This window comes from Echiichthys vipera (genome assembly GCF_963691815.1).
Source record: "Echiichthys vipera genome assembly, chromosome: 11".
NCBI lineage: Eukaryota > Metazoa > Chordata > Actinopteri > Perciformes > Trachinidae > Echiichthys > Echiichthys vipera.
In genome coordinates, this window is record NC_139836.1 from 3,578,175 (window position 1) to 3,648,945 (window position 70,771).

The 70,771-nt window shown below is 43.6% G+C and overlaps 4 protein-coding genes across 4 annotated transcripts; 2 read left to right on the forward strand and 2 right to left on the reverse strand.

Moving 5' to 3' along the window:
* The first annotated feature begins 15,327 nt into the window (after positions 1-15,327).
* dlk2 (delta-like 2 homolog) lies at positions 15,328-24,515 on the forward strand. The gene is made up of 6 exons (XM_083923013.1): positions 15,328-15,411; positions 17,005-17,077; positions 21,784-21,841; positions 22,837-22,967; positions 23,081-23,225; positions 23,322-24,515. The coding sequence occupies exons 2-6, from the start codon at positions 17,014-17,016 to the stop codon at positions 24,112-24,114; spliced, it is 1,191 nt and encodes a 396-aa protein (XP_083779139.1). The 5' UTR covers positions 15,328-15,411; positions 17,005-17,013; the 3' UTR covers positions 24,115-24,515.
* A 5,649-nt stretch (positions 24,516-30,164) lies between these two features.
* Positions 30,165-40,449, reverse strand: lrrc73 (leucine rich repeat containing 73; the record flags this gene model as incomplete). Its single annotated transcript, XM_083922406.1, has 6 exons — positions 30,165-30,235; positions 34,426-34,672; positions 35,963-36,063; positions 37,368-37,490; positions 39,925-40,085; positions 40,178-40,449. 6 exons carry the CDS (start codon positions 40,447-40,449, stop codon positions 30,165-30,167), a joined length of 975 nt encoding a protein of 324 aa, XP_083778532.1.
* A 3,604-nt stretch (positions 40,450-44,053) lies between these two features.
* On the forward strand, positions 44,054-48,545 carry mea1 (male-enhanced antigen 1). The gene is made up of 4 exons (XM_083922404.1): positions 44,054-44,104; positions 45,224-45,596; positions 46,400-46,508; positions 48,362-48,545. The coding sequence occupies exons 2-4, from the start codon at positions 45,243-45,245 to the stop codon at positions 48,541-48,543; spliced, it is 645 nt and encodes a 214-aa protein (XP_083778530.1). The 5' UTR covers positions 44,054-44,104; positions 45,224-45,242; the 3' UTR covers positions 48,544-48,545.
* Positions 48,546-56,007: 7,462 nt separating this feature from the next.
* On the reverse strand, positions 56,008-66,101 carry ppp2r5d (protein phosphatase 2, regulatory subunit B', delta). The gene is made up of 16 exons (XM_083922813.1): positions 66,039-66,101; positions 65,501-65,678; positions 64,692-64,891; positions 63,838-63,948; positions 63,614-63,706; positions 61,833-61,963; positions 60,596-60,655; positions 60,376-60,484; positions 59,383-59,436; positions 59,022-59,192; positions 58,032-58,159; positions 57,557-57,658; positions 57,389-57,461; positions 57,094-57,141; positions 56,380-56,490; positions 56,008-56,240 (listed from the first exon to the last, which is right to left on the reverse strand). Exons 3-16 carry the CDS (start codon positions 64,881-64,883, stop codon positions 56,103-56,105), a joined length of 1,521 nt encoding a protein of 506 aa, XP_083778939.1. The 5' UTR covers positions 64,884-64,891; positions 65,501-65,678; positions 66,039-66,101; the 3' UTR covers positions 56,008-56,102.
* Positions 66,102-70,771: the final 4,670 nt, after the last annotated feature.

Consider the following 70,771-nt stretch of genomic DNA (forward strand, 5'->3'; position numbering starts at 1 on the left):
GTCTGTTTGTTCACCTGTCTGTCTGTTTGTTCACCTGTCTGTCTGTTTATTCACCTGTCTGTCTGTTTGTTCACCTGTCTGTCTGTTTATTCACCTGTCCGTCTGTTTATTCACCTGTCTGTTTATTCACCTGTCTGTCTGTTTATTCACCTGTCTGTCTGTTTGTTCACCTGTCTGTCTGTTTATTCACCTGTCTGTCTGTTTGTTCACCTGTCTGTCTGTTTGTTCACCTGTCTGTCTGTTTATTCACCTGTCTGTCTGTTTATTCACCTGTCTGTCTGTTTGTTCACCTGTCTGTCTGTTTATTCACCTGTCTGTCTGTTTATTCACCTGTCTGTCTGTTTATTCACCTGTCTGTCTGTTTATTCACCTGTCTGTCTGTTTATTCACCTGTCTGTCTGTTTATTCACCTGTCTGTCTGTTTGTTCACCTGTCTGTCTGTTTGTTCACCTGTCTGTCTGTTTATTCACCTGTCTGTCTGTTTATTCACCTGTCTGTCTGTTTGTTCACCTGTCTGTCTGTTTGTTCACCTGTCTGTTTATTCACCTGTCCGTCTGTTTATTCACCTGTCTGTTTATTCACCTGTCTGTCTGTTTATTCACCTGTCTGTCTGTTTGTTCACCTGTCTGTCTGTTTGTTCACCTGTCTGTCTGTTTATTCACCTGTCTGTCTGTTTATTCACCTGTCTGTCTGTTTGTTCACCTGTCTGTCTGTTTGTTCACCTGTCTGTCTGTTTATTCACCTGTCTGTCTGTTTATTCACCTGTCTGTCTGTTTATTCACCTGTCTGTCTGTTTATTCACCTGTCTGTTTATTCACATGTCTGTTTGTTTGTTCACCTGTCTGTCTGCTTATTCACCTGTCTGTCTGTTTATTCACCTGTCTGTTTATTCACCTGTCTGTCTGTTTATTCACCTGTCTGTTTATTCACCTGACTGTCTGTTTATTCACCTGTCTGTCTGTTTGTTCACCTGTCTGTCTGTTTGTTCACCTGTCTGTCTGTTTATTCACCTGTCTGTCTGTTTATTCACCTGTCTGTCTGTTTGTTCACCTGTCTGTCTGTTTATTCACCTGTCTGTCTGTTTATTCACCTGTCTGTCTGTTTATTCACCTGTCTGTTTGTTTGTTCACCTGTCTGTCTGTTTATTCACCTGTCTGTCTGTTTATTCACCTGTCTGTCTGTTTATTCACCTGTCTGTCTGTCTGTTTATTCACCTGTCTGTCTGTTTATTCACCTGTCTGTCTGTTTGTTCACCTGTCTGTCTGTTTATTCACCTGTCTGTCTGTTTATTCACCTGTCTTTCTGTCTGTTTATTCACCTGTCTGTCTGTTTGTTCACCTGTCTGTCTTTAACCTGTTGTTTGAAGGATATTTTACTCTGTTCTCTATAAAGCACTGTTCTCTTTAGTGAGTTAGTCCTTGGATGAGCGTGCACATTATCACCCGTACCTGCCTTCCTTGTATTATGTTGATGCACAGAATTACAAATAAATGATTTGTCCGGTCTGTGCGTCCTGAGCCCAGACTCCATTTTAAGAGGAGCAACTTAGAACAAGCTGAGGTTACTGTATTAACCTACTTTTGCTTGATCTCAGAGCATTTTTACTTATACTTTAGTTAAAGTACAAATATGTCAAAATATTTCACAGACATGCAGGCAGACAATGGTCAATAGATGGCAGTAAGGTCAAGAGTAGTGTGTGTGTGTGTGTGTGTGTGTGTGTGTGTGTGTGTGTGTGTGTGTGTGTGTGTGTGTGTGTGTGTGTGTGTGTGTGTGTGTGTGTGTGTGTGTGTGTGTGTGTGTGTGTGTGTGTGTGTGTGTGTGTGTGTGTGTGTGTGTGTGTGTGTGTGTGTGAGAGCCACCTACCAAACTCTGTACAATTTTATTCTATTTAAAGAAAAATAAAGCATTTTTAATTATTGATTTACCAAGGTTCCCTACAGTCCCTCAGTTCTGTCTGCAGGTGAGTTGTGTTAGTGTCCCTCAGTTCTGTCTGCAGGTAACTTGTTGTGTTATTGTCCCTCAGTTCTGTCTGAAGGTGAGTTGTGTTAGTGTCCTTCAGTTCTGTCTGCAGGTGGGTTGTGTTAGTGTCCCTCAGTTCTGTCTGCAGGTGGGTTGTGTTAGTGTCCTTCAGTTCTGTCTGCAGGTGAGTTGTTGTGTTAGTGTCCCTCAGTTCTGTCTGCAGGTGAGTTGTTGCGTTAGTGTCCCTCAGTTCTGTCTACAGGTGAGTTGTAGTTGTGTTAGTGTCCCTCAATTCTGTCTGCAGGTGAGTTGTTGTGTTAGTGTCCCTCAGTTCTGTCTGCAGGTGAGTTGTAGTTGTGTTAGTGTCCCTCAGTCGTGTCTGCAGGTGAGTTGTTGCGTTAGTGTCCCTCAGTTCTGTCTGCAGGTGAGTTGTGTTAGTGTCCCTCAGTTGTGTCTGCAGGTGAGTTGTGTTAGTGTCCCCCAGTTCTGTCTGCAGGTGGGTTGTGTTAGTGTCCCTCAGTTCTGTCTGCAGGTGAGTTGTTTTGTTAGTGTCCCTCAGTTGTGTCTGCAGGTGGGTTGTGTTAGTGTCCCTCAGTTCTGTCTGCAGGTGAGTTGTTGTGTTAGTGTCCCTCAGTCGTGTCTGCAGGTGGGTTGTGTTGGTGTCCCTCAGTTCTGTCTGCAGGTGAGTTGTTTTGTTAGTGTCCCTCAGTTCTGTCTGCAGGTGAGTTGTTTTGTTAGTGTCCCTCAGTTCTATCTGCAGGTGAGTTGTTGTGTTAGTGTCCCTCAGTTCTGTCTGCAGGTGAGTTGTTGTGTTATTGTCCCTCAGTTCTATCTGCAGGTGAGTTGTTGTGTTAGTGTCCCTCAGTTCTGTCTGCAGGTGAGTTGTTGTGTTAATGTCCCTCAGTTCTGTCTGCAGGTAAGTTGTCATGTCAGTGTCCCTCAGTTTTGTCTGCAGGTGAGTTGTTGTGTCCACAGAGTGTTTCTGTCTGAATTTGTCTTTGTGTTTACACTTAAACACTGTGATAGATACAGTGATGTTTAATGTGTCAACACACCAGGAGTGACTGACTGAGGATGCGGGACGTAAAGGAAAAAAACATCCAAATATATTAAAAGAAAAAATAAACTTTATTAAAAAAAATAATACAAATTAAATTATATCTTTGCATCTTATTCAGCGCACAAGGCCACAGTTTGTTTATGAGGTGCATGATGGGACATCTGTATGAAGGACCACCTGAGACATGACTTTTCTGTCTTTATGCAACCAATCAAATCACACACACACACACACACACAAACACACACACACACACACACACACACACACACACACACACACACACACACAGCTGTTGAGCAGATTATCGTCTCCCTGCAGAACGGAAAGACGAAGACAATGTACAGCTGCTCCACAACAATGCAGATCCCCCCTCTGTCCTCTGATATGAGAGCTATGGGAGTAATGGGAGGTATGGAGAACATGCCACTGGTTTGAGTCCCGGCAGCTGCCGGTGTCCCTCTGACATGTTTCAAAAGCAGAATCAAAAAGCTCAGATAAGAAGAAGCTGCAGTCAGACTTCTCCGAGCGGATCGATACTGATCAATAACTTCGTCTGATACTGACGACCGATTGGTTCCTGCTTTTAAAACAGTGCCCCCGTTCAGACCTGAATGCACCCAGGACTGCACCGCGTTGAGATCCAGTCACTCAGACCACGTTTGGAGGTGGTCTGGGAGTGTGTCCCTCACATTTGGTTCCCATTAGTACCCTTTTTCAGTACTCAATTCTCTCTGAAATAACCAACAGCGTAGTTAGTGAACCCAGAGTTTATTAAAAGAGTGTTTTAAAGACTTACCTACTGGCCCCTGTACCAGCTCCTCTCATAGTAAAGTCCATTACAGTGGATTACCAAAGTCAATCCCAAAGGAAGGAGCCCATTGATGCTTTGTTTTGGGTGTAGGGACTCTTCTCATGCTGCTGCAGAGGTTTGCTGTTATTTTCAGCAGCATTAGTGGTTAAAAAAGACCTTTGAATGCCTTCACCGTACTGCCCCGAGCTAATCACTGTTAGCCACGTCCGGCTGTTAGCAACTCTCCCGGATTTCTCCGTTAATAGTTCTTAAACAAAAAAAACCCCTTGACCTCGATGCTTATTTTATGTATGTAAGTGCCGAAAAAGACAATGGGATGATTTTACGCCAGAATTACACTTTAACGTACACAGTGCCGTGTCTATGTGTCGCTAAACCTGTACCATGTCTAAGGGCGCACTCCCACTGTCCTTCCGTCCCGTGCCCCGTGCTTTAGGGTCCTCGTCCCCCCCTCCAGGCCCGTTTGTACTCACACTACCTGGGCCTCGGAGAATGCTTCTTGCTGCCTATACGTCATCACGCCGTAACACGTCACACGCATTGATGACGTCATGGCGATGCATGGCTTTGTTTCCAGATCTTTCCGTAGACCTCGGAGTTTTTGTGCGTCTTGTCGACTGTTTTTGAATCTTTTCATCGACCAAATCTGCAGTAAACACTCCACCTCCGCATCACACCAACGTGAACCTTTCACCGCCATTGTTTGAAATGTCCGTGCATGGTCCCTCCTTCTTTTTTCTACGTCCCAACAGGCGCACAGGAAATGACGTCAGAACCGCCGTAGGCCTCGTGCTCGTACACGTGCGCACGCTTGTGCTCGTACACGTGCGCACGCTCGTGCTTGTACATGTGCAAACGCGCTCTACAAAAGCCCACCTCTCTCAGACGGGCTGGACTGCCAGCTGGCCGCCGTTATGCTCTCAGTGGTTGCACTCACACTGGTCAAAGGCACTAGGCTTGACCCGAAAAACCTGTTTTGGCCCGGTGCGGAAGGACAGTGTGAGTGCGCCCTAAAGCATCGCCTTTATCGTCTATTTTTCTCTAAACGGGACCATAATTTACTAAATGAACAACGTGCTGTAAGGAAGAAGACTTGAAACTAGAGATTGAGACATAAACTCCTTAGGAAAATGTTTACTGAGGGAATAAATCAAGTGAGAAGTTTAGACTCATTTTCTCATTGACTTCTATAAAAAAATTGACTCTTTTTGGAGCCGGTGGCGTCGCCCCCTGCTGGACATGAGAGAGAACGCAGCTTTAAGGCACTTCACTGTTGGCTTCACTTTTCAGACCTGGAAGCTTTGAAAGAAGGAAACAAAGAACCATGGAAGTGAAGAAAGGAAACAAGGAAGCAATGAAGTAAACAAGGGGCTAGGAGAGTAAACAAAAGAGAAGGAAGCCTTAAAGAAGATTGGACGTAGAAGAACAAAGGAAGTGCTAAAGCAAATATGTGACTCGTTTAAACCCCATCTGAATGTTAAATTGGGGACGGGGGTGGAGGTGGAGGTGGAGGGGGTCCTCAGCTGCTGTGGTGAGGGAGGGGTCAAGGCTGCCTCCCCCTCCTCCCCCCTCCATTCTTCTCCCTGTATAAACAGAGAGGCATTGTGAGGCAGGTGGTTTGACACACACACACACACAACCACAGTTTAGAGCGGAGGAATCTCCCAGCTGCTCCTGCTACGGTTCATTCTGCAGGTTAGACCCTCATCAACCCCTCAACACCCCCACAAACCCCCCGCCACCCACCGTCTGAGCGCCGGCCGACCAGCGTTCGACCGGCGCTCAGATTTAGCTTCCAAACATCGTCACAGAAAGATCCAGTTACAGATGGTGACCCACCTACCAGGAAACCGGAACAATGCACCAGAACAATGAACCAGAACAATGAATCAGAACATTAAACCAGAACACTAAACCAAAACACTAAACCAGAACGCTTAACCAGAACATTGAACCAGAACATTGAACCAGAACATTGAACCAGAATATTGAACCAGAACATTGAACCAGAACATTGAACCAGAATACTTAACAGAAAGACTAAACAAGAACATTGAACCAGAACACTTAACAGAAAGACTAAACCAGAACATTAAACCAGAACTTTGAACCAGAATATTGAACCAGAACATTGAACCAGAACATTGAACCAGAATACTTAACAGAAAGACTAAACCAGAACATTGAACCAGAACACTTAACAGAAAGACTAAACCAGAACATTAAACCAGAACATTGAACCAGAACATTGAACCAGAACATTGAACCAGAACATTAAACCAGAACACTTAACAGAAAGACTAAACCAGAACATTAAACCTGAGGCTACAACAGAACATTAAACTAGAAACATTAACCAGAACATTAAACCCAAACACTAAACCAGAACATTGAACTAGAAACATTAACCAGAACATTAAACCCAAACACTAAACCAGAACATTGAACTAGAAACATTAACCAGAACATTAAACCCAAACACTAAACCAGAACATTGAACCAGAACCCCAAACATATACTCACATGAATATTTCATCAGTGACCAAATATGTTCTCAATATCCAAAGAGACTTGTCTATATGGGAGGGAAATGATGGACACGGTTCTAGAGGTACTGCAAGAGGTTCTAGGTGTCACTGAAGAGGTTCTAGTGGTCCTGTAGGTGGTTCTAAAGGTCATTTAGGAATACTTTATGGGTCCTTTTATTGAGGTGGTTCTAGGGGTACTTAAGAGGGTTCTAGTGGTCCTTAAGATGGTTCTAGTGGTCCTTTCTGTCATTCTAGTTGAGCAAAGGATATTTGAGTGGTCCCGTAGGTGGTTCTAGCGGTCCTTAAGATGGTTCTTGTGGTCTTTTCTGTGGTTCTAGTGGAGCAAAGGATATTTGAGTGGTCCCTTAGGTGGTTCTCACGGTCCTTAAGATGGTTCTTGTGGTCTTCTCTGGGGTTCTAGTTGAGTAAAGGGTATTTAAGTGGTCCTTAAGATGGTTCTAGTGGTCCTTTCTGTCGTTCTAGTTGAGTAAAGGATATTTGAGTGGTCCCTCAGGTGGTTCTAGTGGTCCTTAAAATTGTTCCAGTGGTCTTCTCTGGGGTTCTAGTTGAGTAAAGGATATTTGAATGGTCCCTCAGGTGGTTCTAGCAGTCCTTAAGATGGTTCTAGTGGTCTTGTCTGTGGTTTAAGTTCAGTAAAGGATATTTGAGTGGTCCCTCAGGTGGTTCTAGTGGTCCTTAAAATTGTTCTAATGGTCTTCTCTGGTTTTCTAGCTGAGTAAAGGGTATTTGAGTGGTCCCTCAGGTGGTTCTAGCAGTCCTTAAATTGGTTCTAGTGGTTTTCTCTGGGGTTCTAGTTGAGTAAAGGGTATTTAAGTGGTCCCTTAGATGGTTCTAGTGGTAATTTCTCTGGTTCTAGTTGAGGAAAGGATATTGGAGTGGTCCCTCGGGTGGTTGAACACTTATTTGACACTTTGGAGAGACGTGTTCTCCACTGCGTCATCAAACACAGTCAGTCCAACGCTGAGATTCTGATGTTGTGGATATTCAGGCTCCTGCTAAATCCTGCAGGCAGAAACAACATCAGGAGCTTTTCTCTGCAGAGAGTTAACCTTGTTTCCCAGCATGCCGTCTGTCAGACTCCGAGCCGCTCTCACCTGAAGGCGTTTTTGAAAAGCAGCAGCTCGTTCAGGTGCGGACGAGTCTCAGCCTGCCGGGCCGAGAGGCGTCTTCTGATCTGCATTCATATCTGATTCTCTTACAGAGGCCTTTAAACAAACAGATGGCGTCTGATGCCGACACGCTCGGCCTTCTGGGATCTGATACAGTTCAGACACAACAGATCTATGCGGTGTATCAGATAGAAGAGTCCCGAACCGACAGCAGAGCATTCTGGGTAACGGTTGAGCGAGGTTGCCAACACAAAGGAAGCAGAGAGAGAGAGAGAGAGAGTCTCCTCTAGGAGCGAACACTTCCTGAAGGCTGAATGATTTGAGCAGGGATCAGTTTTATATCCAGCTCACAACATTAACACTGATAAAGCAACGACCCGAGACGACGGAGCTGCTGTAGCGCCCCCTACAGGCGGCAGTGTTCATCACAGCCGCAGCATGAACAAACAGTCGATTCGTCTTTTCTTACATTCTTCTAGGTGTTCAGACTTGCGTGTCTCTATTTCGCTGATGTTTTGGCTCAGACTTGTCTCCGTCTCTTGTTTTGACGTCTCAGTCTCGTGTGTTCTCTGACGCTGACTTGTTTCTGTCTCCATTGTGATTCAGCTCTTTCTCTACGGGCTGTTTGGACTTTAATTGTTGTCATCAAGGAGGTTCCAGTGAGCTCTAAGAGAATTCAGTGGTCATTGAGGGGGATGGAGACTTTAGGAGGTCACTGAGGGGGTTCTCTGGGTCCTTGAGGTGTTCTAGTGGTCTTTGAGGAGTTCTAACTATCGGTGGTTATGGTGTTCCTTAAGAACTTAGCATTGCTTTCGATGGTTTTGTTCTGTTTTGACAGTCATTGAGGTAGTTCTAGCGGTCCTTAAGATGGTTCTAGTGGTCCATCTTGTCATTCTAGTAGAGTAAAGAATATTTGAGTGGTCCCTTAGGTGGTTCTAGTGGTCCTTAAGATGGTTCTAGTGGTCTTTTCTGTGGTTCTAGTTGAGCAAAGGACATTTGAGTTGTCCCTGAGGTGGTTCTAGCGGTCCTTCAGATGGTTCTAGCGGTCTTTTCTGTGGTTCTAGTTGAGCAAAGGATATTTGAGTTGTCCCTCAGGTGGTTCTAGTGGTCCTTCAGATGGTTCTAGTGGTCCTTTCTGTGGTTCTAGTGGTGCAAAGGATATTTGAGTTGTCCTTCAGGTGGTTCTAGTGGTCCTTAAGATGGTTCTAGTGGTCCTTTCTGTGGTTCTAGTTGAGCAAAGGATATTTGAGTTGTCCCTCACGTGGTTCTAGCGGCCATTAAGATTGTTGACTTGGACTCGCCTCAGTCTTGTGTGTTCTTAGACTCAGACTTCTTTCTGTCTCGTCAGCGTTTCGACTTGTTTAGTTTCCTTGGGGTTTTGACTCGGACTCGTCTTTGTCTTGGACTTGCGTTTGTCTGCAATGGAAAGTTCCAAACAGAAACTTTCCCCGCAGAGGGCGTGTGATGAAGGGCTACAGGTAGAGCTAGCATCTGACATAGCATCAGTCTCGGTGTTCAATCTGACGCGTTCAGTCGGATCAAACACTCTCGTTCGGCGTCAGCGGTCCGTAAAAAACACTCCATAAATACCAGACCTTCAAAATAAAAGCTCAGTGTCTGACATTCTGCTTCATGTCATAACAGCGCAGGATACACTGACATACACTCTACTGCTGCTGCTGCTGCTGCTGCTGCTGCTGCTGCTGCTGCTGCTGCTGCTGCTGCTGCTTCTGAGTGTTTGTTTTTACTTGTCCAGGTAAAAATATATGAAGACACAAAACAACCACAAACAGAGGGAAAGGGATTCAAAACAAATACGAAGTGATGCTAAATGACCGAAAATAAACACAAAACAACCACAGAGACAAAAAACGATGACAAAAATACATAAAGTGATTATAGATGTAAAACGACCACAGAGAGAAACAAAGCAATGACACAGAAACACAAAATGACTAAAAGAAGTTACAAAACCACCACAAAAAGATGCAAAATTATTAAAATTAGCTGCAAAACCACTAAAAAAAGATGCAAAACTACTAAAAAAAGATGTAAAATGACTAAAAATCAATGCAAAACCACCACATAAAGATGCAAAATGACTAAAAATAGATGCAGAACCACCACAAAAAGATGCAAAACGATTAAAAATAGATGCAAAACCACCACAAAAGGTGGCTACAGGTAGAGGTAGCATCAGTCTCGGTGTGCAGGCTTTTTTCCGTGAGCTCGTGGGCGCCGGAGAATAATGTTTACGCTTCAAACAGAGTGACATTTTTCACCGTTGCCTATTGCACGCTGTGTGACTGCTACTGAGGATCCCCCTCCTTCATCAACCGCATCGTACTGGACACTTTTTCCATGTCCCCGTAATAGATTGGAAGAGGCGACCGATGCCTAAACGAATGCCTTCACCGTACTGCCCCGAGCTAATCAGTGTTAGCCACGTCCGGCTGTTAGCGACTCTCCTGGATTTCTCCGTTAATAGTTGTTACACGTCTAAATGGATTATTTGATGTTTGTAAGTGATAGAAAAGATCAGGGGATGATTTAACTCCGGACATACACTTTTAAAATAATAAAAAGTTCTTGCGTGCGGCTCATAGATGGCGATCACATCCGTGCAGCGTCAGTATCGGATCAGTACTGGCCGACACATAAGTTCAGGTATCGGCATCGTAGAGGGACAAAGAGGGGTTGGAACATCTGTAAGTAAATGTGAAAAGTGTGTGTGTGTGTGTGTGTGTGAAGGAGCCTGATTTATTGTATCCGTTACATCAGTTTCAGGGTGAGGACCATGTGGTGGGCTTCAGATCTGCGGACTTGTTCACGGCGTCACACTTTTTACTTTAACTGTGAAAGTGTTAAAACTGTCGCTGACAGCGTTTACGAGTCCAATCAACACTTATCAACACCTGTACGCACGGGGTGTGTTTGTGGGCCGATTCTCCTCTGGTTAGGTTTCATTTAACACCACAGTTAGCTGACAAACAACACACACACACCCCAGTGTGTGTGTGTGTGTGTGTGTGTGTGTCGGGGTCAGACCCTGCAGAGAGGGAGTGTGTTAACTGAAGAGGGAGGGCGGCTGGAGGACGGGTCTCCCTGTCGTCCGTCTGCAGCTTCAAACACTCTTTAAAATAACCTGCAGAGGTCCAGAGTATGCGTGTGTGTGCCTGTGTGTGTGAGTGTGAGTGTGTGTGTGTGCGCGTGTGTGTGTGTGTGTGTGTGTGCTGAAGGGCAGCAGCGAGCGAGCGCACTGAGCTGAATCTTAAGGAGCTCTGTGACAGTGAAGCAGCAGGAAGCTGTCAGAATCAGGTAAGAGCTGCTGTTGTTTGTTTCTTCAAACTTTACTCAGAAATATTTAAAAAAGTGAACTTCAGTTAATGAGACGAGTCAGAAAAACGTTTAATTACAGGAGAGATGTGTCAGAGTTTTTACTGTTTTTACATTTCACACAGGAAGAGACAGAAATTTAAAGGTTTGTGTTGAATAAATGAAGCAAAAGGGAAAAAAAGGGGATATATAAACAATCATATAAACAGAAGAAATAGAGCATTTTTTAAGCAAAACAAATAAACAAATATGTAATAGAAACAAATTAACAAATACATTTGAAAATAAATTAAATTCTCATAATTATTTTGTACTTTATTTCTTAAAATTGCCACTTTTTTATTCACTTATTCATTATTATTTATTCTTTTTTATATTTCCCCCCTTTTTTATTGACTTATGTATTATTTTATCTATTCCTATTTATATGTTTATATTTTTTATTTACCATATTTATTATTTTATTCGCTTTATTTTTATTTCCACATTTTTTATTCAGTTATTTATTATTTTATTTATTCCTCTTTATATTCCCCCTTTTTATTGACTTATTATTTATTCTATTTATTCTTCTTTATATGTTTATATTTTTTATTTACTTATTTTTTTTAAACCTCTATATGTCCACCTTTTTTATTTACTCATTAATTATTTTATTTTTTAAATAAATTTATTGTACAACTATGAGCGTCCCAAATCGTTTAATGCCATGTTGGGCGACTGTGGCTCAGTGGGAGAGTGGATCGTCCTCCAATCGAGAGATCGGCGGTTCAATCCCCACCTCCCCCGGTCCACATGTCGAAGTGTCCTTGGTGTGTGAATGTGGTGTGAAAGATTAGATTAGATGGTCTGTAGATGTCCACTGCCATCAGTGTGAATGTCTGTGTGAACGGGTGAATGTGACAAACACTGTGAAAGTGCCTTGAGTAGTCAGAAGACTAGAAAGGCGCTTTAGAAGTACAAGTCCATTTATTAGTCCTTTTAAAGTGCGTTAGTTGTGGTTTATTAATTGTTATAAGTTGTTACAGTTTAAAGAATGCAGTTCCTTGTGACGGGTTAGAGCGATGCACCGGTGTGGCACTATATGAAATGTTAAGAGCACTAAATGAGATGAGGCGTCCAGCACTAAAGGAAGCGTTTAGAGGCTGTAAAGATGGACTTATTGGCTGCTTCACATGTTTGACCCTGAACGCCTCGCTGACTCCACTGACAGTAGACTCCAGCGGGTCGTCCTTTTATGTGAAACACTTGAGAGCTGCTGCTGCTGCTGCTGCTGCTGCTGCTTCGTCCTGACACTGATTCACTCTGACGCGTTCAGGCGGATCAAACACTCTCGTTCGGCTTCAGCGGTCCGTAAAAAACACTCCATAAATACCAGACCTTCAAAATAAAAGCTCAGTGTCTGACATTCTGCTGCATGTCATGACAGCGCAGGATACACTGACATACACTCTACTGCTGCTGCTGCTGCTGCTGCTGCTGCTGCTGCTGCTGCTGCTGCTGCTGCTGCTGCTGCTGCTGCTGCTGCTGAGTGTTTGTTTTAACTTGTCCAGGTAAAAATATATGAAGACACAAAACAACCACAAACAAACCAAGAATTACCACAGGGAACGGGATTCAAAACAAATATAAAGTGATGCTAAATGACCACAGAGATGACAAAGATATGGAAAGTGATTATAGATGTAAAACGACCACAGAGAGAAACAAAACAATGGCACAGAAACACAAAATGCCTATAAATAGATACAAATCCACCACAAGAAGATGCAAAATTACTTAAAATAGATGCGAAACCACTAAAAAAGATCCAAACTGATTAGAAATAGATGCAAAACCACCACAAAAAGATGCAAAATGACTAAAAATAGATGCAAAACCACCACAAAAAGATGCAAAATGACTAAAAATAGATGCAAAACCACCACAAAAAGATGCAAAATGACTATAAATAGATGCAAAACCACCACAAAAAGATGCAAAATGACTAAAAATAGATGCAAAACCACCACAAAAAGAAGCAAAATGACTAAAAATAGATGCAAAACCAACACAAAAAGAAGCAAAACACTTGCAAAGAAATTCAAAACATCTAAAAATGGATGTAAATTGACGACAAAGAGAAACAAAATTACTACAAAATGTCTATAAGCAGACTCTTGAAATTTGGTCGTCTTGTTTCTTCGTGTGGGGTCGCCCGCGTCAAAAGGATGTAAAAATATGTGTTGAATATATTTTCTGTATTATTTTAATATATTTTCTATCGGTAAACACTCTGACTGTAGGTAACGTGCAGTTAAAACGAGTCTGCAGCATATATAAATAAATATATATGTATATAAATATATAAATACTGAAGTTGGGTGTGAAACAGGGTTCACCCGCTCATCCCTCAGCACCGCCTGTCAGGTGTTTGACCTTTCACCCCGTTATGATGAAAACCCTTGAAACTGAGTTTGAGCCGTTTCAGATTCGCTCTGATGTAACTCTCAGAAACATCGTCCACACTCCTGCACGGCGACCCGCCTCCTCCTCACGTTGCCATGGCAGCAGCTGCCACCTCCCGCCGGCCTGTGTGGTGTTTTTAAAGCCGGACCTGTCAAACAACAAAGACCCTTTAAAAAGGTTTCCTTTGTCCTTCCTGCCAGCAGCAACACTTTCACCTTCAGTTCAATTCAATTCAGTTCAATTGTATTTATCGGGCCAAATCATAACAACAGTGACTTTCAGCTTCACAAAACTGTCTCTGAACCTTTATTTCACTTCAAACACGTTTGAGCTCCTCTCGTCCTGTTTCACGTCCCTCTGACGCTTAAGAACCAGAGTCCAAGACAACCTGGTTTGGAAGCCTTGTCTCGGGCTTGTGTCTTGTTGGACTCGGCTATTGAAAGCACCCAGCTGCTAATTCAGGATCAGATGGACAGAACCAGGGCCGGATCACGGTCCCATGATGCAAAATGACTTAAAAAAAGACGTAAAGTGGCTAAAAATAGATGCAAAACCACCAGAAAAAGATGCAAAATGTCTAAAAATAGATGCAAAACCACCACAAAAAGATGCACAATGACTAAAAATAGATGCAAATCCACCTTGTTTTAAAGCCTTGTCTCGCGGTCGTGTCTTGTTGGACCAGGGCCGGATCACGGTCCCATGAGGCCCCTGGGCTCACATCCTTTGGGGGCCCCAGCTTTCCCTTATTGGTGTCTTTTTGCCTTCCTCCTCGCTAAAATCATCCTTTCAGACCGCTCGGTTAAAACGTGACTCAGACATTCCTCCGTTCCCGGCTGAGGCGGACGCCACAGCGCTTGCTGCGTTTAAACAGAATTGGTTACCTCTGCTCTGAACGCCGCGTGGAGCGAAGCACCGGGAGAGAAACGAGGACGAGTGACGGTGAAGACTCTCACGCTGAGCTGAAATGGGAAAAACTCTGCAGCAGTGTCCTTCGGTTTAATCAAAACAGATTCATATTGAGTCCCAGCTCTAATTAACACATCTTAATGTAAATAAGCATCGTATCCAGCTGTTTACTCTGACGTAACACCCTTTCAAAATAAGATATCCGGGTCCAAACGCTCTGTTGAAACAAAACAGACACAACGACCGAACATATGAATAATTACGATCCCCTCTTGCTTCAGTTTTTCTCAAATATGTTTTTGAAAACTCAGATCTGTTCAAACAACCGTGAACACAGCACTGCGGCGTTGGATAAATGGGAGGCTTGGACCCGGAAATCATATTTTGAAAAAGGCGTTACGTCACGACCTAACAGTCGGATAAGGTTTTCTTTCATTTAAAAGGTAAGAAACGACTTTCCACCGCTAGTTTCTTTAGACTTTATATCAGCAAATACTGCAGCTTTAACAAGTGTGTGTGTGTGTGTGTGTGTGTGTGTGTGTGTGTGTGTGTGTGTGTGTGTGTGTGTGTGTGTGTGTGTGTGTGTGTGTGTGTGTGTGTGTGTGTGTGTGTGTGTGTGTGTGTGTGTGTGTGTGTGTGTGTGTGTGTGTGTGTGTGTGTGTGTGTGTGTGTGTGTGTGTGTGTGTGTGTGTGCTTTCACGTTGAAGCATTAAATTGGCCACCTGTTGCTATCCATTTACACACACACACACACACACACACACACACTCCCTTCATTCTTTTCTTTCTCAAGCAAACACTGAAAGAAAAGAAGTGTGTGTGTGTGTGTTTGAGTGTCTTCCTCACTCACATACCAAAGCACACACTTACACACACACACACACACAGACACACACACACACACACACACACACACAGAGTCAGTAGTGCAGGCATGTCAGTTCCTGTCTGCGTTCGTCGCTGTAATCTCTGGAAAAATGATCCTGCTCGTTATTTCCCGCCGCCTGCCAGTCGAGTGTGTGGGCAGAGGGCCCTGAAGGTCCGTCGCTACAGCAACAAGCTGAACAGACTCAAGCTCAGAGCAGGAAGACGCCGACGAACGGACAAACACACACATACGCACACACACACACAGGCAGCATGAAGAGATCCTACGGGAGAAACCAGGAGGAGATCTGAAGATTCGATCAGAAGAAGAAGAGGAAGAGAAACAGGAAGCAGCAGGTAGGAACAGGAAGCTGGAAACACGTCACAGGATCTGGAGGTGCGGCGTGTTGCGACGGGACGTTCTTTAAATGCGTTAAACCCTCAGGTTCTCCTGTACGGGTTAGCTCGGCACAAAACGCTTCAGGCAGAGGGGAACAGTTAGTGTGTGTGTGTGTGTGCGTGTGTGCGTGTGTGTGTGCATGTGTGTGTGTGTGTTTCCTGCAGTTTTGGTCACCTGGAGCGGTTGTTACAGACACGTTTCACACCTGGCATTTGAATGACCTCCTTTTTCACACGTGAACTGCAACCCTGAACGTATTACTCATTTTACATTTTATATTTTAATACAAAACATTTTAAGAACCTAAAATCATACGGTTAAAGTTTAATTCTGGTGTTTAGGGCGCACTCCCACTGTGCGTCCGTCCCGTGCCCCGTGCTTTAGGGTCCTTGTCCCCCCTCAAGGCCCGTTTGTACTCACACTACCTGGGCCTCGGAGAATGCTTCTTGCTGCCTATACGTCATCACGCCGTAACACGTCACACGCATTGATGACGTCATGGCGATGCGTGGCTTTGTTTCCAGATCTTTCCGTAGACCTCGGAGTTTTTGTGCGTCTTGTCGACTGTTTTTGAATCTTTTCATCGACCAAATCTGCAGTAAACACTCCACCTCCGCATCACACCAACGTGAACCTTTCACCGCCATTGTTTGAAATGTCCGTGCATGGTCCCTCCTTCTTTTTTCTATGTCCCAACAGGCGCACAGGAAATGACCTCAGAACCGCCGTAGGCCTCGTGCTCATACACGTGCGCACGCTCGTGCTCGTACATGTGCAAACGTGCTTTACTAAAGCCCACCTCTCCCAAACGGGCCGTGACCGGCAACCTTGCACACACACTGGTCAAAGGAACTAGACTTTAGCCGTGAAGCCTGCTCGGGCACGGTACAGATGGACAGTGTGAGTGCGCCCTGAGTCTTCACTGACTCTATTCTGTCCCCTCGGTTTCCGCACTCGATGACCCACTGAAAGGGTCCGAATCCGTATTTACTGTGGGAGTGGGCCTTTACTGTTCATCAGGGTGGATGCTGTCATCGTTAAAGTTGACATCATAGTCATAGCTCCTGGTGAGGACCCTTTACTGTAGAGTAGACGCGTGTAGGTGTGGACAGGGCCTCGGTGATATCAAGAGATAAGACACGGGTCAGTGGCGCCCACATCAAAGACCGGCAGGTCCGCGTGACTGTGACAGAGTGTGTGTGATGCGTTTGATCCGTCGCCGTCGTCTCAGTTTCACGTCTTTAAAAAGCTTCGATGTGAAACCCAGCTGAAGGACGCAGATCTGATCCGAGGTCAGAATCGTCCTCAGCTCGGTTTCTCGGAGGGTAACCGGACCCCGGCCCACGAAAAACCAGGAAGTGTTTGATTAAAGCGTGAGCACAGCTGATCCTGGAGCAGCAGCAGCAGCGGCGGCTGTGATTTACGGGTTCGCCCGAGACGCTACGACTGAAGACGTCTCACCTTTCAGGAGCCTCCGTGTGTTTGTCCAAGCGCTGACAAGCTGACTCCAGGTCAGACATTCACCAACACGTCTGTGTCTTCTGTCTCAGGTCAGCGACATGTCGCCCGTCAGAGCTGCCCTCGTCCTCCTCGTCCTCCTCGTCCCGCCCTGCACAGGTCAAGGTAAGGTCGCCGTGTTGGCTGCAGGAACCAAACCTCGTTCTAAAAGCTGCCGATTTAAGCTTCAAACCTGCGGACGGAGCCGACGTGGTTCATCTGTTATTATTGTTATTATTAGTTTAAATCGTCTTTGCTCAGAATTAGAAACATTCAAGGAATTTACTTCAGTGTTTGGGCGAAAAACAAACTTTTAGAAATAAAAATACTGCAAAAGTCAGGAATCACTAACGAGAAGTATGTGAAAATATACGTTTTACAATAAAGAAAGAACCGCACTGTTTTATCAAGCAATAACCAGTGATAGACTGATACATTATAGGTGGATAGGCCGATATTATCGGACCATATTTGTGTTTTTTAGGTGTCGTATCGGCAATTACGGGCTGATGCGTTTGCTGATAGTTTTTCCCGTCATTATTCACAGACAGGCGTCCACAGGAAGCTCGGTGTTGCTGGAGACGTCTTTTTAAGTTCAATAATTGTTCCTTTTTTTAAAAATGAGACTCATAACATTTGTTATCATTACTTTTGAGGGAGCAAAATTAGCATCGGCCCAAAATATCGGCTCAAAAAAATCGGCATCTGGCCTAAAAAAAACATCAATAACCCTAGTTTTTCAGAATAAGGGCGCAGTTACACGTACGCAGGCGTCAGACCATCGCCTGCCTCCAAAGTTGAACTCCACGCAAGTGTTTTATTCGCCCCATCGCTCGTACAGAATGGACGTGAACGTGAGCCGAATGTTTATTTTCATGCGTGTGTGACCGCGCCTTTAAACCTTTAAACAAAGCAGCAATGGGCTCCTTCCTTTGGTATTGACTTTGGTAATCCACTGTAATGGACTTTACTATGAGAGGAGCTGGTACAGGGGCCAGTAGGTAAGTCTTTAAAACACTCTTTTAATAAACTCTGGGTTCACTAACTACGCTTTTGGTGCTTTCATGTGTGTGTAGGGACTCTTCTCATGCTGCTGCAGAGGTTTGCTGTTATTTTCAGCAGCATTAGTGGTTAAAAAAGACCTTTGAATGCCTTCATTCAAAGGTCCGGCTGTTAGCGACTCTCTCTGATTTAGTTTATACACAAAAAAAATGTCTTGATGGTTTATTTGATGTGTGGTTGGTGAGTCTTTAAACCACTCTTATATAGAAATAGAATAAACCAGGAAGCAACAGCGCTGAAAACAATGTGAAAAAAACGACAATAAAAGAGCGTTACCTTTAAACAGAGGGAGGCCTTCAGCATGGCAACTAACATCACTACCAAGAAAAACTTATAATGTCGTAATGCTGTGCAAAAGTCGGCCGTTTGGGATTTTGACAAAGGTGAACCGGGAAAAAAGCGGTCTGTTTGCGGAGCGCTACCTACTGTACCGGAGGAAGAGTTTCTCCGTCATTTTCCCGTTCTCCTCGCTCATGTAAACCGGGGGAACTTCAATAACTCGATTATTCACCTAACCGGGATGAGACCATACTCTGGTTTCTGCTGAACGAGGCGTACAGGGAACCGATCTGAGCTGCGGTGGCGTCCAAAGACGTAGCATTAGTTAAAAGAGAAAAGTTATCTGTTGTGACTTTAACAAGCTTCTTTTGGTTTCACACTTTCCGACCACTCCCTCCCTCGTCCCCTCGTTCCTGTCAGTGATTAATCAGAGTTCAGGGTGTCGAGGAAAGACAGGTGAGCGACCACGCTCGAGGATCAGCGGCACCTCCACCACCAGGGAGTGTCAGGGTCGGGGTGACGGGGGAGAGGGGGGTGAGGAGGAGGAGGGTGAGCTCGGTAAGACTCTGGGATCGGGGCTAAATATTTTTCTCTGCAGGCTGCTGATCTCAGAGCTCAGAGCTTCACTGATCGTTATAATTTAGGAGGGATCCGGTTCTGACCTCCCACCCCCCCCTCCCCCCGAGGACCAGCGAGCAGAGCCGGCTGTAAAATACCTCAGTGGGTACGTCAGATGAACGCAGTGCAGTAAAAAGTACAATGCGTACCTTTATAAAGAAACAGAAAGAACCTAAAAACAGTAAATCTCTAAGGTGATTGTCGAGGTGACGCAGCATCAGGTTCATGCTTGTCTCCGTAACCATGGAAACACGCCAACCGCCTTCGACAACAATAACTTTTTTTTTCACGACCAGCGGGCTCGACCTCCTTAAGTGCCTCTGATTGGACGGCTAATGAGAGGAACAGGTGCGGCCCCCCACACGGCCAATCAGAGAGCAGCACACACACACAGACACACACACACACGCACACACACACACAGAAAACTCCTGATAAATAAAACATTTTTTAAAAAATGAACAAAAAAAGAATAAAACTCCGGATTATGGAGCAATAAAAAGGAATAAATCTATAAAAGAATGAGAAAATCTATAAATGTTAAGACAAATAAGTAGATATAAAATGTATTCATCATTAATTTCTTTATATATTATATGTTTTTTAAATGTATTTTGCATATAAACCATATTTTCTGTATTAACAAATGGCGGTATTTACATTTTTTTGAAGAGCCGACATTAAACTTAAAGGGAAAACAAAACACCTGACGCGGAAAAAGGTGGAAGATGAGAAGTCAAGTCCAAATCTGGTCAAAAATAACTCTTTATCAGTAGTGTTCAAGTAATAAAAAGGTACTTTAGTTCTGAATGCAGAGTTAGCGGGACGAGGAAGTCCAAATATGGTCATGTCTGTTTTTTTTATAAAGAACAAAATGCCAAACGTCTTTCTTCAAAACAGTAGTCGGCAAAAACCAAAGGGTGACGTCAGCGGCGCTACGTCCATGTGTGCAGTTCATACGCCTAAATAATTCAAAAATGATTGAAGTAGGGAGCACGCGCAGACGAGAAACCCGATAACAACCGCTGTTTACATGGGTGAATAATCGGGGAACTGAAGGAGTTCTCTAGGTCTTTTACCCGGGGTACGGTGTTTACATGGTGTTTGAGAAACCAGAGTACGCCCCTGTGTGTGGGGATTAACTCTTCTGGGGAACGCCTCAAGTGGCCACGCAAACTACAGTTTTTGGCACTTCCTGCTCGCTTCACTCTGCGGCCCCGGGGGGTTTCCGCTCTGCCGGATACAAAACACAGCACTGTTCATTTAGAGAGTCTGTAAAGTCACACGGCTCTGAGCGAGGCAGTAAATCGCCGTCGTTGAGTCACGGCTGGATGGATCCTCACTGAGGCGCTCGGCATCTTATTGTTCTCCGTTAATCCGGGCTCCCCCAGCTGTCAGATTAACCCCCCTCGCTGTTCTCAGATAACACTTAGCACCCCCCCCAGCTGCTGCGGCGTTCCCGGCGTTCCCCTGCAGCTCCGGCGCGGAGCTCCGAGGACGAGCCTGTTGTCTCTCTGTCAGGACCCCCTTTGAAAACAATCCTCCCAAATTCCAGCCGACACTCGATCCACCGTCAGCTCCACTTCACCTGCGGCTCGGAGCCCGGAGGTCAGGGGTCACGGCTGGCGGTCTAAATATTCCTACGGAGGGAAGCGAGCCTGAAATCTGCTCCGATAACAGTCTAATAAACACCTGCAGGCGGGACGCCACACAGGTGTCGCTTCACTGAAGTCTGATTTACTTTTTATAACACATGATGCGTTCAAGTGCTGCTGGGAAACCTGACATATCTCATTAACGATTTGTGCGGTTGCGACCACATTTGGCGGACAAGTGTAGATGTGATGTCTGACGGTCACGCCAAATTTGGTGCCGCATCATCGAACCATAAAGGAAGGAATCTCAGCGCGTGTGAGGAAACGTTCATCCAGTCGACTTCGCACTTGTGTGTCGCCGAGGACTCGGGGGAGTGCGGCGTCAAGTGTGAAGTCGATCAGATGAGCAGTTCTCTCCTGTGAGCAGCGCAAGCGACACTTCTGGGGGTCGAGCAACGGAACGTGAGCCAGCTGAGGTTGATTGAGTGTCTTCAGCTCTGCAGGTATTTGCTCATAAAGCAAAGTGTAGAATGTGTTTCTACTGTTGCCCGTGTTTGTCCAGCTGCCTCTCCGAGAGACAAACAGACACGTGGCTGACCCGCCGTCAAGGTCAGGGGTCAAACTGTCTGCTGCTAATGTCCCACCAGAGACCTGAAACGCTGAAATACGTCCTGACAGCTGACACACACACACACACACACACACACACACACACACACACACACACACACACACTGGGAGGGTTCCTGGTTAAATTCCCAGCAGGCTCAACAGTCTTTAATCTGATCGATGGTATTCCTAATGTCTTCTTTGTCCATTTTGATATTTAGAGTTTCTTCTAATCAGACAAATTAGTTGTATGGTAAGGAACTCCTCTCACCTTTGCTTGGCTGCTTATGAAAACAGCTGGGGACCGGGAAACTTCAAAATAAAGTTCCCTGACCCGGTTTTGTACGTTCCTCACCCTGGTAGCACTGGCAGAGAATGGTTTCCCAGGTGTGATGGAGCAGGTATGCCCCCTCGTCCCTGTTCATGGTGTCGCCGTCACGCCTCCTTTTTCTACGGCCTCCTTTCTCCATCTTCTGCATCTGTTTGTTTCTGATCAACACACGACAAGCCCTCACACGTTGCCAATAACCAAGCTGGGCCATAAACAAAGGAAAGAGACCAAACATGAGCAGAAGAAATAATGGGGAAACGTATTTTTGTGCAGTTGTAATTCCACCGTGTAACCACCGTCAGCTCTGACCTTCTTCTTCTTCTTCTCCGTGTCTGCAGGAAGTGACTGCAGCTGTAACATCACCAACAGCCGCTGTGACGAGTCCGGACTCTGCAGGTGAGACGTCCATCGAGCATCCTCTCAAAAGATCCAATAGACAAACAGGAAGCTGAGATCATGGATGATTGTTGTTCCAGTTGAGCTGGTTCAACCATTTGATCTGGAGGCTCCCAGAGGCCTTTAGTGGGGATGGTTGGTTGGTTGGTTGTTTGGTTTGATGGATGATTGGATGGTTAGTTGGTTGGTTGGTTGGTTGGTTGGTTGGTTGGTTGGATGATATGTTGGTTGGTTGGTTGGATGATATGTTGGTTGGTTGGTTGGTTGTTTGGATGATCTGTTGGTTGGTTGGTTGGTTGTTTGGATGATATGTTGGTTGGTTGGTTGGCCGTTTGGTTTGATGGATGATTGGATGATTGGTTGGTTGGTTAGATGGTTGGTTGGTTGGTTGGTTGGTTGGATGGATGATTGGTTGGATGATTGGATGGTTGGTCGGTTTGTTGGTTGGTTGGATAAGTGAATGATTGGATGGTTGGTTGATTGGATAAGTGGATGATTGGACGGTTGGTTGGTTGGATGGTCGGTCAGGTGGTTGGTTGGATGGATGATTGGTTGGTTGGTTGGATGGGTGGATGGTTGGTTGGTTGGGTGGGTGGATGAATGGTTGCTCGGTTGGCTGAATAGTTGGTTGGTTAGTTAGGTGGATGGTTAGTTGGTTGGTTGAGTGGATGGTTGGTTGGTTGATTGGTTGGTTAGATGGATGGTTGGTTGGATGGTTGGTTAGATGGGTGGATGATTGGTTGGTTGGTTGGATGATTGGTTGGTTGGTTGGATTGTTGGTTGGTTGGTTGGTTGGTTGGTTGGTTGGTTGGTTGGTTGGTTAGTTAGGTGGATGGTTAGTTGGTTGGTTGGTTGGTTGGTTGGTTGGTTGATTGGCTGGTTGGATGGTTGGTTAGCTGGGTGGATGATTGGTTGGTTGGTTGGTTGGTTGATTGGCTGGTTGGATGGTTGGTTGTTTGGTTCTCAGACTCTAACATCTGTCTCTCTGTCTCCAGATGTGACCCAGGTTGGGACGGTGAGCAGTGCGAGCGCTGCGTGCCGATGCCGGGCTGCCTTCATGGTTCCTGTGAGCAGCCGTGGCAGTGCAGCTGCGAGGCCGGCTGGGGGGGTCGCTTCTGTGACAAAGGTCTGAACTTTTTTATTACTATTGTGTCACTTTAGTATCAGTTTAAACTCTAAACTAAAATTCTGGTGTCGTTCTTCCACACTCAATGTTTCCGGTCCTGTTTCATGTTTCAGACCTGTCCGTGTGCTCGGAGCAGCAGCCGTGTCAGAACGGCGCGACCTGTGTGATGGAGGACAGCGGTGAATACACCTGTCTGTGTCCTGACGGTTTCCACGGCAGAGACTGTCAGCTGAAGACTGGACCGTGTCACCAGCGGAGGTCAGTGCAGGTCTTCTTCTGGACTCTGATCCGCCTGCGTATTGTGAGTATCATCTAAACAATCACATTTTCCCTCTTCATGTCTTTTGTCTCCAGGTCTCCGTGCAAAAATGGCGGTCTGTGTGAGGACGCGGATGGCTTTGCGGCGGAGTTGACATGTCGCTGCCTGGTCGGTTTCACGGGGCCACGCTGTGAGACTGATGTGGACGACTGCCTGATGAGGCCGTGTGCCAACGGCGCCACCTGCCTGGACGGCATCAACCGCTTCTCGTGCCTCTGCCCCGCCGGCTTCACCGGGCGCTTCTGCACCGTAAACCTGGACGACTGCGCCAGCCAGCCCTGCCTCAACGGCGGGCGCTGCCTGGACCGCGCCGGAGGCTTCCACTGCGTCTGCCGGCCCGGTTACACCGGAGCCACCTGCGAGACGGCGTCTAGGGGTCGCGAACCTGGCTGGACAACGCTGGGGTGGGAGGGAGGAGGAGGCGGGGTCAGACCTCACCTCACCACGGGGGGTAAGGTCCAGAGGAGCAGCACCACCAGCAGTGGGAACACCAGTCGGCATGGCGACAGGCTGTTAAAGGTGACGGTCAGCGAGCGCAGCAGCTCCAGCCTGTCGGAGGTCCAGCTCATCGTGCTGCTGGTGCTGGCGGGGCTGACGTTGACCGTGGTGGTGCTGACCGCCACCCTTGTGCTGCAGGGTCACTGCAGGGACCGTTGCCACGCCTCCTGCTGGGGGCTGACATCATCATCATCATCATCATCATCATCATCACAGCAGCGAGGACAGAAGAGCAGCCGGCGTGCGCGACAGGACGAGCCGGAGTGTCAGATCAGCTTCCTGAACGTAGCAGAACCAGAGAAGAAGAAACTGAACACGGAGGTTATATAGCCTGAGCGGGCGTCCGAGCACAGAATAAGAGAGAGCGAGAGACGCTGCAGGGTCAGAGGTCAGAGGTCACGGGAACCCGACCAGGTCCGAACTGATCCAGGTCAACAGGAGGTGGTGATGTCACTCTGTCAGACTCGTGTTTGAGACATAAAGAACCAGAGATCCTCGCCTACATTACCCACAACGCACCTCTCCCTCTGACAGTGGTGCCGTAGATTCTGGTGTGTTCTGCCAGTGGCAACATCACCTGAGGACATTTATCAGACGCCACACGGCTCCGGAGACACGACGGGCTCGATATTACTTTTAAAACACCCGGAAACACCCGGAAACACCTGGAAACACCCGGAAACACCTGGAAACACCCGGAAACACCTGGAGTTCATCTTTAAAGTGACAGTAGCGGTGACGCCGGTCCAGGTCTGTTGCTTTGTATAAACCGCGGTTGTATCACAAACGAAAGACGACATGTACAGAGCGTTTTGCACCTTGTTGTTGTTTTTCTCTCCATTAAATGACTTGTTTTAACTTTATTAACTTTATTTGAAACGTTACAAACAAAACATTTGAAATAGTATTTTAAAAGCGGTGGACGATGTTTTTTAAAGAGCGAATTTAATCAAAATGGGGATTTAGAAACACCTTTGCCCAACTAAGGTCAGACGAGGCGGTTCAACTCACAGTCACTTCCTGTTTCTGTGTCACGTGTTCCTCGCTATGCCTCTTCAGGAGACTTAGCGGCAGCTCCAAGTGAACGCGGACGTAGATTTATGACCTTTTCCCTTCGCTCCATAAGCAGCAAAGTAAATATCGGACCCGTTTTTCCCGAGTCACATATTTCCAGAACATTCTGACCGTAAAAGTTTCAAATCAGGAGGAAATTAACTTTTTTTTTAGACCTTTTTCTGTCTCGGCAACAAAGTCTCGCAAACGCCTCGGATAAATACGTTTTGTGTTGCTAAATTTCGCTGTTAGCAAAAAGAAAACATTAAACTTTACATCCGTCGTTCGTGACACTTTCAAACAAGGCCACGCCCACTTAGGAGACAGGAAGTGTGTGTACGTTTCCTTCCTTTGCCGTTTTCTTCTGTGTGGAGAATCACTGGCGAACATTTAACCGATCAGCTGCTTCCTGTCGGCCGATCTTCACAGATATTCGCATAAAATTTCTTCTACTATCGTACATAAATGATGGTACACATGCATCCGTGCTTTACTAAAGCCCACCCCTCCCATCCGGGTCGTGGCCGGCAGGCGTGCCGTGCCTGAGCGCCGAACAGTTGTCCTCACACCGGTAAGTACAATATTATAATATAAGTATTTCCATTTCATGCAACGTTTGACTTCTACTCCGCTGCATCTCTGAGGTAAATATCCTGCACTGCATTTATCCGACAGCTTTGGTTTCTAAACAAATTCAAAATATATTCAACTAATGAAATATTAAGTTTTTTAACAGACTACAAGTAAAACCAGCTCCACTTTTACCAGCTGACGTTAGAAAGATGAACACATCAGTGCATCAGACATTAAAATACAAGAATATATAGAGAGGAGCTCTTTTCCAAAACGCTCTAAATCCATTTTAATAGTTTTCAGGAAAATTACATTTTTTACCTTTTTACCCAAACATTTGGTTCATATTCAGTTTATCTTGTCAGAATGTTTTTTATGGCTCAGTCTGAACGTGTTGAACGGACGGACGAAACAAAAAGACTCTCCCTTTTCAGAGCGCCGCCATGTTGGATCGCATAGAACGCTCACTGAATTCTGATTGGTCGAGAGCTTTCATCAGTTTATAGTCTTTTTTGTGGTGTTTTCATCTGTTTTAAGTCGTTTTGTGGTGTTTTCATCTGTTTTAAGTCGTTTTTTTTTTTTTTCATCCGTTTTTAGTCGTTTTTGTGGTGTTTTCATCTGTTTTAAGTCGTTTTGTGGTGTTTTCATCTGTTTTTAGTCGTTTTTGTGTTTTTTTTCATCCGTTTTTAGTCGTTTTTGTGGTGTTTTCATCTGTTTTTAGTCGTACGGAACGGACGGACAAAACCAAAAACTCTCCCGCTTCAGAGCACCGCCATGTTGGATCGCATAGAGTGCTCCCTGAATTCTGATTGGTCGAGAGGACGTATCGCAGTTAGTCTAAAAATAGGTTTGGCGCTGGTCGCGGTTTGGAAAGAAACTGCATCTTGAGACCATTTTAAACAAGGAAATAAAGAGATTTGGCAGAAACACTGATGAAGCAGTGAAAAGGTTCTGTAAACAGCAAAGTGGCTCAAACTCATGCTTTTTAAATTTGGCTTTTATCTCGTTTTGCAAAAGACCTCTTCATATATTGAGTTTTTGGTACTTTAAGTATATTTTCATGAGAATACCTGTAACAGTATTTCTACGCTGTAGCAAGAGTCATTTTACTGAAGTCGACGAGTTTTTCTTCTGCAGGAAAACAAATGATATAAATGTCACTAAAAAATACTGTGATGAGACAAAATCAGAGATATTTGTAAAGTTCTGATAAACGACGACGACGACCAGAGAAAACCTGCAGCGATGAATCGACTAACTGGTTAAAAATGATCAAATGTTGATTCATTGCAAAGTGATTTAATTTAAAAAATGGCAGAAAATGCTGTTTTTAACCCTTTAATATAAATATATTCAGCTTTTCTCTGTTTTAAATCATGTTAAACTTTGGGTTTTGGACAAAAAAGGACATTTAAAGACATTAACTTGGACTTTAAAGAACATTTTTCACTATTTTCTGACATTTTTAAACCTTTTAATTGATCTATAATCAAAATAATCACCCTAAATCAGGATTTTGACGTTATATTTTTTGATTTTTAGTAAAAAAGAGGAGATATTGTGTCGGTGGGGTCCCAGTTTTGCTTTGATTTTGTGCTTTCATGTGTTTTTATGAATATTTCAGTGTGAATGTCAGTGAACGGTTGCTTTGTTGCAGGTTGCGTTTCCTCTGCAGCTGTAAAACTAATTTATTGTTGTCATTTACGACGAGTTTGACGTCCGGAGAACAGCAGCAGCAGACGTGACGCATAAAACACCAGATATGAAATATAAAAAACATAAACAGCTGCGGACACGGAGCTCGTCTCCTCGTGTTGTTCACTTTTCCCAAAGACACGTTTAAAGGAGAATATAATGTCACTGAAAAGAGGATTTTAGCAACCACTGTAGAGTTAATGTTCAAAGTTAAACACCTCTGAATTCACAGCGTTTAAGTGTTTTACTTTGAAAACCATGAAGTAAATACAACTGAAAAACTGCTTTGAAATCAAATTGTGATTTTTTATTTTAAAGTTCATTTATTTTTATTTGTAAAAGCTGATTTTTTTTTTTAATTAAATTAAAGTTTCAGAACACCCAAAAAAAAATGTTAACTTCAAAGAGGTGAGTTCATCGTTTATGAACGTTCATTTAAATGCAGATTTTCAAAATAAAATATCTCACAACTGTTATTTCAGTGGTGAGATGGGATTGACTTTGGTAATCCACTATAATGGACTTTACTATGAGAGGAGCTGGTACAGCGGCCAGTAGGTAAGTCTTTAAAACACTCTTTAATAAACTCTGGGTTCACTAACTACGCTGTTGCTGCTTTGTTGTGTGTGTAGGGACTCTTCTCATGCTGCTGCAGAGGTTTGCTGTTATTTTCAGCAGCATTAGTGGTTAAAAAAGACCTTTGAATGCCTTCACCGTACTGCCCCGAGCTAATCACTGTTAGCCACTCTCCAGGATTTCCCTGTTAATAGTTGTTACATGCAAAAAGAACTTTCTCGATAGCTTATTTGATGTTTGTAAGTGCCGAAAAAGACCGTGGGATGATTTTACGCCGGAATTAAACTTTAAGACTTCTAAACCAAAATCTACACGATTGAACGTTCCTGCTGGAACATGTTTGATTGTGTAGTTTGTGGTTTTTATCATATTTATTTGCTTTGGTATCTAGAATTTACAGACACTCATTGGTGTCACAGTCGGGGCGACTGTGGCTCAGTGCAAGAGTTGGTCGCCCTCCATTGGAGAGATCGGCGGCTCGATCCCCACCTCCCCTTGTCCACATGTCGAAGTGTCCTTGAGCAAGACACTGAACCCTCGAATTGCTCCCCGTGCTGCACATGGGTGTGTGAATGTGGTGTGAATGGTTAGATTAGATGGTGTGTAGATGTCCACTGCCATCAGTGTGAATGTCAATGTGAACGGGTGAATGTGACAAACACTGTGAAAGCTCCTTGAGTAGTCAGAAGACTAGAAAGGTGCTTTATAAGTACAAGTCCATTTACCATTTGGTGCGATGCTGACTCCTTCACTCATGTGATGTCGTGCAGGAGATAAAACCAGGTTAAACTTTTCATTTTCAGTGTCAGGGCTCTGTGAGATCAGTGTCCTGCTGCGGTATTTCACATTTCTCTGCAGCGCTTTGCTCTCAGTCCTCAAACCGCCAAACCACAACCGCATCCGCCCGACACCGGCTCACGTCAGGAGTCCTGGAATAACCCTGAAACCACAGCCAGCTCCCTGCAGCTTCATCAGGACGGAGCAGACGGAGGAGATGGAGTTACCGGCGGCGGCAGCAGCAGCAGGGGCGGGAATCTGATCACAAAGCTGCTTCCTGCTTTATATTCAGAGCCGCAGCAGCGCTCCAGGAAACACACCCTTCATCTTTATTTCACACTTCAGAGCCGAGGGTTTCTTTACAACCGCAGGTTACCTCGAAAGTAAATCAAATGGAGTGTTTTAAAGCAGCCGTTACCACGACTACGCTCTTATTCTCCCCTCAGAGACGCCTTAGTTTGAACTATTTAGAGGTTTTTTTACAGCCTGGATGAAATAGAGTTTGGAGCTGCAGCAGGATTTTACTTTCACAGGTGACGTTATTTACTTTCCAAGTGTCTCCGGTGTTTGAAAATCCCTTTTTCTCCTGTTTATCAGAAAACACGTGCAGCGAAAATCAGGTTTGATGCTGGATATGACGTCAGACGGGGTTCATGTGCCACGTGACCGTCGCCGCCCAAGCAGTGCCACTGGGAAAACACTTCCCCGACGACGTTCAGTACCATGGTCACCTTGCGTCGGGTACCATATCCTGCTGCTGCTGCTAAGAATATTCATTCATCTTCAAACGCTTGTCCCTGTCGGGGTCGCGGGGGGGCTGGAGCCGATCCCAGCTGACATCGGGCGTGAGGCGGGGTCCACCCTGGACAGGACGCCAGTCTATCACAGGGCACATAGAGACGAACAGAGACAGACAACCATTCACACCTACGGGTGATTTAGAGTCATCAATGAACCCAACACCTGCACGTCTTTGGACTGTGGGAGGAAACCGGAGAACCCGGAGAAAACCCACGCAGACACGGGGAGAACATGCAAACTCCACACAGAAGGACCCCAGGTTCCCAGGTACCCTCTTGTTGTGAGAAGACAGTGCTGACCACCACTCCACCGTGTCGCCACTGCTAAGAAAATTCAAGTTTTTATCCTCTTTCATTTCATTAAAGCAACAGATGTGGTACATGTAGTGTTTTAGGCTAACATCGTTAGCGTTGCTAGCTTGCGGAGGAATGAAGAGCCAGAGTCGTCGTGGTTACGAAGCTGTAAACAGTTTAATTATTGTGACATCAGAGCAGCAGGACGAACCAACAGAGCAGAACTACATTCATCAGAAACACCACACCCGTCCCTAAGTCACTTGGTGTGTTAAGGTTTTGTGCCGCCACTCGCTCTGGTCTCTATACACACACATCTACATAAACACACGTTACGCAGGTGTTCTGCGTCTATGTACAGGTGCTACATCAAACCATGCAGAGCCGTGATTGGCTGCTACAGCCGTCAGGTGATCTGACAACCCAGAGAAGTGCAGTGCAGAGAAACAAACGGGGAACATTCAAACCAAACAAATCAGGATAAAGTGAAGATAGTTTAACAGGAGGTGCGTGCGTGCGTGCGTGCGTGTACGTGTGTGTGTGTGTGTGTGAGTGTGTGTGTGTGTGTGTGTGTGTGTGTGTGTGTGAGGGAGGGAGGGAGGGAGGGAGGGGTCACATCTCAGTCTCAGCCAATAAGCTCTCACCTAGACCTGACGTCAGCAAGACCATCTGGGGGCTGGAGTCTGTGGGGTCAAAGAACGACACGTTTAGAGCGTCAGACCGCCGAGTCAGCCGTCAAACATCCTGACGATGAGTTTCCAAACGACGGCTCAGTTTTTACATTGATTTCCTTCAAAGAAACAAAGTTTAAAAGAATAGTTTGAAAGGTTTTCCAGCTTTTAACTCCCTATGAAACCACAACGTCACACTTCAGTTTGAGTAGAAGTTAAACAAACCCGCTGGGAGGTTTATGCTAACTGTTGTCCCCGTTTTCCCAGTCTTTATGCTAAGCTAGGCTAACCAGCTGCTGGCTAGCTTCATGTAGCACGCAGACACCAGAGTACAAGTCGGGATTTTCACTAAATGTTGAACTGTTCCTTTGAAAGAAATGAATCTAAAAACTGATGTTTAAGTGTTTGATTATATACAGATATTCTAACACATTGGCTAAACATGTAAAAACCAGACAGTGTTTCAGTGTTTCCTGTTTTCAATCCTTTGTAAAGACGCCGTCACACCAGCGCGACTGTTGTTATTCGAGGAAGTAGTTTTCAACGTCAAGTTAAACTTAAATCCCTGCGTGAAATCAACCCAGGGTCTTTTCCCGCCAAATTCACTCATCAAATAAGCCATTGAGACAGTTATTTTCGGGAGAATCGCTAACAGCCGGACGTGGCTAACAGTGATTAGCTCGGGGCAGCATGGTGAAGGCATTCAAAGGTCTTTTTGAACCACTAATGCTGCTGAAAATAACAGCAAACCTCTGCAGCAGCATGAGAAGAGTCCCTACACACAACAAAGCACCAATGGGCTCCTTCCTTTGGGGTTGACTTTGGTAATCCACTTGAATGGACTTTACTATGAGAGGAGCTGGTACAGGGGCCAGTAGGTAAGTCTTTAAAACACTCTTTAATAAACTCTGGCTTCACTAACTACGTTGTTGCTGCTTTGTTTTGTGTGTAGGGACTCTTCTCATGCTGCTGCAGAGGTTTGCTGTTATTTTCAGCAGCATTAGTGGTTAAAAAAGACCTTTGAATGCCTTCACCGTACTGCCCCGAGCTAATCACTGTTAGCCACGTCCGGCTGTTAGCGACTCTCCTGGATTTCTCCGTTAAAAGTTGATACATAAAAAAACTGTCCTGATGCGTATTTGATGAGTGTAAGTGCAGAAAAAGACCATTGGATGATTTTACGCTTAAATTACACTTTAACTCTTAAACTTTAATCCAAAATGGAGGAAACTCTCGTAACAGACAGGAGGAAGACGTCTTATTTTGATGATTTTGATTAAAGTAAATTGAATTTTCCCCGCAAAATGTTTTAAATGCTGGTGTGACCGGGCCTTTAAGGGCGTGATCACACTGTCCTCCCGGACCACGACCCGGACTTTAGGGTACTTGTCCCCCCTCCCTCTCCCCCCCGCGCCCCAGCCCCGTTTGTACTCACACTGCCTGGGCCTCGGCCAATGCTTCTTGCTGTCCATACGCCATCACGCCGTAACACGTCACACGCATTGATCGCGTGTGTGTGGCTTTGTTTACAAATCTTTCCACAGACCTCAAAGTTTTTGTGCGTCTTGTCGACTGTTTTTGAATCTTTTCATCCGACCAAATCTGCAGTAAACACAACGTGAACCTTTCACCACCATTGTTGTTGTTGTTAAATGTCCGCGCATGGTCCGTCCTTCTATTTACATGTCCGAACAGGCGGACATAACGCTACTGCCGTAGGGCTCGTGCTCGTGCGCGTGCACGTGCGCACGCTCGTGCTCGTACATGTGCAAACGGCTCCGCTAAAGCCCACCTATTTCAAGCGGGCCGTGGCGGCCCAGCTGGCCCCAGTTGAGCGCGGAGCGGGTGCGCTCACACTGCTTAAAGGTACTAGACTTTAGCTGAAAAACCGGTTTTGGCCGAGGCCAAAAGGACAGTGTGATCACGCTGTAAGGAGAATTCATTCACTTCTGTATCCTGCTCTGGACCAGGACCAGGGCCAGGACCAGGACCAGGACCAGGGCCAGGACCAGGACCTGACAGCTGCTTGGAAGTACAGAGCAACCACAGAAGAAGAGCAGATCTTCAACAGGTACCGTATTTTCCGGACTATAAGTCTCACTTCTTTTCTCATGGTTTGTCTGGTCCTGCGACTTTTATATTAAAATACATTATTTCACATGTTCGTAGGCGTGAGAGGGCGCTCCAGACGTGTGTGCCGGTGTCTCCTCCTCCTGTTTGTACTAGTGAGGATTTAAACATCAACTGAGAAAGACTGAACATGAATGCCCCCAAAAAGAAAATCATAGCCTGCAGATTAGAAGCTGCAAGTAGTGAAATACGCGGCTGAAACGGTAAAGAAAGTTTGGAGTGAGAGAGAAACTTGTGAGGGGCCGGAGAAAAGCAGAGGATTCTCTAAGGGCGCACTCACACTGTCCATCCGTACCGTGTCCAAACACGTTTCACTGCGTTCGTTTGACCAGTGTGAGTGCAAACGTACCGAGTCTAGGAGCGGCACGCTTGCCGTCCACGGCCCGTTTGGGAGAGGTGGGCTTTAGTAAAGCACGTTTGCACGTGTACGAGCACGAGCGTGCGCACGTGTACGAGCACGAGGCCTGCGGCGGTTCTGAGGTCATTTCCTGTGCGCCTGTTGGGACGTAGAAAAAAGAAGGAGGGACCATGCGCGGACATTTCAAACAATGGCGGTGAAAGGTTCACGTTGGTGTGATGCGGAGGTGGAGTGTTTACTGCAGATTTGGTCGATGAAAAGATTCAAAAACAGTCGACAAGACGCACAAAAACTCAGAGGTCTACGGAAAGATCTGGAAACAAAGCCACGCATCGCCATGACGTCATCAAAGAAGCATTCGCAGAGGCCCAGGTAGTGTGAGTACAAACGGGCCTGGAGGGGGGGACAATGACAAAGCACGGGGCACGGGACGGACGCACAGTGGGAGTGCGCCCTGACTGCACCTAAATTTCCCCCAAAATGCGACTTATTAATGTTTTTTTCTTCTTCATTGTGATTTTTTTAGCTGGTGCGACTCATACTCTGGAAAATACGGTTTGTTTCTTTGAGTGTTTATTATTAGGAACGAAAATCCAGAATATTCTTTATTCACTGGGATAAAAACCAGATTCACACGTAGACCTCTATTACACAGAACACAGAACCTGCTACTGCACTGAGGACACCTAATACCACAGAACCAGGCTCCTACTGGGTCAACTGGGACAGAACCAGTCTAGTAACGGGCTCGGGGAAAGACCAGGATAAAACTGGACCCGGCTTTTAAAACGTGACGTAACGCCCTTTAAAAATAGGATTTCAGGGTCCAGGCCTCGTGTTCTAGTTTTGAAAAACAACGTATTTGTCATTTTACCTCTTTTTTATCAATGAAAACCAGGAAATCTTATTTTGAAAGGGTGTTACGTCAGACTGAACAGCCGGATTGGGACAGAACCAGGCTGATGTGAGCCCAGCATTAGTCCAGCTAAAACTGGAACCAAACCAGTATGCTAGACCAGCAGAACCAGTGTATTACCCTGTACCAGTAGAACCAGTATATGACCCTGTACCAGTAGAACCAGTACCAGTAGAACCAGTATATGACCCTGTACCAGTAGAACTAGTACCAGTAGAACCAGTATATGACCCTGCACCAGTAGAACCAGTACCAGTAGAACCAGTATATGACCCTGCACCAGTAGAACCAGTACCAGTAGAACCAGTATATGACCCTGTACCAGTAGAACTAGTATATGACCCTGTACCAGTAGAACCAGTACCAGTAGAACCAGTATATGACCCTGTACCAGTAGAACTAGTATATGACCCTGTACCAGTAGAACCAGTACCAGTAGAACCAGTATATGACCCTGTACCAGTAGAACCAGTATATGGCCCTGTACCAGTAGAACCAGTATATGACCCTGTACCAGTAGAACCAGTACCAGTAGAACTAGTATATGACCCTGTACCAGTAGAACCAGTATACGACCCTGTACCAGTAGAACCAGTATACGACCCTGTACCATGGCAAACTACAACAGTGGACCCAGTTTAGTGTCTTCAGTAGAACCTGTTTGATAAACTGGGGAAGTGAACCCAGTTTTCTAGTTCTGTACTGGTTCTGATCTGGTTTTTGTGCGCTCTGAACCCGTCTTGCTGTCTTTGGGACCAGTACGGGGGGTGACAGAGGGGGGGAGTGTTCAGCCCTTACTGCTGTGCGGGAGCCAGGTGGGGGGCTGGTACTTGTCTCTGAGTGGCTGGTACTTGTCTCTGATTGGCAGCAGGGCGCTGCTGGAGGCGGGGCCTTGCTGCAGGGGCGGGGCCTCTCTGTCGTCCTCCTCCTCTCCTTCAGACAGCAGGTCGCAGATCTGCTGCTGCAGCTCTGGACTGATGTCGTTCTCCGCCAGGACCAGAACCCGCAGACTGGTGGGGTAGTTCTCCACCATGTCCAAGAACACCTGCACACAGAGACCACCTCCAAGAGTAAGTGAAGAGTCAATCAAATTCAATAATTCAACTTGTTGTCCGGGTTCTCCGGTTTCCTCCCACAGTCCAAAGACGTGCAGGTGTTCGGTTCATTGATGACTCTAAATCACCCGTAGGTGTGAATGGTTGTCTGTCTCTGTTCGTCTCTATGTGTCCTGTGATAGACTGGTGTCCTGTCCAGGGTGGACCCCGCCTCACGCCTGATGTCGGCTGGGATTGGCTCCAGCCCCCCACGACCCCGACCCCGGGATAAGCACCTACTGACCAATCAGAGATCAGCGATAACGTGATGACATCACTCCTACAGCATCCTGGTTTTAAGGCTCGGGTCCGGTCAGGTGTGGACCACAAATGTGAGTTTTTTTAAGATTTTGAAGGAAACTTTGACGCATTTATTCTGGTTTTTCAGTAAACTAAGAATTTAGATCTTTTTTTTAAACATTTAGTTCAATAATTTAATTCATTTCAAAGCAAAAGACGTCCTCACCTAACCTGACTCTCTCTTTTTATATATAAATATAAAAAATCTAATTATATTTCTACTCTAAAGTTATTTGCTGTGAAAGAAATGCAGAGACAATTTCAAGCACTTTATCCAAAATTCAAGCACTTTTCAAACCTTGAAAACAATAAAATTCAAGCGTTTTCAAGGATTTCAAGCATCAGTACGAACCCTGAAGAAATGTATTTGTACTGCTGATATATTAGTATATAAGTATATTAGTATATATATATAAGTTTTCTTTAAGGTAATGTAATAATTTAGCCCACTTTTTAGTTTAATTTCTCTGTTTGTATCTATTTATGCTTTATTCATTGTTTTGTTTCCTGCCTTTTTATTCTATTGTGTATTTAAACACTCTCTCTTTCTTTAATTAAGTTTACTTATTGTGTCATTATAATTTAAGACAAAAGAGAAATGTCTGCCTTATATATTCATTCATTCATTCATTCATTCATCTTCAACCGCTTATCCCGGGGTCGGGGCCGCGGGGTGGCTGGAGCCGATCCCAGCTGATGCCTTATATATATATATTCTTATTTATTTAAGTATGATGCCACTAATGTTTGTCTTGTATTTGTGAAAATATGCAGATAAAGTTGTAAATAAAGTGTTTAAGTGAGTGTTGGTTGAGTTTCCTGCACAGAAGCATGAACGTGTGTGTGTCGACGTCTCCCCCTGCTGGACAAACAGCTGAACGACTGCAGACGAGTGTCAGCAGAAGTGGAGGAGTGAGCGTGTGAGCGTGTGACTGGTCGACCTGTGCTGATTGGTTGGTCAGTCCGGTTCCTTCCAGATCCAGCACCTCCAGGGTTCTGCTGGACGCCACGGCAACCGCCAGCATCCCCGCGATCTGATCGCCTGGAAACAAAACCAAACTGTGTGAACTGACTCTCCTCCGCATAAAACTGCACCCCAGAAAGTATAAAACTGTGTTAATTCATTCATTCATTGATGAAAATCTGAAGGATCGTTTTCATTAATCATCCAATAAAAAGCTTCACTCTGAACATCTGCAGCTTCCCTTTGGTTTCTTTTTGTAGTGTGTGTTTTTAGTGAATGTGCAGTAAAACGTGCAGTGAATGTGCAGTGAATGTGCAGTAAAATGTGCAGTGAATGTGCAGTGTGTGTGCAGTAAAATGTGCAGTGAATGTGTAGTAAAATGTGCAATGAATGTGCAGTGTGTGTGCAGTAAAATGTGCAGTGAATGTGTAGTGTGTGTGCAGTAAAATGTGCAGTGAATGTGTAGTAAAATGTGCAGTGAATGTGTAGTGTGTGCAGTAAAATGTGCAGTGAATGTGTAGTGTGTGTGCAGTAAAATGTGCAGTGAATGTGTAGTGTGTGTGCAGTAAAATGTGCAGTGAATGTGTAGTGTGTGTGTAGTAAAATGTGCAGTGAATGTGCAGTGAATGTGCAGTAAAATGTGCAGTGAATGTGTAGTAAAATGTGCAGTGAATGTGCAGTAAAATGTGCAGTGAATGTGCAGTGAATGTGCAGTAAAATGTGCAGTGAATGGGTAGTAAAATGTGCAGTGAATGTGCAGTAAAATGTGCAGTGAATGTGTAGTAAAATGTGCAGTGAATGTGTAGTAAAATGTGCAGTGAATGTGCAGTAAAATGTGCAGTGAATGTGCAGTGAATGTGCAGTAAATGTGCAGTGAATGTGCAGTGAATGTGCAGTAAAATGTGCAGTGAATGTGTAGTAAAATGTGCAGTGAATGTGCAGTAAAATGTGCAGTGAATGTGTAGTAAAATGTGCAGTGAATGTGTAGTAAAATGTGCAGTGAATGTGCAGTAAAATGTGCAATGAATGTGCAGTGAATGTGCAGTAAAATGTGCAGTGAATGTGCAGTGAATGTGCAGTAAAATGTGCAGTAAATGTGCAGTAAAATGTGCAGTGTGTGTGCAGTAAAATGTGCAGTGAATGTGTAGTAAAATGTGCAATGAATGTGCAGTAAAATGTGCAGTGAATGTGTAGTAAAATGTGCAGTGTGTGTGTAACAAACGTGCAGTGGTGCGTTCAGTGTGTAATAAACGTGCAGTGATGCGTTCAGTGTGTAATAAACGTGCAGTGATGCGTTCAGTGTGTAATAAACGTGCAGTGATGCGTTCAGTGTGTAATAGACGTGCAGTGGTGCGTTCAGTGCGTGGCGGCGGCGCTGTTACCCAGCGGGTTGTAGTCCAGGTTGAGCACTCGGAGCTGCGAGCTGTGAGCCACAGCGATGGCGAGTCGAGCCCAGGCCTTGGAGCTGATTCCTGGGTTGGCACTCAGAGTCAGCTCCCTCAGACCTGCAGACACCAGAGACACACGTTTGTTTGAAATCCTGACGTCTGTTTCAAGAACAACGACAACGACGTACAACGGCAAGTGTTCCTGAGCCTGGTTATTGATCTGACAGTGGAGGGGTGGTCAGGTTCCCAGTCCTGGCAGCCCTTCCCTTCACCCTTTCGTGCTTGTGTTTGTCTCCCCCTGTCTGTGTTTCCCTGCATGTGTCTCCTCTCTGTGTGTGTGTGTGTCCTGAGCTTGGAGGCGTGGTTCTGATTCCACTAATCACCTCCTGCAGCATAAAGAGCCAGACCGTTTCCTCATTTACGTGGTACCGTGTCTCGATGGTTGGCTCCCGTTGTTTCTGATTGCTTACTCGCTCCGTGTTTGTTTGTTTGCTGCTAATTGTTTCTTTGTTCCTTTTACCCCAAGTGAAGGAGTTCAAATCCCTCTGGATCTTGTTAACGAGTGAGGGGACGATGGAGCGTGAGTTTGGCCGGAGAATCGGAGCAGCGGGGGCGGAGCTGCAGTCGCTCTACCGCACCGTTGTGACGAAAAGAGAGCTGAGGAAGGCAAAGCTCTGGATCTACCCTCAGTCCTGGTTCCTACCCTCACCTGTGGTCATGAAAGCTGGGTCAGGACCCAAAGAACCAGGTCGCGGGTACAAGCGGCCGAAATGTGTTTCCTCAGGAGGGTGGCTGGATTCTCCCTTAGAGAGAGGGGGAGAAGTTCAGCATCCGTGAGGAACTCGGAGTAGAGCCGCTGCTCCTTTGCGTTGAAAGGAGCCAGTTGAGGTGGTTCAGGATCATCTGGTAAGGATGAACCCTGGGCGCCTCCCTAGGGAGGTGTTCCAGGCACGTCCAGCTGGGAGGAGGGCTCGGGGAAGACCCAGGACCAGGTGGAGAGATTAGATCTCCACACTGGCCTGGGAACGCCTCAGGATCCCCCAGTTAGAGCTGGTTAATGTGGCCCGGGAAAGGGAAGTTTGGGGTCCCCTGCTAAAGCTGCTGCCCCCGCGACCCGACCCCGGATAAGAGGCGGAAGATGAGATGAGATGAGACGAGATCCAGTTCCCTCGTCTGCATCCCCGACTGTTCGTCTGCCGCCCGTTCGTGTCTTTCCCTCTTTCCATCTCGTCGTCTTTCGTTTTGTCCCCTTTCCCTGGACCCTACGCCGTCTCCCCCCGTTCACTCTTGTTTATCTTTCGCTCATTAAATACTTGTTTAACATCGTATTCTGTTCCCGTGTCTGCACTCGGGTCCCGTCTCTCTGTGTGACTCCCTGCACCGTCCACGACAGGGTTAAATCCTCCAGTGTGTGGTGACGACACGCGTCAGAGCGGCTGAATTCAGGTTATTTGAGCCGGAAATAAGACAAAGACCCGGGGGATCGAATGTCCTCGGAGCTTTACTGAACAACTGTCCTCTTCCTCAGACTGCAGACGCTTCATCAGACCTGCTGCTCAGTTACAGACTGAGAAAATACATTTCCAACATTAATTCTCATTTCATCAAATCTGATGTTTCTTTGATGAAGTTTAACCATAAAACGAACTTCTGGCTGCAGACACTTTTCACGAGGAGTGAATTAAAGCACAAAGTCGTAAAGTCATTAAATACGATGTGTTGCTCTGTGTGTTCAGAGGGGTTAAAGGCACGTTCAAGGTCACCGGGGTGTTACCAGGTCGTTTCCATGCGGTTGTCAAGTTGTCACAGTTGGTGTTGCTGTGGCATTTTGCATCTATTTGTGATCATTTTGTCGTCGTTTTGCATCTTTTTTTAGTCATTTTATGTTTCTTTGTCTTCGTTTTGCATCTATATGTTTCATGTAACACCCTTTCAAAATAAGATTTCCGGGTCCAAAAGCTCTGTTCAAAACAAAACAGACAAAACAACGGCCGAATGTGTGACCAATTACGATCACCTCTTGTCAGTTAGACGTCTTGACAATTATGTTTTTAAAAAAACTCTGATCTGTTCAAACAACGGGGAACGCTGCACTGCGGCGTTGGAGAAATACGAGGCTCAGACCCGGAAATCATATTTTGAAAGGGTGTTACGTCACGACTTAACAGCCGGATACGAGCGAAGGGCGTACAAACAAAACGTGCTTTCAGTAGCAAATTCGAGTCTGACTTTGCTGAACTTTGACCGGCAAATTTGCAGACTCCATCAAGAGCAAGGCAGCGTTTGTAGTTGACCCCGCTCGGCTGTAGTTTGTCTTAGATTGTCGTGGTTATCCGTGTCTTACCAGCTGGTAACGCCTCGTCGCGTGATGACGTCATTCGCCTGCATTCCTGCGACGTGTGTGACTGTACCTTTAAGAGGATGTTTAGGCTATCGTGTGATTGGGTGGTTTTTACTGTGTTGCTGTGTGGTTGCTATGAAGAAGCGGCGTTGCTACGTGGGTGCTGTGATCGAGTCCGATCTCAACGCGGCGTCCTCCGGTGTTCGTTACCTGACTTTGCTCCGTCCGGCGGCAGCATCCCACAGATCAGAGCCAGTGCCTCGTCTCCCAGCATGCTGTCTCCCAGATCCAGACAGACCAGCGCCGGGTGGGTCGACAGGGCCGAGTTCAAGGTCACCAGGCCTGCGTCCAACAGCGGGTTGCCATGGAGACTGAAAGGGGGCAGGGTCAGAGTCTTACAAAACCAATCGCACCTTTCGGGGATGGTCACCTGAACGTGTTGGGCCAGAAGCAGTGAACTTACAACAGCGTCTGCAGGGAGCGGTTGGTCATCAGGGCGTCAGCCAGGTGTCGCGTCCGGCCGCCGCTGGAGACGACGCCCAGGTTCAGGTTGAGCTGAGCAATGGAGCGGGACTCCGCGACGCTGCGGCAGACGCGCGCGAAGTCGCGGTCGGAGAGCTGGCATCCGCGGACGGACAGCAGCCGGACGCTGTCCTCCTTCAGGCTCTCGCAGATGTCCTGAACTTCGGCCGCCGACAGAAGCTCCCCCGTGATCTGGATGGAGGCCGGCAGCATCCTGGAGCACTGGAGCACTGGAGCACTGGAGGGAAGAACAGTCTAATAGGTTGTGTTCACTGGGGGGGTTTTGGACGCAACGGTTTGCCGGAATCTTGCGTTTGATTGGCGTGCCGATAGCAGCTATCGATTGGACGAATGCTTTTGTTTGAGGGCTTCAAACTGGACCAACATGGCGGCTGGTTTGGAAACTTTGCTGCAATGAACACATTTGAACTTCGACGACGTTTGGTCGCCTGGATCTCAAACTGATGCAAACACGGAGCGTCCAGCGTGATGCCCCAGCCCGTTCTCGTTCCCGGGGCGTCAGATAACGCCGTTTTGTGACGTCAAACGTACCGAGTCCGACTGTAAAACCATCCGCGGTGATGTTAGCAAGCGCTCCAGGTTTGAGCGTCAAACTTTGCGTAAGGAGGCCGGTTGGGGAAGTGGACGACCTGAATTACCGAAAGAGACGTTCGTCTTCAGTCGTCATCTGTCAAACCAATGAGAATTCTCCGTCCACTCTTGGGTGTATTTAGCGTCTCACAGACCACCGCCGTCTACAACGCTGCCGCCATTTTGCCTCCTCCTCAACAGACGCAGGATTGTTCTCTCCTCCGTCGTTGCCATGTTTGTTGTTGTCATAAAAAAACTTTATCGGAGTAATTTTTGAATCTGAGCGACGCCCTCTAGAGGATGTTTTGCTCAACGTAAAGGAGCATGAAAGCGTGAGGGCGGTGACGATTAGAACGATGATAACGCACGTCTCAGTTTACGCACAAGATGGAGCAGAAATGAGCCGTAAGCGTGCAGGATTCATGAGAAATACGGACGAAATGTACGCAGACTACTGACAGACGGCTCCGTCCTTATCCGTATGCGTCGCTAACGTAGAGCAAAAAGAACGCAGTGGCGGTCTGCATCGTAAAAGGATCCACTTTCGTACGTGAGGCGAGCGTAAATGAGCATTAACGCAGACGTCTGACCTCTGCTGGTGACAAGCAGGAACTGAACTGACTCTCAGTCCTCCCATTGGTCGGTGCCAGCCAAAGTGGTGACATCACTTCCTGTCTACTGACTCATAAATTAAAGAATAATTAACTACACACACACACACACACACACACACACACACACACACCTATATATGAGCACACCTAAATACAGCTCCCATGACCATGTGTATTCAATACGTTTCACACACACACACGCGCACACACACACACACACACACACACACACACACACACACACACACACACACACACACACAGGAGCTAATCAATGATCAATGAATGTGAGGTGCAGCTGATTGGTGCAGAAATGAGGAGATCAATTAACCTGATAAACGATCGATCAGCTCACGCGGGGAGGATCGGGACTTTCACGCGCTGATGTCATCGTTGCCTTTGATCACGCCGCAGGCCACGCGCTGGTTCTGATGATCCGACATCAGAGTCGATCGATCCGGGTATCGATTGATCGGGTTTGATCGGCAGCAGCAGCAGCAGAGAGGCGGGGCGGGTGCAGCGGGGCAGCAGCGGGGGGGTCGGGGTCCTGCAGCCGGGCAGGTGGTCGGTGTGTCGGTCTGTGAGCTCCGTGAGTCCCGGTGTGTTTCTGCAGGTGACCGTTACTATGAGACACAGAGAGGGAGAGAGCAGGGAGGGATCACTCCGGCAGGTTTACAGGGACCAGGGAGAGGATCTGTGTCAGATGATTATATATAAACACAGGAATACATGCATACATTTATTAATGATTACAAAAATGAATAAATCTATCTATATATAAATATAGGAATAAATAAATGCATGAATAAATTAATTAATACAAAAATAAATAAATAAATATAAATATAAAAACAGGAATGAATAAATAAATGCATACATTTATTTATGAATGCAGGAATAAAAAAATAAATATATGAATGAATTGATTAATACAAAAACAAATAAATAAATGTATATATAAATACAGGAATAATAAAACAAATGCATGAATAAATTAATCAAAACAAAATTAAATAAATAAATATGTATATAAATACAGGATTAAATAAATAAATGCATACAATTATTAACACAAAAATGATTAAATGAATGAATGTATAAATACAGGAACAAATAAATAAATACATAGATTAATTTAAAAAAAAATTAAAATTGAACAAATTCAACTTTTCTTTAATTTTCAAATATTTTATTAAATTATCAAATAATCACAAAGGGTTTGATCGATTTTGCCATTCTTTATTGTTTTATTTGAATCAATTTAGCATAAAAATAACATTTACAGGACAAACAGCATACATTTATTATTATTATTATTATTTTTATTATTATTATTTTACATTAAAAACCATGAAATATGAATGTATTTTTATATACCGGTGTTTATAGGCGGGAATATAAAGAAAAGCCATAAAAATAAAAATAAATTAACCTTATGTTTTGTACAGTCTGTATTTATTTTAAATAAAAATAAAACCTTTTTATGTTTTATGTTGTAAAGTATCAGTATCTTTTTGTGTTATTTACATTATTATTTATTTTTTATTAGCTCTGTTTTTGAAAAGTAGAAATAAATTTGTGAATAAAGTTTAATAACAAGCCGCGTCTCTCCGCCAATAGACGATCTTTACAGCCGTGACGTCACACGCCACTGAGCCTCGGTAATCCTATACGCTCTGTGACGTCATCACGCACAGACGTTTATTAATCAAAAGCGTCGCGCACACACGCAAACACACGCACACACATATACACGCGCACACACTCTAACACGCACACACTCATACACGCGCACAAACACACACCTGAACCAATCACCCGACTTTCAAAATAAAAGCCTCTAGTTAATGTTATCTGTGTTTTTAAACCGTCGCTACAATTTGGTTAAAAACATTTTTGGAGTCAACTCTTTTATGGTTTATTCAGAAATGTATTATTATGATATAATATATATATATATATATATATGTATATATATATATATATATATTTTTTTTTTTGAACATTTGTGAACAAAAATGAATATAAAGGATTTATTTATCATTTTAATTATTCATGCATTCGTTTATTTATTTAATTTAGCATTTATTTTTTAATTTATGCATTTTTTTATTGGGACTTAAGTCATGTTTAGTCCTCCATAAATATAATAACTAAAAAAATATATTTTAATTATTCATGCGTTTGTTTATTAATTTAATTTAGCATTTATTTTTTTATTTATGTATTTGTTTATTGGGACTTAAGTCATGTTTAGTCCTCCATAAATATAACAAGTAAAATAATATATCTTGTTTAATTATTCATGTGTTTGTTTATTTATTTAATTTAGCATTTATTTATTTATTTATTTCTGTATTCATTTATTGAGACTTTATTCATGTTTATAATAATAATAAAAAATATTTGTATGTGTTTATTTCTTTATTTTATGTATTTATAATGAATCTATTTTACTGTGGTTATTGATGTAAATGAACGTGTCAAAGTTTTTAATAACGTTGTTTTTTCAACATCTTTTTATTTTGCGTCATACGTCACTCTTGTATGTGTTGCGTCATGACGCACACGGAAGTGTCCCCATCAGCAGCTGCAGCTAGCAGCGGCTAACAGCTCCGAGCAGACAGACAGGTGTACAGAGAGACAGACAGACAGACAGACAGGTAAGACTCTCCCCGCCTCACCTCAGGAGGGTTTATTCTTCCTCCGTTCATCAAACAACAACAAAGAGAAAATGAGTAAAAGTGAGTTTAAGGACCGGAGAGGAACAGTTAGCTTCGTTAGCTGTTAGCCGCTCCAGGTGCGAGAGGGAATAGAACCGACAACCTGCGACCTGCCGGGCTTTAACAGCCGGAAACACGGAGGCTAATGGAGCTGTGTGTGTTTGTTTGAGATAGTTTAAGTGTTAGCTGTGTGTGTTAGCACTGTTAGCTGTGTGTGTTAGCACTGTTAGCTGTGTGTGTTAGCACTGTTAGCTCAGAGGCACTGATTACAACACACAGGTTTGTTCCAGAAACATCCTTTAAGTTCAGTTTCGGGTTCTGTGCATGAATGGATCACTGAGCAGGTGCACCGGGGGCACAGCACCGGGGGCACAGCACCGGGGGCACAGCACCGGGCGGGGGCACAGCACCGGGGGCACAGCACCGGGGGCACAGCACCGGGGGCACAGATTCATAGGATGATCACAAAGAGATGCTGAATGATTACAAGTTCACACTAAACGACCAAACATGACCACACAGACATGAAAAATGACTGAAAATAGACACGAATCAACCAAAGAGAGACACAAATTACGACAAAGACAGGCAAAGTGTTTAAAAACAGATGCAAAATGACAAAAAATAGATGCAAAACCACCACAAAAAGATGCAAAATGACTAAAAATAGATGCAAAACCACCACAAAAAGATGCAAAATGACTAAAAGTAGATGCAAAACCACCACAAAAAGATGCAAAATGACTAAAAATAGGAGGACTGAAAATGGACGTAAAATTTACACAAAGAGAAACAAAATGACTTAAACAACTAACAGTCGACTCTCTTGGGTGTCTTGTTCCTGTGTAGACAGGGTGGGGGGGCTCTGACACGTCTGTGCCCACGGGCCCGTTGTCTCAGGATACGTCCATGGTTCTGTGCCCAGAGTTTAAAGCATTTAAAGATGGAAAAGTAGCTTTTAAACTGAGCTGACTTCGACCTGAACACGACTTTATTATTGATTAATCTGCTGATTCTTGTCCTCATTGGTGCCTCTCTGTCTCCCCCCCCCCCTCTCAGTGCGGCCGTGCGTCTGTGGATGGAAGTGAGGAGCTCCGCGATGGGACCGGAGAGAGTCTTACCGAACTCTGAGGACGAGCTGGGGGAGGACGAGCGTCCGGCCGACGGCGCTCTGCTGCCGGTGTGGGGCGGGGGGGAGGGAGGGGGTGAGGATGGGGAAGAGGAGGCAGGGCAGGAGGGTGCAGAGGTGGAGATGGACGGAGAGGGGGAGGAGGAGGAGGAGGGAGAGGAGGTGAACAGCGGAGGATATTATTACCAGCCTCTAAACCAGGAGCCGGACGGGCTGAACGGTGGCGAGCAGCCGGGGGAGGAGGGGGAGGAGAACGGCGCCTCCCACTCTGAGCAGCTGCAGCAGGTGCAGCACAGGATACAGGTGAGGTCTGCTGCTGCTCCGCACGGCAACGCCACACGTTCATACCACTGTTCAGAACGTTTTCAACATTATCTTTATTGACTTTTCACAATGTTTCCAAAATACAAAAACACACAGAAATGAGAACAAAGAAATTATCGTCCAGGTGTTTATGAGAAAACATTCAGGTGATATTTATTTTTACTTTTTTCCACAGACACTGAATTTTTTAAACTTTTTTCAACAAACTTATTTTTAAAAAAAACTTTTTTCACATAAACTGAATTTTTAAAAAAAACTTTTTTCACATAAACTGAATTTAAAAAAAAAACTTTTTTCCACATAAACAGATTTTTTTTTAACTTTTTCGACAAACTGATTTTTAAATTTTTTTTCCAGTATAAACTGATTATTTTTTTTAATGTTTTTTGACATGAACTGATTTTTTTAAAAAACTTTTTTCGACATACCATACTCTGACTTTTGTCATAATCAACATCCAATCAGAGTATGGATATGATTCTCAGCTCTGTGCTCTGATTGGCTGGTGAAGGTGAGGTATGTTGGGCCAGATCGGGTCGACTGGGGTTTTTTGTCCACCTGCTGAAGTCTTGAACGTCCCATCACCTGTCTGTCTCACCCGTCCGTCTCACCTGTCTGTCTCACCTGTCCGTCTCACCCGTCCGTCTCACCCGTCCGTCTCACCTGTCTGTCTCACCCGTCCGTCTCACCTGTCTGTCTCACCTGTCCGTCTCACCCGTCAGTCTCACCTGTCTGTCTCACCTGTCCGTCTCACCTGTCTCTCACCTGTCCGTCTCCTGCAGGTGATGGGTCTCCACCTCCCTGAAGCCCCGCCTCTAGAGAGCGATGATGAGGAGGACGCTGAGGGGGCGGCGGCCCTGAGGAGCCGAGCCTCCATCCCCATGGACGCAGGTCAGACCTCAGCACACTTACTCTCGTACTGTAGCACAGGTCTGAGGTGACACAATGATAATAATTCATTCTTACCACCGACCAGTTCTCAGACCTTGGGTGTTTTCAGGGTTCGTACGGCTGCTTGAAATCTTTGAAAATGCTTAAAAATTGTATCCACATTTTTTTCACAACAAATAGCTATAGAAAATAAATATAATTGCAAAATGACTAAAAATAGATGCAAAACCACAACAAAAAGATGCAAAATCATTAAAAACGGATGCGAAGCCACCACAAAAAGATGTAAATTGATTAAAAATAGATGCAAAACCACCACAAAAAGATGTAAAATCATTAAAAATAGATGCAAAACCGCCACAAAAAGATGCAAAATGACTAAAAATAGATGCAAAACTGCCACAAAAAGATGCAAAATGACTAAAAATAGATGCGAAACCACCACAAAAAGATGCAAAATGACTCAAAATAGATGCAAAACTGCCACAAAAAGATGCAAAATGACTAAAAATAGATGCAAAACAACCACAAAAAGATGCAAAATGACTAAAAATAGATGCAAAACCACCACAAAAAGATGCAAAATGTCTAAAAATAGATGCAAAACCACCACAAAAAGATGCAAAATGACTCAAATTAGATGCAAAACCACCACAAAAAGATGCAAAATGACTAAAAATAGATGCAAAACCGCCACAAAAAGATGCAAAATGACTAAAAATAGATGCAAAACCAGCACAAAAAGATGCTAAATGACTAAAAACAGATGCAAAACCACCACCACAAAAAGAGGCAAAATGACTAAAAATAGATGCAAAACCACCACCACAAAAAGAGGCAAAATGACTAAAAATAGATGCAAAACCACCACAAAATATGCAAAATGACTAAAAATAGATGCAAAACCACCACAAAAAGATGCAAAATGACTAAAAATAGATGCAAAACTGCCACAAAAAGATGCAAAATGACTAAAAATAGATGCAAAACAACCACAAAAAGATGCAAAATGTCTAAAAATAGATGCAAAACCACCACAAAAAGATGCAAAATGTCTAAAAATAGATGCAAAACCACCACAAAAAGATGCAAAATGACTCAAATTAGATGCAAAACCACCACAAAAAGATGCAAAATGACTAAAAATAGATGCAAAACCACCACAAAAAGATGCAAAATGTCTAAAAATAGATGCAAAACCACCACAAAAAGATGCAAAATGACTCAAAATACATGCAAAATGACTCAAAATAGATGCAAAACCACCCCATAAAGATTCAAAATGACTAAAAATAGATGCAAAACCACCACAAAAAGATGCAAAATGACTCAAAATAGATGCAAAACCACCACAAAAAGATGCAAAATGACTCAAAATAGATGCAAAACCACCCCATAAAGATTCAAAATGACTAAAAATAGATGCAAAACCACCACAAAAAGATGCAAAATGACTCAAAATAGATGCAAAACTGCCACAAAAAGATGCAAAATTATCTTAAAAATTAAACAATTATCATTTTTTAACATCTAAATGTATTTGTAGAAAAATGTAAGTGACCACATCTGTAAAGTGCTGGAAAAGCTTGAAAATGGACCTTGAAAGTGTTTGAATTTGACTGGAAAAAGTGAACGAACATTGTTTTTATTATTTTATTTGTTAAAAAACACAAAAAACTGTTTCTTTCAAACATTAAATGTTGTTTTTTATTGTTGATACTTCGATCAAAAGTTTATTCGCCCAATAAATAATAATTTAATGATCTTTATTGATGTTACAAACTTTAACCAGAGAAGAAGAATGAACTGTTGTGCTTCCTGTCCTCTGACATCACTTCCTGTGTCTGCTGCAGACCACGTGGAGCTGGTGAAGAGGACGATGGCGGCTGTGGCGTTGCCGTCTCTGGGCGTGCCGCCGTGGGCCCGAGAGATCTCAGACGACCAGTGGAAGGACATGGTCCAGAACACGCTGGAGAGCCGGGAGAGCGCCGCCGCCCTGCGCCTGCCCCGCAGGAGCAACATCAACGGACCCTGAACGCACCATCACCCTCTGCTGACCCTGAACGCACCATCCCTGCTTCATCAACCTCTGCTGACCCTGAACCCAACGCCCCTGCCTCGTCAACTCTGCTGACCCTGAACGCACCGTCCCTGCTTCATCAACCTCTGCTGAGCGTGAACGCACCATCCCTGCTTCATCAACCTCTGCTGACCCTGAACGCACCGTCCCTGCGTCATCAACCTCTGCTGACCCTGAACGCACCGTCCCTGCTTCGACCACCTCTGCTGAGCGTGAACGCACCGCCCCTGCTTCATCAACCTCTGCTGACCCTGAACGCACCATCCCTGCTTCATCAACCTCTGCTGACCCTGAACGCACCATCCCTGCTTCATCAACCTCGGCTGACCCTGAACGCACCATCCCTGCTTAGTCAAGCTCTGCTGACCCTGAATGCACCATCCCTGCTTCGTCAACCTCTGCTGACCCTGAACGCACCATCCCTGCTTAGTCAATCTCTGCTGACCCTGAACGCACCATCCCTGCTTCATCAACCTCTGCTGACCCTGAACGCACCATCCCTGCTTCATCAACCTCGGCTGACCCTGAACGCACCATCCCTGCTTAATCAACATCTGCTGACCCTGAACGCACCATCCCTGCTTAGTCAAGCTCTGCTGACCCTGAATGCACCATCCCTGCTTCGTCAACCTCTGCTGACCCTGAACGCACCATCCCTGAATGCACCACCCCTGCTTCATCAACCTCTGCTGACCCTGAACACACCATCTGTTCTTCGACAACCTCTGCTGACCCTGAACGCACCATCCATGCTTCGTCAACCTCTGCTGACCCTGAACGCAACATCCCTGACCCTGAACGCACCATCCCTGCTTCATCAACCTCTGCGGACCCTGAACGCACCATAGTTTTACAATCTCTCGCCCTCTCCCGCCCCCGTGCTCTGCTCCCGTGTTCTTTCAGGAGTCTTTGATTACAAAATCTAAACGTTGTGATCTGAGCTCAACAACTGGAATCTAAAACTGAACTAAAACATTAAAAACATCCGTCCGTCGCAGCAACTAAACGTGCATTTCTCTAAAAGTGAGTAGAATCAGAGGAAGATTTACGGACTTTTAAGTTTCTTATCTAGGATGAAGTCACATTCCACCTGAGAGCCTTTCTTTGAAGTGTTTTATCGTATTTAATTATTGTATATGAATCTAATTGTGTGTGTATATATTTCTATACGCAGTGAATGAACCTGTTGGTGTACGACACAGAAACTTTGATTGTCAAACATGTCCACTTTATTTCTTTTTATTTTGTTCTGTTCATACATGAACATCTGTACAAAACCCACTTTCATACTATGTCATGTTCTAATAAAGTCCGACGTATGTACAGGATGACGGGGAGCAGCGTTTTAGTTTTGGAGGTCGCCGTGACGTTTCCTGTTCTTTCACGTCTGTGTCGGTATCGAGTCGCCACTGGACAGAACAACCCTGGTTTTATTTTAAAGTATTTATTATCCGAGCGTCCGAGTTTGGTTCAGCAGCTGATCAGTATCAGATTTACAGACTCCGTCTTCTTCAAAAGTCTCAACAAAGACGTAAAATACTGTAAAACAAAATCAAACATTAAATAAAACCAGAATTTATCGAGTCACAGAAAAATTAATCCAAAGGGAAGTTTTTCCTGTTGTTCGCAAACTTAATCCTCATTTAAGCTCAACTTTAGTAAAGTATTTAAAATATTTATGCATTTATAGATTTGTTTATATCAGGTAACGCATCGACCAGAGTCTCAGAACCCATCAGCTCTTTGAGTACAGTGAGGAGAAAAAAGTCGGAAAGGGTCATAGCATAGTTTGTCGGAAAAAGTTTTTAAATAAGTCAGTATAGTATGTCGGAATTAAAAAAAAAAAAGTTATAGCATAGTATGTTGAAAAAAGTTGAAAATAGTCGGGAAAAAGTCAGTACAGTTTGTCGGAAAAAGTTCAAAAAAGTCGGTAAAAAGTCAGTACAGTTTGTCGGAAAAAGTTCAAAAAAAGTCGGTAAAAAGTCAGTTTGTCGGAAAAAGTCAGTTTGTCGGAAAAAGTTCAAAAAAGTCGGACAAAAAGTCAGTACAGTTTGTCGGAAAAAGTTCAAAAAAGTCGGAAAAAAGTACGTACAGTTTGTCGGAAAAGTTCAAAAAAGTCGGAAAAAAGTCAGTACAGTTTGTCGGAAAAAGTTCAAAAAAGTCGGTAAAAAGTCAGTTTGTGGGAAAAAGTCAGTACAGTTTGTGGGAAAAAGTTCAAAAAAGTCGGACAAAAAGTCAGTACAGTTTGTCGGAAAAAGTTAAAAAAAGTCGGAAAAAAAGTACATACAGTTTGTCGGAAAAGTTAAAAAAAGTCGGAAAAAAGTCAGTACAGTTTGTCGGAAAAAGTTCAAAAAAGTCGGAAAAAAGTCAGAAAAGTTTGTCGGGAAAAGTTAAAAAAAAGTTAGTACAGTTTGTCGGAAAAAGTTCAAAAAAGTCGGTACACTTTGTCGGAAAAAGTTCAAAAAGTCGGAAAAAAGTCAGTACAGTTTGTCGGAAAAGTTAAAAAAAGTCGGAAAAAAGTCAGTACAGTTTGTCGGAAAAAGTTAAAAAAGTCGGGAAAAAAAAGTCAGTACAGTTTGTCGGCAAAAGTTCAAAAAAGTCGGAAAAAAGTCAGAAAAGTTTGTCGGCAAAAGTTCAAAAAAGTCAGAAAAAAGTCAGAAAAGTTTGTCGGGAAAAGTTCAAAAAGTCGGAAAAAAGTCAGAAAAGTTTGTCGGGAAAAGTTCAAAAAAGTCGGAAAAAAGTCCGAAAAGTTTGTCGGGAAAAGTTCAAAAAAGTCGGAAAAAAGTCAGAAAAGTTTGTCGGGAAAAGTTCAAAAAAGTCGGAAAAAAGTCAGAAAAGTTTGTCGGGAAAAGTTCAAAAAAGTCGGAAAAAAAGTCAGAAAAGTTTGTCGGGAAAAGTTCAAAAAAGTCGGAAAAAAGTCACTGCATTTTGTCGGAAAAAGTTCAAAAAAGTCGGAAAAATGGACGACACTTCCTGTTTAGACTCACGTTAAAAACATCTAGATTGAACTGAAGCCATTTTGTCCAGCGGCGACAGAGCGAGCGAGCGTTGGGCGGAGCTAAGCCGCCACGGGAACGGTCGTTAACTGACAGCGAATCACACGACGGCGAGTAGAAGACAAAGTGCAACGAGGAAATAATAAAAATAAAGGTGTAAACATCACGGCGAGGGGGCGTGGTCACGAGTCCACATACAGACGACGACAGCTGCACATGAACGCGCCTGAGGAATAAGAGAGTTCTCATTATTCTGTGAATAATGACGATTGTTTCTGCGTCAGTTGCTTTTTATACGGACAAATTTAGTGACGGATCAATGAGACGCTTCGACAGACGGAACATGTTGAGCCTAATCATAATTAATCCGTATGAGTGTCTTCATGTCACAAACGGGTTCAATAAACATCCTTAAAATGTATTTTTTATAAAACAAAACGTCCCGAAACACAAACGTTTGTATCAGGAACGTTCAGTTTAACTGCTGCATTTGGTAAAAGACACATTTTATATAATAATAATAATAATAACAATAATACACGATGAGTAAATGTTAGAGGATACTTTAACACTTGTTAATTTAACAAAAATGCACTTTTTATGTGCAATTCTTGTCAGAAAAAGTGAGATTTACCAATTATTTTCCATTAAAATGCACTTTAGCGACGTTATGGAGCAGCAGAGATGCATTTAAACCATGATTCAGGTTTTTTTTAAAGGAAAAATTTGCTTTAATTTTTTTTTTTTTTTTTTTTTACAATATTTAACGTATTTTTGTCAGAAAGTTTTCTATCAGGGGGGAAAAACATCCTCAACGACATTAAAATGACTTTTTCGACACTGAAAGCTGTCGCCCAGAATATCATGGAACCGCATTTGTGACATGAACAGTTATTAAAAACATATTTGACGTGAATTCAAACGTTTAAAACACTTTTGACACGGAGCCGATCGTGCGACAGCGACAAGAAACGTCCTGAAAAACGCTTTTCACAAATGAATTTGATGGCCCACAATCATAACAACAATAATAATAACATGATTATCTTTCTTTTATGGCACAAAATGTGGATTAAAATACCGATCGGACGCTCTTGTAAACAAACAGGAGACAGCAAAGGATCATGGGAAGTCTTCAGTTTCATCAATGTGAAACTTTCACACCAATGAAACTGAGTTGTTGTTGTTTTTACATTAAAATAAGATGATTATAGTTTATATTTATGTTTTTCAGCACTGATCGGATTTTTAACTTGAGCTTTTATTTTGGCGAGACACACCCATTCATATCTGTCATGATCTGAATTTGTTACGACGTTTCGTTTTGTGATTTTTGGGTTTTTACGGCGACAAACTCGGACTGAAAACTAAAAAATCAGAAACTTTTACACGAGGTTTGGTTCTGGTCCGTTTGTTTGAGACTTCGGTGTGAAGTTTACAAACTCCAGCCGCTCTTTTACAGTTGCATAATTTCCCACGACCCCTGAACGTGTCACGGGCGCGTTTAGCGGTTTGACCTTTGACCCGATGAGCGACGCACGGAAACTTATTTGTGACGTCATGACGCCGTGTTCGGACGACAGAACCTGCCAAAAATAAACCAAATAATAAAATAATACGGCATTAAATGAACCAAAACATTTTTGATTCATGGACAAAATTAATATTAAAAATCAATATTTTTGTTTTAATTATTTAGTTACTTCTGTATTTACTGTCCTATTTATTTCCTGTTTTATTTATTAATGTTTTATGAATTTTTTATGTTTATTAGACATGTTAAAACTATTTTTTTTTAAAAGTAACAAACATTTAAAAATTAATACATTTACATTTTTTTTAGCAAATTATAACAGAAATATATTTATTTTAAATGTGGTTTTTAATGAACTATTTTTTAATTGTTTTATTTACTTTCCTGTTTTGTTTCCTTTTTATTTATTAATGTTTATGATTTTTTTATGTTTATGTTTATTAGTTTTCACCGCTCTGATTTTCAGACGTGTAAAAACTAATTTAAAAAAAGTAGCATAAAATCAAAAAAAGAATACATTTTTAAACATATTAAGCAAATTAAAACAGAAATATAAATTTATATTTTTAATTGTATTATTTACTTTCTTTTTTAATTTTCCCTTTTATTTATTTATTTCAATTGGATTTTAAAATGTATTAATTATTTTTTCTAATAATTATTTATGACTTTTTACAAATCACTTTCACCAGAAATAAACATAAAAATGAATAAAACAAAGAAATAAAAGGGAAAATAAAGCAGTAAAGTTAATAAATATTATAATAATTGCCTATATTTATTATTTAAAATGATTTAAAACAATGTCTTGGTACATTCAATGGCATATTAATCTATAAAATAATTTATTTGTATATATATATATTTATGTATTTAAGATTTTGGCAGGTTCAGTCTTTTCCACGGGCGTGAAACAAACATTAAAACAAATAAACCAACCACGTTAATCATGTTCTGTCGGGGGAACAGCTGGATGCTGATGGACGTCTACATTCACTGTGTCTCATCGTCATCGTCGTCATCATCATCGTAATCAGTCCGTCTGAAGCGGCTTCAGTGCTGACAGGTCATTGGTCGGGTCCGGTGGAAGGGGGCGGGGCTTCAGAGTGACGCTGCTGAGCAAGTCAGTGAACTCATCCGTGCTGCGTTCAGGTGTCACTGGACACACGGGATGTGTTGGCGCTTTTTTCCACAGCAGGAACTTAACGACCTGAAATCTGAAGCGTCCTGGAGGTTTTCTGCGTTTAGTTTCAGAGAAGAAGAAGAAGGAGGAGGAGGAAGAGGAGGAGGAGGAGGAGAAGAAGAGGGAGGAGGAGGAGGAGGAGGAGAAGGAGGAGAAGAAGAAGGAGGAGGAGGAGAAGAAGAAGATGAAGGAGAAGAAGAAGAAGAAGGAGGAGAAGAAGAAGAAGGAGACGAAGGAGAAGAAGAAGGAGGAGAAGAAGAAGAAGAAGGAGGAGAAGAAGAAGAAGAAGGAGAAGAAGAAGAACAGGGAGAAGGAGGAGAAAAAGGAGAAGAAGAAGAAGAAGAAGAAGAAGAAGAAGAAGGAGGAGGAGGAGGAGAAGAAGAAGTGGAAGAAGAAGGAGAAGGAGAAGCTTCCGCAGCTCTAACACGTGGATTTACATTTGGATGCTGGCGTTTACGGTTTACATGTTCGGTGGATTTCAGCGTTCAAAAAAAACTCTTTTCCCGCAGAAAATCAAACCTAAAAAAACGTTAATGATGGACGAATGTCTGGGACTAAACGTGAGGTCACGACGACGATTTCAGACAAAATAAACGTGCAAAAACATTAAATGTTCAGGGTTCGTACGTTTCAAACTCAAGCACTTTTAAGCACTTTTAAGGTCCATTGTCGAGCTTTTCCAGCACCTTAGGGCCGTGATGAGTTACATATCTCTATGAATACGTATTAAAAATGAATATTTCATCTTGTTTTATCCCATTAAGTCAGACGCTATTATGCTAAAAACAACTTAAACTGTGTTTCGTGATACCAGGGGTATAGGAAATTCAATTAAACTTCTATTTTAAAGCTATGAAATGCGATACGAATGCAATTTAAGCACTTTTCAATCCTTGAAAACACATTAAAATCCAAGCAATTTCAAGGATTTCAAGCACGTGTACGAACCCTGAATGTCGTTCTCTTCCAACGCCGTTTCGTCGAATCTCACAAACACGAGAGCGGAGTTTTAGAAAAATAAAAATACGACTGAGACCGAAGCCAAACGTGAACCGAAGCAGAACCGGAGACTCAGGTTCATTTACAGGTTACGTTAAGTTCCCGTTGTGGAAAAAAAGGCCTGTTGGTGATGCGTTCAGGGACCTTGAGTCTTTTCTGTGCCGCAGGCTGCGTTCAGGTCACCTGCGTTGGTGATGCGTTCAGGGACCTTGAGTCTTTTCTGTGCAGCAGGCTGCGTTCAGGTCACCTGCGCTGGTGATGCGTTCAGGGACCTTGAGTCTTTTCTGCGGCGCAGGCTGCGTTCAGGTCACCTGCGTTGGTGATGCGTTCAGGGACCTTGAGTCTTTTCTGTGCCGCAGGCTGCGTTCAGGTCACCTGCGTTGGTGATGCGTTCAGGGACCTTGAGTCTTTTCTGCGGCGCAGGCTGCGTTCAGGTCACCTGCGTTGGTGATGCGTTCAGGGACCTTGAGTCTTTTCTGTGCCGCAGGCTGCGTTCAGGTCACCTGCGTGGGTGATGCGTTCAGGGACCTTGAGTCTTTTCTGCGGCGCAGGCTGCGTTCAGGTCACCTGGAGGCGTTTTGTGGTGGAGATGAAAAACAGATGCGGGTGTTTCGGAGGTGACAGACGTCTACACAGTGTCCTACTCCTCATCGGCCACCAGGGGTCAGAGGTTTGTTTTTTCTGTTTTTTCTTTGATCTGACCCCGGACCAGTTTCTCCACGACAGCTTCAACTTCCTCCAATCAGAGAGACGGACAGGAGGGGGGGCGGAGTGGGGCTCAGAAGGGACCGCCTCCCCCCGGTCAGAGCGCCTCCTGATTGGCTGTCAGGTACTCCTCGGCCCTCTTGTGAGCCTCCAGAGCTTTGATGGTGTAGACGTCCTGCGGCAGCTCCGACTTCCTCCTCATCAGGACCTTGTCCTTCTTCAGGTCCTTCGTACCCTGAGGTGGGGGGGCGGAGAGAGGGGATTCATCAACTGACTCACTGAATTATTGATTGGTTGATTGATTGGTTGATTGATTGATTGATTGGTTGATTGATTGATTGATTGGTTGGTTGATTGGTTGATTGATTGATTACCTGTGAGGCTTCGCTCTCCACAGTCTTCTTCAGCAGCTGGATGTCTTCGGCTGTGGGAGTCTCTGTTTCCATCGAGTACACGGCCACAGTGCTGTCGCTGTACAGCATGTACTGCAAATACACACGCACAAGAGTGTTCACGTTAGACGAATGTTTCAATATTAAGCGACACACTTTACATTTACTGTTATTTAATACTGACTAAGAAAGCACAACTCAACGGTCTTATTTTCTGATAAAATGTCAAAAGAAGTCGTAAAAAAAAGTCAAAGCATAGTAAAGTGTAAAAAAAAACAAACGTAAATTAAGTCAGTGTACTTTGTCGTAAAAAAGTTGGTTGAAGGGTCAAAGCATAGTAAGTTGAAAAGGGTCGTAAAACAAATCAAAGTGTAGTACGTCGTAAAAAAGTCAGAAAATAAGTCAGTGTACTAAAAGTAAAATACGTCATAAAAAAGTAGTAAAAAAAATCCGTAAATTACGTTGAAAAAAGTAGTAAACAAGTCATAGAAATGTACGTCATAAAAAAGTCGAACTAATGTCAACGTAAAAAAAATCGTAGTATAGTATATTGAAGAAAGTCGTAAAAAAAGTCAAAGTAATGTACGTCGTTAAAAAAAATCGTAAAAATAGTCTTGTATGTCAAAAAAGTAACTGATAAACACTCAATATATATGACTATATATGAATAAATATGACAGATTAAAACCGACTGACCTCGTCCTGTGGGTGGAGTCCCGGGCGGAGGGGGTGGAGCCTGTTGCTCTGAAAGAGAGGAACGTAAAGTTAAATCACCACAACGATAATAAGGCAAAAAAACACGTTAAAAGAAGCAAGAGGAAATAATAGATTCATCAATAATGTCTGTTAAAATGAGTTAAAACTGGACTAATGAGAGCGCGGACGGACGGACGGACAGACGGACAGACAGACAGACAGACAGACACACACACACACACACAAACACACACACACACACACACACACACACACGGACAGGTGAGCGACGTACCTGTGGGTTCTGTCGCGCCAACTCTTCGATCTTGTGCCAGACCTCCTCTCTCTCCTTCAGCTTATATTTCTCTCTGCAGACGGAAAAAACGTGTTTGATGAGTTTACGTTTCAGAGAACAGACGTACGTGTGTGTGTGTGTGTGTGTGTGTGTGTGTGTGTGTGTTACTTCTGTTTCTCGGCCTTGTACTGCTGCGTGCAGTCGTCAAACAGCTTCTGGTTCATCTCCATGAAGAGCTTCAGAGCGTTGTAGATCAGACCGTGGATGGTCCTGAGGAACAAGAGGGAAGGTTTCATCACGGCCACCGCGGTACGATGCGCGCAGCCACGCACAGAATACACGGGGTGAAGATTGATGCGTGTAATGCGTGACAAAAGTTCACAAACACGAGTTTTCCGTCGTTAGGGATGAGAATCAAACACAAAAACACAAAAGTGGCGAGCTCACCGCGAAGCACAACACAAACACAGCGAAACACAAATAACACAACACGTAACAACTAGACTCAGGAGAAATGATCGCTGCTAGTCCGTTTGACTGACACTGGACCAGCTTATCATTCTCTCTCCTGTTTCCTAAGTGACGATGTGACTGGAAACATCTGTTCCGCGCACGTCGCTACAGAAACAAAATGGCGCCTTACTTGTTCCAGTGGCTCTTGGAGTTCTTGTAGAGGGCGGGAAACATGATGGGAAGGATCTTGGCGGCGTTGTCACTGATCAGACTCATGATGTACTCGTTATTCCAGTAGTACAGAGCTCTCTCTGCCACCTGTACACACACACACACACACACACACGCACACGCACACGCACACACAGATAAATATAAGTCACCATAGTTTATATTTATGACGTTTGACTTTAACTTGTTTCTTTGCTCGATCGACTGTAACCCTAATGTCTTCTTTATCCATCTTTACCATACAACTCACTTGTCTGACTAGAATAAACTTTAACTTTCAAAATGGAAAAAGAAGACGTTGTTTCTTTGCTCTCAATTTGTCTTTAAAAATCAGACTGAAAAATCCTTGTATTTGAAAATAAACCTGGTTCTGGTTCTGAGATGGGACCTGATACGGGGGCGTTTAAACCCTTTAACCTCCAGAAACAGTCCTTTATTTCATCTCATCTCATCTTCAGCCTCTTATCCGGGGTCGGGTCGCGGGGGCAGCAGCTTTAGCAGGGGACCCCAAACTTCCCTTTCCCGGGCCACATTAACCAGCTCTAACTGGGGGATCCTGAGGCGTTCCCAGGCCAGTGTGGAGATCTAATCTCTCCACCTGGTCCTGGGTCTTCCCCGAGGCCTCCTCCCAGCTGGACGTGCCTGGAACACCTCCCTAGGGAGGCGCCCAGGGTTCATCCTTACCAGATGATCCTGAACCACCTCAACTGGCTCCTTTCAACGCAAAGGAGCCGTTTTAAAAACATTTATTGCAACTTTTTAACAGTAAAAAAACACTGGTTCTGTTTCAGGTTCTTGCTCTGAATCAGGTTCTGGTTCAGGTTCTGGATGTAGTTCAGGCTGTGGTTCTGATCTTGAAGTAATGTTTGGACCCGATTCTGGGTTCGTACAGATCTACCTCCTGTTTCTGTGTTAGGCAGTAGCCCGGTTCTGGGTCTGGGTCTGGTACCTGGAAGTGCGGGCTGGACACACACTTGGCGAGCTGTCTGAAGAGCGGCTCCTGGACTTTCACGAACTCTGACGGCTCGATGACGTCCAGGATCTCCTCCAGCTCGTTCAGGAACATCACCTCCTTCGGACTGTGCGTCTTCGGCCAGAACTTCAGCAGACCCATGATCACCTGTGTAAGGAGGTCAAAGGTCAACGCCATCGGGACGCCACTCCATTAACTCCTCCTTCACAGCTGGGTTTTCTCCATCGACACGTGAATGTGACTCTGGGACAATAATTCTTTTTTTTAATATCACATCACCAGCAGAACATTTTGAGTGTTGTCATGGAAACAGGAGGGACGTCAGCAGCTGACTCACCGGCTCCGTCAGGCTGCTGTCTTTCTCCAGGAACTGGACCACACAGTACGCCAGCTGCAGAGAGACGGACAGATTCATATCAGAGAGAGAGAGATAGAGAGAGAGAGAGAGAGAGACAGAGAGAGTGAGAGAGAGACAGACGGAGAGACAGACAGAGAGAGATAGAAAAAGAGAGCGAGAGAGAGAGTAATATCAGACTGGATGATCAGTAACAGACAAAGAGGGAGGGAGAGAGAGAGAGAGAGAGAGAGAGAGAGTGAGAGAGACAGACAGACAGATTAATATCAGACTTAGAGAGAGAGAGAGAGAGAGAGAGACAGACAGACAGAGAGAGAGAGAGACAGACAGACAGAGAGAGAGAGAGACAGACAGACAGAGAGAGACACAGAGAGATAGAGAAAGAGAGACAGAGAGAGAGACAGACAGACGGAGAGAGAGAGACAGGCAGAGACAGACGGAGAGAGAGAGACAGGCAGAGACAGATGGAGAGAGAGAGAGAGACAGAGAGAGAGAGTGAGAGAGACAGACAGATTAATATCAGACTTAGAGAGAGAGAGAGAGAGAGAGAGAGAGACAGACAGACAGAGATAGAGAAAGAGAGACAGAGAGAGAGACAGACAGACAGAGAGAGAGAGACAGGCAGAGACAGACGGAGAGAGAGAGACAGGCAGAGACAGACGGAGAGAGAGAGACAGGCAGAGACAAACGGAGAGAGAGAGACAGAGAGAGATAGAAAAAGAGACAGACAGAGAGAGAGACAGGCAGAGACAGACGGAGAGAGAGAGAGAGAGACAGAGAGAGAGAGAAAGATAGAGAGAGAGAGAGAGACAGAGAAACAGAGAGAGACAGAGACAGACAGCTCCCGCAGCTATAGAGCACAGGGTCTGTTTAACGGTCTGTCCAAAGACAGATTTCAGTCTCCCCTGTTGCTCACGGGGGAATTGTTGTGTCTCTGTAAATAAACAGGGCTGGGTTGAGGTGAGCGTCTCTGACCTGCGGGTGGTAGACGCTGAGGGACTTGACTTTATGGAGCGGCAGCAGAACTCGGATCAGGAACATCTTGTGTTCTTCTTTCAGAGGGAGAGCGAAGCCGTTGATGATGCTGAGAGAGCAAAGTTCATTTAGAAATGAATAGGGAGCGTGTGTGCGTGTGTGAGTGTATGTGTGCGTGTGTGTGTGTGTGTGTGTGTGTGCGTGCGTGTGTGCGTGTTACCTCCCCAGGATCTCCAGCAGCTCAGCGATGCCGTTGTGATGTTCTGTCTCGTAGATAAATCTGTAAAACAGCACCAGTTAAGCCCAACTACTTGCAATGTGCACGTCTGCAGCGTTCAGACCACGGAGACGGTTTATAGTCTCCATAGCAACGACTCTCTGTACTTCTGTTCTGACCTTTGACCTTTTAGGCTAGTTTTTCGTAGCTGGAAATAATTTGTAGCATTATAAAAAATAAATGAGGACAGAGACAGTGAGAAACTCACTATAGCTCTAGTTGTGACGACACTGTTCTGGGTTACGGCTGGAGCTCTCTCTCTCTCATTCATTGTATTGCTTGCTCGACCCACTGTCTCTCGCTCTCTCTCTCACGCTCGTTAGGCCTCCGATTGACTGATTGGCTGTTGAAACAGGCGTCTCGTTCTAAAACCAGCTGCTGCCGATTTAACAAGCTATGACTAGATATTCGTAACCACGTGGGTCAGTTCACATCGCGGCAACTCTCCCGTGCGACGCTCGAAAAACAGTTTCGTTGCGAATCTTTGGTCTGAACTGAGCTTTAGTCACAGACCGGGAACACTGAGTTAGCTTCAGGTGACTCGTCTCTAACTGTGGCGCTGCAGCTTTAAAGTGTCAGTCCACTGTAAAATCACCCCACGGTCTTTTCTTTCCCGTTAAGAGTCCCTAAAACAAAGCAGCAATGGGCTCCTTCCTTTGGGACTGACTTTGGTAATCCACTTGAATGGACTTTACTATGAGAGGAGCTGGTACAGGGGCCAGTAGGTAAGTCTTTAAAACACTCTTTTAATAAACTCCGGGTTCACTAACTACGCTGTTGCTGCTTTGTTTTGTGTGTAGGGACTCTTCTCATGCTGCTGCAGAGGTTTGCTGTTATTTTCAGCAGCATTAGTGGTTAAAAAAGACCTTTGAATGCCTTCACTGTGCTGCCCCGAGCTAATCACTGTTAGCCATGTCCGGCTGTTAGCGACTCTCCAGGATTTCTCAGTTAATAGTTGATACATGAAAAAAAACTGTCTTGATGGCTGATTTGATGTGTGTAAGTGCAGAAAAAGACCCTGGGATGATTTTGCGCCTGAATCGCACGTTTAAGACTCTCCCGCCTCGTTTCCCTATCGTGTGTGTTCATAACGACACAAACCGAGCTGTGAACCGATCACTGCGGCGACACTGAGCTGTGAGTCGTGTGTCTGTATCCGGACTTCTGCTCGTGCTCTGACCTGTAGAAGATGTTGTTGATCTGGCGGCGGATGTAGGCGCGGAGGCCGAGGAACTTGCCGTAGATCCGGTGGAGGATGGTCTTCAGGAAGTCTCTCTCTCTGGGATCCTCGCTGTCAAACAGCTCCAGCAGCTTTAACGCAAATAGAAATAATTACTATTTCAGCAGAGAGTAAAGAACGGTATAATTCAGACACAAAATGTTTTATTTATTTACACATGAAGAGGTTCAAACTTCCTCTTAGACACAAAGCATCAGAGTCCCTTCAAACTAACGATACTGAGACGATACCGTGGAAAACTAAAACTTCATCCAAAGCAATGGGATAAAAAATAAGATGACAGAACATGGAACTAAAAATGATTTGTTTCTTATTATTAATTAAAACACTTAAACTTATAAAGTCAAAATGAAAATATCTTTCTGTAAAAGCTGCTGAGTTTTAAAGCTACCTCACATGTTCGGTTCATAAAGTAAGAGAATCCCACAGTAGTGCACTAATGTACGACTAAAAAGACCAATGTACTAATTTAAATTATATAAATAATTGACAAAAATGATTGACTTAAATACATCATTCATAACTGGTGTTGTTGAACACCGGCGCATGTTCTTGTAAAGTTAATGTCTCCGGTGTAAACTGTTTACAGACAGATTCGTGTGAACCACTTCGGTTAGCTTTAGCTTTAGCTTTACCCCTGAATGCCTCGTGAGGAAAGTTCACTTGTCACAAAATAAGACACTCGCTTGACTTAAGGTCACATCCTGGAGATGTTCATGTTATCTATCTCTAACCTGCAGCTCTCTGAACTCTTTGAACAAGTCCGAACATCCGTCAGTTTCTCCAGGTTGGTCTGAATCGATTTAAAGCAGGGGTGTCAAACTGATCCAGTAAAGAGTCGCTGTGACTGCAGGTTCTCAGTCCAACCGATCAAAAACACACCTGGTCCAACAAGTCAACCGTGTGGAGGCAGTTCAGGTGATTGAGTGAGTCGAGTCAGGTGTGTTCTTGCTTGGTTGGACTGAAAACCTGCAGCCACACGGCCCTTTACTGGATCAGTTTGACACATGATTCAAAGCATCGTTAAGAGACGGCTTCGTGGCTACGGTTTAGCTCCGTGCGTGTGCTTATAAACAAGCCTAGGGCGGTCGGCAGGAGCCCTCGTGTCTGCCACTATGAAACCACGCCCACTCTGGCTGCAGGCAGTGATGAAGCAGAGAAGAAGCTGCACACAGACACGCTGCCCCACAGAGTTCATAAAGTACCGATTCTAACTGTGATGAAGTCTTACAGAATGCAGACTGGCTACTCTGATTTGTAATCGCAAAGTGTGCATCGGTTAGAACGTACTCTATAAAGTTCCCCCGAGACTTAAGTGAATGAGGCAGCAGGAGACAGTCAATCCCTTTATGGTGCTTTAATCCAATATTAGCAGTGTACACAGTTGTGGTGTGTTTGTGTGTGATTGTTTCTCTGGACGCACACAGAATCACGAACGGCAAGTTGACCGATAAAAAGTAGCAAACACAACTTCTGCCAGCCACACACTGGTCTCACTGCCGTCAATCTCCTCTTCTCTCTAAAGCAGCGGCACTCTGCCCATTAGAGTGCGTTAGCGCCCCTAGTGGCTGGATCTGGCTAAATCGCCTGCTCTGTGACGCAGCCTTCAGAACACTAATAAAACGTGGACTAGTATTGTTTCTAACGGCTAGTATCGGTTTACCGCGCGACACTGCTTCAAACGCACAGAGTAGTAACTGTAAAATGTGGTCAGAACTTACCGACATCACAAACTTTTGGTCGATGTATTTCTTGGCGACGTTCGGCTGGAAGTCCGGAGACTCCAGGAAGCGCAGGAAGAACTCGTAGACGAGCTGTGGACACAAACGCAACGACACGTCACCACAGCGGAGTCGGCAGCTCATGACACAAACGCTGCAGCAGTTATTTAGGCATTTATTAGTTTCTTATTAACAGACAGACATTTTTACTGCCACTGTCGCACCTGCAGGTGAGGCCAGGCAGCCTCCAGCGTGGGCTCGTCCTCCTCAGGATCAAACTCGGCTCCCGTCGGGTTCGAGGACGGAGGAAGAGTCCGGAACAAGTTCACTGAAAACTGAACAAACACAATTAAATTTAATAAAGTAAAATATGGTTTCATTAAATTAAATCAAATCAAATTAAAATTAAAATTTAAATTTAAATTTAAATTAAATTAAAATTAAATAAAACAAACTAAAATTAAATTAAGTTTAATTAAATAAAGTAAAATATAGTTTCATTAAATTAAATCAAATATAATTAAAATGAAAATTAAATTAAAATTAAATAAAACAAACTAAAATTAAATTTAATTAAAAAAGTAAAATATAGTTTCATTAAATTAAATTAAATCAAATTAAAATTAAATTAAAATAAACTAAACTAAAATTCAATTCAATTAAATAAAGTAAAATATAGTTTCATTAAATTAAATGAAATTAAAATAAAAATTAAATTGAATGAAAAAAAATTAAAAGTTAAACCAAATAAAATGGAAAAATTAAATGAAATTCAATTAAATGAAGTTAAATTAAATTAATTGAATTAAATTAAATTTTAATTATAGTGGCAAATCATAACAAAAGTTATCTCAAGACACTTTACATATTTAATAATAATTATAATAATAATTAAAGTATTCATATACAGTATTTAAACAGCAATCTTGTGCACACTGTTACAACGAAAACCTTTCTTCTAACAGGCTGTGAAGTTGAACAGACCCGGCTCTATGGAGGACGCATCAACGTGCTTGATGTACCGACGTGTGTGTGTGTGTGTGTGTGTGTGTGTGTGTGTGTGTGCGCACGTGCTCACCATGAGGACGGCCTCGGGGTAGATGCACTCGGTCACCACGTCACTGTTGTGCGTGATGTACTCCACCATCTCGTTGAGCCCGGCTCTCTTCACCTCTTTGTACTTGAGGTCGCTGAGCGGGTCGCTGACGAAGTCGAACAGGACGCAGCACTGACGGAGCTTCTGCACAAACAGCTCCTCACGCTCCATCATGGGGGAGTCTGGGGGGGGGGGGACAGGAAGGGGGAGGTCAGGAAACACCACAGAAGAAGACCGGACACCTCTTTAACACGACGGACACGACGAGGAAGGTGAAAAAATGTGTTTATATTTCAATTCGATCAGATTTTAATCTACTAAGGTCGTTTGTTTTGCAAAGCTAATTGTTTTACAGACGTAACAGCGGATAAAAAACAACAATAAAACAACAGCGGTGATAAAATAGAGTCAAAGAAATGAATTAAAATGCACAGAGAGGGATGTTAAAGCACAGCAGCATGTTAAATATCCATATACGCTTTAATATAAATGCATATTTTGCCGTCAGGATGCTGGTTTTGTTTTGTTTTTGTGTATATGATGATATTATTTAAGGCTTGGTCGACTAACACTCATGTGGTTTTGTCCAATAAATTGAATTTAATCGTAAGTTTTTTACTCAAAATCACCATTTTAACATGAAAAAAACATTAAAAAACACAAATCGACTGAGAGGGGGAGCCCTTATATTATAAGCACATACCTGAAAATCTAAATAAACACTTTAATATGAATAAATCGATGTTCCTTTAAGCATTGATGGTGTTATCAGACCTGGTTAGTGTTGTTACCTTTGAGCGCAGGCAGCTTCTGCAGCTCCCTGTTCTTGGTGAGGCTGAAGCGAGACGAACTCTGCCGGCGCTCCTTCTTCACCAGCTGAGGACCTCCGGAGTATTTGATCTTGTTGAGCTGAGTGGGAGGAGGCGTGCTGTTGCTGGGACGCTTATTGCCGCTCTGCTGCTGCTGGGACTGCACGCACACGCACACACACACACACGCACACAGGTTGAAACGCTAGGATAGGTGATGATCAGATTTACCTATTTATTGGTTGAACCACCCCCGTCTTCCCTACTGGACACATCACGAGCACACTAAACTTTGATTTCCAGCAATTATCGATGCAGTGAAAGACGTCTTAGTCGTCTTGATTAAATGCTGCATGGGAGCTGGATGCTCAGTGACGTGTCCTATAAACGCTGCTGTGTGCGCGGTGAACAGCGGCGGCAGTGTCTCAGTGTTGCCCCGCAGACTCAGACACAACATGTGAGCCTCTAACTCAGTCATGTGTTGGAGGAACCGCAGACCGTTTTAGATTTAAACTCTCACCTCGTCTGAGTTCTCCGCAGCAGCATCTTTCACTCCGCCGCCGCTGCTGCTGCTGCTGCTGCTGCTGCCGCCGCCGCCGCCGCCGCCACCACCACCACCGCCCCCGCTGCTGTTGCTGTTCTTCATGCTGCTTTTAGCACCTTTGGTCGTTTCCTGTTCACACGCAAGAGAAGAAATGGAAGCAACATTTAATAGAAATATTTAAAAGTGTACTTCAGTTTAAAGATCAGTCTGAGATTCATTGTTTCGTCTGTGAAAAGTAATGTTTACTGCAGATTTGGTCGATGAAAAGATTCAAAAACAGTCGACAAGACGCACAAAAACTCAGAGGTCTACGGAAAGATCTGGAAACAAAGCCACGCATCGCCATGACGTCATCAATGCGTGTGACGTGTTACGGCGTGATGACGTATAGGCAGCAAGAAGCATTCTCCGAGGCCCAGGTAGTGTGAGTACAAACGGGCCTGGAGGGGGGGACAAGGACCCTAAAGCACGGGGCACGGGACGGAGGCACAGTGGGAGTGCGCCCTGAGACATCTAAAGATTTTTCACTGTTTTCTGAAATTTTATAAACCAAACAACTCGTCATTTTTGTGTAGTTTTGTTTTGGTAATCACATTAATCAATAGAGTAATATAAAAAAATGACAATCTCAATCCAAAGGCTACATGGAAGTAAGAAAATCAACGTCAACAGTGTTTAAATTCAATCAAACAGCGCACGCATGCACGTACGCACGCACTCATGTTAGGTAATTTGCACTTTACTCCTGAGACACTCTGTTTTTACATTTTACCTTTTTGATGCTCATTTGTTATGTTATATTATTTATGTTATCTCATAACTATTATCTTCTTATATATTATGTATATTTTGATATTGTTACACTTTGTTATTGTTATCTTATAATGTTATCTTAATTGTTATTGTCTTATATTGTAATTTGTATATTACATGGTTATTCTTTTTGTAATCATTATTGTATATTCTTCTCTTATTGTTATTGTTATCTTAAATTGTTCTTACTTTATTTTTGTTATCTTACATTCTTATTGTTTATTGTAATTGTTATCTTATATTGTTTTTATCTTATATTGTTATCATTTGATGTAACTGTTATCTTATATTGTGTTGTATTATCTCATACTGTTATCTTATTTAGTGTTATCTTATTTAGTGTTATCTTATTTAGTGTTATCTAATATTGTTATATTTTTATGTAATTGTAATCTTTTAATGTTAGCTAATAATGTTCTCTTATTTGTTATTATCTTATATTAGATTCAAGATCTTTATTTATCCCAAGGGAAATTATTGAATTATCTTATATTATCATTTCCATATAACATTGTTAGTTGTAATTGTTATATTATATTATTATTGTTTTTGTAAGTGTTGTCTTATATTATTACATTAGTATCTTATAATGTTATCTTATCTTTAACAATGTTTTTGTAATCTTCATTTGTTATTATAATCTTATATTATCTTAGGTTTTTTGTAATTATTATCTTATATTGCTATTGTTTTTGTAATTGTCGTCTTATACTATTATTATTATTATCATATTATAATGTTATCTTATCTTTAATTATGTTATTGTTTTTACTGTTTTAGTCATTTTCACTGCAGCAAACTGGAGCTCCGTCCCATGTTATCCTTGGTCGGCTTCGCATATTCCCTGTCTTAATGCGGACACACACACACACACACACACACACACACACACACACACACACACACACACACACACACACACACACACATGGATGAACCACACTTCCATAACCGAGCCCAGCTTCTTTCCTACTTCATGAATAATTGAGGGCACCAGGCGGAGGTTCCTCCCCGGGGCTCCAGCAGCAGCAGCGGCCCGTTACCTCCACTGACTGACGGTAGCGGTGGTTCGCATGGATGCTACCTGGAGCCAACACCTCCCGTTAGCATCCCAGCAACTCTGCAGCTAGCCTTTAGCTTAGCCGTCCTCTGCTAGCGGGGCCTTAGCATGTTAGCTCGCTATGCTAACTAGCCGCTACACGGTAAAATATAAAGTCTTCATCGTCTGCTTCAAGGCCGCCATGTTACATATCAAACTGTACAAACCATTCGCCGTATACTCGCCTTGTCCTTCTTGGTTTTGTTCGGCATCTTTCACTGGGTCTCTGGGGTGTTTTTCTTTAATTTTTCCTCTCTCCTCGGAAGCTCCGTGATGTTCTTCCCCGGGACTCAGACGCTGTCACTCGGTCTGTCTCAGCTCTCTGCGCCGCCGCCCCGTTCCCCGATCTGCGTAATCTGATTGGCTGCTGACCACGCACACTCTGCCTAGCAACGCGTGGAGGGGGATTTTTCTGATTGGCTGTTTGGAGTTTGGAGGCTGAGGCAGGACCTGAGTCTTTCCCTAGCAACAAAACACCTTCAACCGGAGGTGGTGCTTCGATGTTGAGCTGCAGTAAAAGTATTAAAGTGTAATTCCGGTGTAAAATCATCACAATGTCTTTTACGGCACTTACATACATCAATTAAGCCCTCGAGACTTACTATTAACGGGGAAATCCAGGAGAGTTGCTAACAGGCGGACGTGGCTAACAGCGATTAGCTCGGGGCAGCACGGTGAAGGCATTCAAAGGTCTTTTTTAACCACTAATGCTGCTGAAAATAACAGCAAACCTCTGCAGCAGCATGAGAAGAGTCCCTACACACAAAACAAAGCAGCAACAGCGTAGTTAGTGAAGCCAGAGTTTATTAAAAGAGTGTTTTAAAGACTTACCTACTGGCCCCTGTACCAGCTCCTCTCATAGTAAAGTCCATTACAGTGGATTAGCAAAGTCAATCCCAAAGGAAGGAGCCCATTGGTGCTTTCCAATGTAATTTTCCTTTTATGTACAATATATTTATTGTTTTGAAACCAGTACTTTTACACTTTTACTTGAGTAAAAATCTTGAGCTGATACTTCTACAGAAGTCTTTTTAAACCCTAGCGTTTATACTTCTACAGAAAACAAATTCATTTGAATACTTTTGACAACTGACTCCATTTCAGCACTGGACTTGCGAAGTTAGGGCTAATTTAAAACAGTGGGGGGGGGGGGCATCTTGAGCCATTTTTAACCTGTGTGTATGAAAACACACACACACACAGAGACCACACAACTACGGAACAAGCAATAATACCGTAGATGCTAATCATTTGGCAAATCTTCAAGAAAAAAGATGAATAAATGAATGAAACTCATAAATTTTTCCCACTCCCTTTATTTATTTTCTTGGGTTTTTCTTTTACTCAAAGTAATAACAACATAATATCATAACATAACAACAACATAATAACAACAACATAACGGTACAGCTGCTTGTCTCAGCATAATGTCACAGTCGCCATTTTAAAATGGTCATTTTGTGTCTCTTTGTGGTCGTTTTGTGTCTCTTTGAAGTTGTTTTGAGTCTCTTTGAAGTTGTTTTGAGTCTCTTTGTGGTTGTTTTGTGTCTCTTTGTGGTTGTTTTGTGCCTCTTTGTGGTCATTTTGTGTCTCTTTGTGGTCATTTTGAGTCTCTTTGTGGTCGTTTTGAGTCTCTTTGTGGTCGTTTTGTGTGTGTGTATATATATATATATATATATATATATATATTATAAATAATATTATAAAGTTCAGTTCTGTCGTGCAGTCGTCTGGACAGCAGCAAACGTTTCATCCTGTTTTTATTCGGACAGATTTTACACTTTGTCGATTCCACTTCATTACAGACACATTTTTTCTCTTTTCTAAATCAAAATCATTATTTCTGACAAAACTCAGTGTGTGAGCAGCAAACTGAACAAGGACTGTGAAATAAAATCCAGATGAATGTGATTAAAGTGATGTTTTGATCTCTGTGTTGTGTTTAGAACATGAAGCGGCTCTTCTTACCTTCCTGCAGGAGCCTCGTCCTCCATCACGTCCACTGTGAAACAAACTCGGCCAAACTCCCCTAAAATCTGCTTTAACAACAGAATAATAAGAATTAAATTCATCCATCAACACGTCACACTCATTCAAACTTCTGCTTCAGACAAATCTGCAGGTTTTCATCCAAATGTTCCGTGTTTTTCATTAAAATGATGAAGTACTTTGATTATATTTGAGGCTTCGTTTGCTGGATTAACCACAGACGGACGTTACTGTTCCTGTGTTTGTCTCCATATAAAGTTTTAGTCCGCGACAGAAGATGGTTTTACTGTAACTTGGGATTACATTATATAGAATATTTCTTTAAATAAAAACAATAAAATATACAATTTTAAGATAAACATTTAAAAAAACATTTTTGCATATAAATTACTCTTTTTTTGTACATTTAAATGTTTTTGATCAATTTCCTGTTTTGAAGTCAATAAATTACATTATATAGAATATTTCTTTATATAAAAACATTTTAAAATATACATTTTTTTGCACATAAATTACTCTATTTTTTCTGTACATTTATTTTTTTTTATCTCTCTCCGTTTTGAATTGTCAATAAATGACTTTATATAAAACATTTTAAAAATAAAACATTTTGAAATATACATTTTTGCATATAAATGACATTACATCGAGTAATGTAATTCATAGTTTTGCATATAAATTACTCTGTTATTCTACTCCTTTGTTTTGAATTGTCAATAAATAACATTATACAAAAATACAATATATATATATATATATTTAAAAATACGGATAGAGTAATTCATAAATAAAGAAATAAATGTGAAAA

Bases quoted from the DNA above. Each gene is read 5' to 3' on its own strand.
- ppp2r5d (XM_083922813.1), bottom strand. From the start codon at position 64,883: ATGATGGAGCGTGAGGAGCTGTTTGTGCAGAAGCTCCGTCAGTGCTGC. The intron at 63,707-63,837 runs GTGCGACAGTGG...TTGTGTCCACAG, and splicing joins CTGCCTGGCCTCACCTGCAG to CTCGTCTACGAGTTCTTCCT. The intron at 59,193-59,382 runs GTGAGTCAGCTG...CTCCTTACACAG, and splicing joins ACAGCAGCCTGACGGAGCCG to GTGATCATGGGTCTGCTGAA.
- dlk2 (XM_083923013.1), top strand. From the start codon at position 17,014: ATGTCGCCCGTCAGAGCTGCCCTCGTCCTCCTCGTCCTCCTCGTCCCG. The intron at 22,968-23,080 runs GTCTGAACTTTT...TTCATGTTTCAG, and splicing joins GGGTCGCTTCTGTGACAAAG to ACCTGTCCGTGTGCTCGGAG. The intron at 23,226-23,321 runs GTCAGTGCAGGT...TTTTGTCTCCAG, and splicing joins GGACCGTGTCACCAGCGGAG to GTCTCCGTGCAAAAATGGCG.
- mea1 (XM_083922404.1), top strand. From the start codon at position 45,243: ATGGAAGTGAGGAGCTCCGCGATGGGACCGGAGAGAGTCTTACCGAAC. The intron at 45,597-46,399 runs GTGAGGTCTGCT...CGTCTCCTGCAG, and splicing joins AGGTGCAGCACAGGATACAG to GTGATGGGTCTCCACCTCCC. The intron at 46,509-48,361 runs GTCAGACCTCAG...TGTCTGCTGCAG, and splicing joins CTCCATCCCCATGGACGCAG to ACCACGTGGAGCTGGTGAAG.